The 71787-nt window shown below is 42.7% G+C and overlaps 2 protein-coding genes across 7 annotated transcripts in view; both read left to right on the forward strand.

The window, feature by feature from the left end:
• The first annotated feature begins 1169 nt into the window (after positions 1-1169).
• Positions 1170-36945, forward strand: CCL28 (C-C motif chemokine ligand 28). 4 transcript variants are annotated; one of them, XR_009731783.1, is made up of 6 exons: positions 1171-1333; positions 13500-13626; positions 17049-17246; positions 26698-26782; positions 35609-35764; positions 35883-36945. XR_009731783.1 is itself a non-coding variant. In XM_061393595.1 (4 exons), the coding sequence occupies exons 1-3, from the start codon at positions 1264-1266 to the stop codon at positions 17239-17241; spliced, it is 390 nt and encodes a 129-aa protein (XP_061249579.1). In that variant the 5' UTR covers positions 1170-1263; the 3' UTR covers positions 17242-17246; positions 17947-22177. The 4 variants fall into 4 exon arrangements, 2 of the variants coding, with proteins under 2 accessions (XP_061249579.1, XP_061249578.1); XR_009731784.1 differs by lacking the exon at positions 26698-26782 and having other exon boundaries at positions 1170-1333; XM_061393595.1 differs by lacking the exons at positions 26698-26782; positions 35609-35764; positions 35883-36945 and adding an exon at positions 17947-22177 and having other exon boundaries at positions 1170-1333.
• Positions 36946-58222: 21277 nt separating this feature from the next.
• The window catches only part of HMGCS1 (3-hydroxy-3-methylglutaryl-CoA synthase 1), a 24223-nt gene continuing 10658 nt past the window's right edge, over positions 58223-71787 (forward strand). Inside the window, exons 1-3 of one of the 3 annotated variants that reach the window (XM_061393607.1) lie at positions 58223-58356; positions 62666-62721; positions 64707-64767. In XM_061393607.1, coding sequence (XP_061249591.1) covers positions 62712-62721; positions 64707-64767 — 71 coding nt within the window. In that variant the 5' untranslated portion in view covers positions 58223-58356; positions 62666-62711. The remainder of the gene's footprint in view (positions 58357-62665; positions 62722-64706; positions 64768-71787) is intronic. The other 2 variants (XM_061393608.1, XM_061393609.1) reach the window with 2 other exon arrangements.

Raw genomic sequence — 71787 nt, forward strand, 5'->3', positions numbered from 1 at the left:
GCCTGGAGGGCTGTAGTCCATAGGGTCATGAACAGTCGGACACAACTGAGCCACTAACACTTTGTGTATATATTTTACACTTGTAGCTTGTGTGAATTTGGACTGCTGCTACTGCTACTGCTAAGTCACTTCAGTCATGTCCGACTCTGTGCGACCCCATAGACGGCAGCCCACCAGGCTCCCCCGTCTCTGGGATTCTCCAGGCAAGAACACTGGAGTGGGTTAGCGTATTTCAAATTCAGGGGGCCCAGGTTCGATCCCTAATCAGGGACCTAGATCTCATTTGCCACAACTAAGAGTTCATATGCAGCAACTAAAAGATCCTGCCACAACTAAGACCCAGCACAGCCAAATAAATAAATATGTTTAATTAAAAAGGGGGGCCTACTGCATGACACAGTGCAGTCAGAGGAAGCATGGCAGGACTTTGGAGATCATCCAGTGGATTTCTTATTTACACAAAGATTAAAAACATTTGCTGAAGTTATACAACCAGTTAGTAGAAGAGGTGGGAGTAGAACCCAACACTCTCAGTTTACCCTATAGTTTATTCACAAAGCTGATCAGTGACACGGCTGGACTGGAACCCGCCCCATACTCCTCCTGGCTGCTCACACCTGTGCTGGGGCTCTTTTTTTTTCAACCAATCATAGCCCCTCTGCGTGTCCTATTACCTTTCTCCTAAATAAGCTAACAGCCTCACTGGAAACACATTGGCTGCCAACCAAGACCAAAGTGGAGTTGAATTTTCCCATCTTTCCACCAGATAATGCTTTTTATGACTTGCCACCTTTGTCCCTAGAAGCTCAGTTTCAACAAGCTACTTAAAAACCCTGATTCCTTTATGCAGCGGTTCTCAATAGAGGTGTCCTTCAGAATCACCTCTGGAGCTTTTCTTAAGACTCAAATTCCTGGGCCTCTGCTCCAAAATTCTGATTTATAACTCTGTGCAGGAATGCATGTAGGCAGGTAGTTTTTAATTGTCCCCGAATTCTGGCGCACACCTCCAAACTCACAAGAACCTCACCAGATGGCAGATCACCACTGACATCGCCTGACCCCCAGGTGGCTGCAAACAGCTCTGGTCCTGAGAAAGAGCCCGTTTCAAGGAAAGAAACATGAGAAAGAGGTACCCTGGCACCTCCCAGGGCGGGGCTTTCTGGCTTGCTTTCCTCCACGCTCTTTCTCTGCACCCAAGGACACTTTTAGCCTCATTTCCTGATCTTACAGACTCACCTCTGCTGCTGTTGCACTCTGGGGCAGATGGGAATGCAGCAGACAGGACTCGCCCTCCTGGCTTTGGCTGCCTGTGTGGCTTTTCGCCCCTCAGAAGGTGAGTGGGGGGTCCGGGGATCTCAGCCTCCAATGGAAGGAGGGGGGCTGCCTTCCAAGATGGAACTGGAAGGAGTGAGGTACCGCCAGCAGTTAGGGGCAGGAATTTCCTGTTATCTACATGAGAATGGCATACATTTCAATCCTTCATCTCCAAGAGGCAATTTCAGAAAGGAACCTCATTTGAACAGGAATATCAGTAATTTGCCACCTGTGCAATTTTGAGTAGTGCTTCCTTTTTTTGATGATACTATCTTAGAAAATCCTCCAATAGAGGCTGAAGGAGAGCCTATTAAAGGCTGTCTTCAGCTTTCGCCCCCTCACTCTACCTGCTAAACTGAATACAAGTGTGCACGTTTCTGGAAGAAAGATAGACTTGACCTCTGGTTTAGGGTTTGGCAAGTTGCAAGCTTTCAGACCAAAGTCAGCCCTGTGGATACTGAAAACCAAAACTTCAGTCTGATCCTACAAAAGGGACTCAGGATAAAGGAGACTGAACCATACAAATTATATCAGAAAGAACTTCTATTTTGAGTTGCTGGCATCTATATGAAGATTATGGGCTTCCCTGGTGGCTCAGAGGTTAAAGCGTCTGCCTGCAATGTGGGAGACCTGGGTTCCATCCCTGGGTTGTGAAGATCCCCTGGAGAAGGAAATGGCAACCCACTCCAGTATTCTTGCCTGGAGAATCCCACGGATGGAGGAGCCTGGGTGGGCTACAGTCCACAGGGTTGCAAAGAGTCAGACACGACTTAGCGACTTTACTCACTCACTCATATGAGGATTATAACTGCGTTTGGACCGGAGGCAATCTTTTCTACTGTATTTAGGAAACCCTAAATATAGGTATTTAATACTTGATTGATTTAACTCTTTTCCACTGTCTTCTTTTCTGAAACTTTACCCTGAATAGATTCTCTAAATTCAGAACAGAGGTAAAATGTAAATTTTGTTTGGTCTGCTTTTTGAAAACTTCAGGCAACATTTTAAATTGACAGGTTTCACATACACAGAGTTGTGTGTACACACATACAAACTGGATTTTAGGGCTTCTCCTGAAATATCAGGTCTGGCAACACTGGTTCCACTTTCTCTGGCAAGAATGAATAGAGCATACTAGCCCTTTGCTATTCACCTGAAATTATCACAACATTGCTTATTAATCAGCTATACCCCAATACAATATAAAAAGCAAAAAAAAAAACACAAAAAAACCTGCTAAAGCAAACTAGCCTCTGTCCTCCAGACAGAGAGAAGGACATCCTATTAATTGCTTGGCTATTAACATCCCATTAACTGCTCGGCTCCTGTAGGCATTTGCTTAGGGACTCCCAATATAGCACCCCAATGTGCAGAGCTTTACTAATGAGCACAGTTCTTCCCCTCTGTCCTTCCATTTTATCAAGGCAAAAAGTTTTTCATTTTATATTTCTGTAAATTTTTCAGAAAATTTCACCATTGAGATTTTAGGACTCAGATCCATTGTTTCTCAAAAGTCTACCAGCTAAGGAAGGCTTCATTCCTGTTATTGGCAATACGATTTTTTTTTTCACATGAAGCTTTGAAATAAAAGTGTACATGTCTCCCCCATCCGCTTCCTGGCCTGTTTCTAGCCTTCCCTGTGGCACAGGCAGCAGCAGCACTCCCCCAGGAGAGGGAGGGAGGGAAGGGCAGGCGGAGGAGGCAGGGTGATGAGGAAAGCCCTGCCAGATCCAAGGCCAATGAGTTCTGGCAAAGAGGGTGGGACAAAAAGACACCGAGATGTTTGAAAAGGAACAGTTGATGATGATAAGAAAGAGCTGAGGAGATGTGACTGTAATTTCTGAGTTAGTCTCAGGGCTTCTCCTAAGGTGGTTTGTGTGTTAGTCACTCAGTCATGTCTGACTCTCTGAAACCCCATGGACTGTAGCCCACCAGGTTTCTCCATCCACGGGATTTTCCAGGCAAGAATACTGGAGTCTGTCACCATTTCCTTCTCCAGGGGATCTTCCTGACCCAGAGATTGAACCTGGGTCTCCCGCATTGCAGGCAGGCTCTTTACCATCTGAGTCACCAGGGAAGCCCACGGCAGTTTGGGTCACAGGAAAATCACATTGTCTGAGAAGCTCCAAGTTTCTGCCATTTAGAAATAAGTGATGTACCTTCCTTTTTTTTGGTGGGACATGTATTAATTATTGTTAACCTTAAAAATGCATCCCAATATATATTGTTGTTCAGTTGCTAAGTTGTGTCCGACTCTGCAACCCCATGAACTGCAACACGTCAGCTTTCCCCTGTCCTTCACCATCTCCTGGAGCTTGCTCAAACTCATGTCCATTGAGTCAGTGATGCCATTCGACCATCTCATCCTCTGTTGTCCACTTCTCCTCCCACCTTCAATCTTTCCCAGCATCAGGGTCTTTTCCAATGAGTCAGTTCTTTGCATCAAATGGCCAAAGTATTGGCGCTTCAGCTTCAGCATCAGTTCCTTCTGGTGAATATTGAGGATTGCTTTTCTTTAGGATTGACTGGTTGGATCTCCTTGCAGTCCAAAGGACTCTCAAAAGTCTTCTCCAACACCACAGTTCAAAAGCATCAATTCTTAGGCACTCAGCCTTCTTTATGGTCCAACTCTCACATCCATACATGACTACTAGAAAAATCACAGCTTAGACTAGACATACCTTTGGTTTTTTCATAGCGTTTCTTCCAAGGAGCAAGCGTCTTTTAATTTCATGACTGCAGTCACTGTCCAGTGCTTTCTGTAGGAAGCTTCCATTCAAGGGTCTGTGTGTCTCAAGTGCCCTTTGGAGGTTGTAAGGAATGCAGGCTGGAAGGAAGGTCAAGATGGGAGGGAGGGAGGTGAACACTGACTATGGCCATTGTCTCGGGCTCGGGGAAATAAGGAAATGGCCTGTGCCAGTCTGAGACTTGGAAAATATGTTTTGTTTTGTAAGACATTAAATGTTCCATTATCTTAATGGTGCCTACAGTGGCCATCTTGATGTGATGGCTTAGTAACTGGCATTCCCCAAATGTTCTGTATAAATCAGGAAGTGGTTGACTTACCCATAATTAAAAGCCTTGGATTCTACCCAAAGATAGGGCAATACTCCACCCCCAATGATGTGGCTGCCAATTCCCAGAAATCAATTCTGACTCCATAAAAATGTCTATTATTCAGTGGCCAAAAGCCAGATTCTTTAAAGTCACAATCCAGGGTTTGTGGGTCTTTCTGTTTTTATTTTACATTAAAGACTAAATGTCCACCTTTGTCCAGCAGATACAAGTCAGGGGATTTTGCTTCATTGAGTCCCAAATTGGTTTTCTTCAAGTTTCTTCTGATAATCAGCCTTCTCAGAGTAGGATGGCTCCTGATTAGAGATACGTGCTAGGGACTTGCTGCTTGAATCCTGAAAGAAAACTTTATCTTTTGTTTGTTTCAGTTATAGCAGATTCACTACAGAGGGTTGCCAAGAATATACACCTGTGCTTGTAAACTGGGACACTCCATTTCACCAGGAGTGGTCCCCAAGAGGCCAGACATAACATGCCCAGTAACCTCTGGTTTCTCTTTAAGTTTGCCCTTCAGTGTGCTTTGTTCTGTTTTTAATTTAATTTTATTTTTAATTGGAGGATAATTACTTTACAATGTTGTGATGGATTCTGCCATATATCAGCATAAATCAGCTATAGGCATACATATGTCTCCTCCCTCTTAAACTTCCCTCATATTTCTTTTTTTTAAATGTTCTTTTCAATGTCTAGAGAAGCAGAGTGACTTCTTATAATACAGTAGCAACTGTCTCAAATTTCAGTCATATATGGACTCCTTTAAAGAAAAAAATTCTCTTTATTCTTAATGATGACATTTAAATTATTTTACTACATCACTTGATGTATAAACATAAACCAGGCATAGACCCTATATATATATATATATTTATATATTTGTTGTTGTTCAGTCACCAAGTCATGTCCGACTTTCATTCATTCCCTGTTACACAAACATTATCTCGGGGCTCTAAGAAGTATCTGGGAGGACTTTATTTGGGCACAGCAGTTTCATGCACCATGGCTTAGTGAGTCCTTCTTGCCTATGTGGTGCACAGTGGACACCTTTGTTTGTAGGTATTCGAAGTATGATATGGCTCCATTAAAGTATGAAATTCACTAGAAGGAGAAGTGTGTCCCCAACCAACTATAATTGGAACATTTAACTGCTGTCATTCTGTTTTTTTTTTTTTTTCACTTTAAAAAATTTTATACCTATTGCCATTCTTAAATTGTACTTGTAGACTTGAGATACTGACAGAAGCCAAGTGAAATTTTCTTATCATTTTCAGCTTTATCCTGGGACTATTTCTCTAACAATGGCATGTACTTTGCTCTGTTTCCATTCTATTGTGTTCTCTAAAGTGTTATTTGTATTGGTGTTTTCCAAACTGCATTTCTAATAAGCCCCAAAGGACACCATACCATAGCTCTGAGAACCACACTTTGAGTAACCATACATCTAAGTAAGAGAGGAAGCTGGGTCACCTCTCTACAGTCACAGAATCCTTAAAGCTCAGAATCTAATTGTTATATCACGAATTTGCAGTGTTTCACTGTTGATCTTAAAAAGTCTTGAGTAAGGAAATATTTAAAGCCTTCTCTTAGTGACCAAAATTGGATCACAGACATAAAGTCAAACCAGAGACAGACATTTGTAGCAAATTAACCATTCAACTCTCTGACACTTAATTCTGGAAACAACGATGACAACCCCAAACCAACAGGAACATTGGCAATAACACTATAATAAAAGATAATGCCTTTAATGATATACTAATAACATTATCTTTAAAATATTAAATAGAATACAAGTGACTTATCATATTGAATTAACCCCTAATTACTTGAGGGTGGGAGGATGGTATGCTTCTGAAAAAGCACTGTGCAGTTTTAGGACACTTGGGACATAAGACCTTGACCAAAAACTTATTTTTTAAAAAAGGAAAAGCACTGATGCCAGGCACTGTGCTATGTGGCGTGGGTATAAAGATATGCTGAGGGAGTTCACAGTCAAAAGGCATAGTCATATAAACCCTAAATTGTATACATATATAAAATATATAAAGCCAGAAAAGCACATGGTGCCATAAGACCTCAGATCCATGGAGGGAAAGGGCAAGACTGGGAGCAAGGAGGCAACTGGGATGCTCAGTAGTTCCAACTGATGAGGTCTGGTACTTGGGCAGTGATGACAGGGACGAAAAGCAGGGAGACAAACCTGAGAAATGTCCAGGGAGTAAAATTTACAGGTGTCTGTGACTGGCTGTGGATTGCAGGAAGAGGGAATGACACACAAGTTTCTGGCTCGGGTTAATGGTAAATGATGGTTAAGTGAAATAAGGACCCCGACGAGGAGAGTATTCGTTTGCATTTGAACCCAAGCCATGTCTTGTAAAAGGAGACTGTCAAAACAAACAAAAATCCCCAAACCTGACACAATCTCAACAACAGTGTAAGATTTTTTTTTAACCTAAGTGCATCAGAAACGGGTAGATCAAGCAACCAAAAAAAAACTAACGGAGGTAGGAAAGATATGCCCAACACGTCCGCTTTCCCCTTCAGCTCCAGGAAGGGCTGCCCGGGACGCCGAAATGCGTCCCCTGGAGCTGCGGGGCAGAGGCGGCGAAGTCCCGGCGGAGGGCGCAGGTGCTTGAGATCCCCGGGGTTCGCGGCGGAGGAGCAGGCTCCGCTGCCGGGCGTCCGTGGGCCTGTGAGTAGCCTCGCCGGTCGCAGGACGCCACCCTCCTCCAGGCGCAGTCCTTGTTATCCCTGACCCAGGGTCCGCTCCCAGTGCGCTCCCAGTGCTCTCCCAGTGCCCGGGCACCAAATGCGGGCCGAGACAGAAAGCCGCCCAGCAGGTTGCGCAGGCGCAGAGGCCGGAAAAGCGGCCAGACGTGGCCCAGACAAACTGCCAGCACCACCCGCTGCCCAGGGCTGTCGCTCCGCCCTCCTTCTCCCCTTCCCTGAGCTGGGGCCTCCGCTCCAGCACCGAGTCTCCCGACCCGTGGCGCCCTCGCCTACAGATACGTGTGCTGGGACAGCCGTCAAGGTTGGGACACCGTTCTGCTTGAGTCTTTTTCCCATTTTTTGTTTTAGTTTTTCCTCTGATTTTGCTTTTCTAGGGACATGAGTGGAACACTTGTCAATTAAAGAAAATGCACAACGTGAGTTGCCAGTTAAGTTTTATGTGGGACAATATGAGGATTGTACCCTGGGAGACAGCACCTCAGATGGCTCTGAGAAACTGTTCCAAAGAGGTAGGGGGAAAGAGAGTATGTATGTGATTTTGGTAAAGACGGACTACATGCAATCAAGTACATAGTTTTTGTAGAAAGTTTCTCCTGGGCTCCTGCAACTTCTGCTAGACCTGAGAAGCAGTTGTCACCATGAAGAATTTTAGTGCTTTTCTAGATATTAGGATCTACAAGAATTGCACCCATAAAATCAGCTCCTGAGAATATCTATCTGAAAACCTGTCCTGCCAGTTTCCTTGAGCAGAGTGCCTCATTTCTGCTCCCCACCCCGAACTCCTTCAGGGGGTGTTGGAGGTCAGCAGCTGCAGCCCAGCAGGATTTAATCCTTGTAGAAGCAGATGGCAAGCACCCATGGCAGGTGCCAATTTATGGTTGACGCTCAATTATTTTATCCTGTTTGTGTTTTAAATAAATGCACTTATGTTAGACTTAGCTCTGTTCCACCCATTATAATAAATACCATTTCCATTATTTTCCAGAATTAATATTTTGTGATTCGCATTTAGCCTATGAGTTGAATGTATTTTTTTAGTTTCTAAGCAAATGGCATTTGTAAATTTATACATAAATTATCTTTATTATTTAGATCAAAGTTTTTAAACGGTTACTTTGCACAGGAGCTGCCTATGCAAAACACTGTATAATGGAAAGAGAACTCTTAACTACAGATAATGGTGTAATGTAGGGGAGAGGAAAAAACAACTTTCCTTCCATCCTTCTAGATTCTTTACTAGGACCCCTATAACAAAAAACAGATTAATAAGAAAAAAGCATACACGTTTATTTAATGGGTTCCTTCACAAGGAAATGAAGACTCAAAGAAGCAGTTTGAGTTATGGCTTTTATATAAAGTTGGACAAAGTGGTAATTTGTGAAAATGTGAGAAAACAAAGGAACTTGAACTAAGGCAGTTAAGCATGGGAAAGCGACATAGTTTCACAAAGTTTGTACAGATTTTCCTTGGCTGCAACTTCATGTCTCATGGAGACACCATCTCATTTCACCCAGAATGTTGGAAAATGCTGAAAATTTCTTTCTTCCCCAGGTGCAGGGAGAGTACCTCTTACTTGGAAGTTTTGTATCTTGCTTTTAGGAAGGTCAGAGTGCCCTTTTTGCATTTGCTGTTTCTCTGACTTTAACTTAAAATAATCAACATGCCAGAATGGAATACTTTGGGGTCACGTGCCCTGAATTCTTTCAGGGACAACATATTAAAAATTGTAAATGAAATGGACAATTTCTTAGAAAGCTATCAAAATTGAGGTTATAGAAAATCTAAATAAACACGTAACTCTTAAGGAAACTGAGTCAGAGTTGAACATCTTTTCTTCAGATAGACACCAGGCCTAGCTGGTTTTAGAGGTTTACCAAACAGTGAAAGAACAGGCAATTCTTGTCTTACACAAACTTTTCCAAATAATAGAAAAATAGAGAAAGCTAACTGATGCATCGTTGGTGATTAATGTAATGTTAACACTCAAAACATTCAAGGATGACTTCAGGGGATTAAAATATAGACTAATCTTGTTTATGAGCATAGATGCAAAAATATAAAAATGCAAAAGTAAAAATGTTTTTATAGTTATATGAATTGTTGAAATCAGAGGACATTCCCGATGGTTCTTTTTGGGGCTGCGCTGGGTCTGCATTGCTGTGTACAGGCAGTTCTGATGAGCCGGGGCTACTCTCTAGCTGTGGTGTGCTGGCCTCCTGTGGAGCATGGCTTCAAGGCTCTGGAGTACTGACTCAGTAATTGTGGCTCCTGGGCTTAGATGCTCTATGGCAACATGGGATTTTCCCATAACCAGGGATCGAACCAAACTGGTGTCCCCTGCATTGCAAGACAGATTCTTGATCACTGGACCACTAGGGAAACATGGATTGTTCTTTAAGAATGGAAATATTCTGAAAGGAAGCTGCATGAGAAAACCTCTGGGGGCGTGATGTTATCTGCAAGAATCTTACCTTAGCCCTAGTCCTAACCATCCCACAAGCTTCATTGCCTAACTTGTGTGCTCTTCAAAGGATTCTGTCTTTCTTGGCCTATTGTATTTCCAGGTGCCTCACTAGGGCACCAGTCACATCTACGAACACCAAATATGCTTGCCTGCCTCTTGTCTTTTGATAGTTAATCTGATAGGTTAAGTGATCTCCAGGTGAGCCCGTCTTACTTTTAAATCTGAGAAATGTCATCCAGTTTATTAAGTACCTATAGGTCCCGGGTGCTTTTCTGGGTTAAAACTGTGCTTTTAACTGATGTCAGCATTCAGATAACTCAAATTCTTAAACACATAAGTTCACCTATGATTCTTAATTCCCACATAGCTGTTGAAAGTCCATTTAAGATTTTATAGTTGCCTGGGTCACAACTGGGGCTGCCTTGGTGGCTCAATGCTAAAGAATCTGCCTGCTATGTGGGAGGCCCAGGTTCAATCCCTGGGTTAGGAAGATTCCCTGGAGAAGGGAATGGCTACCCACTCCAGTATTCTTGCCTGGAGAATCCCATGGATAGAGGAGCCTGGTGGGCTATATCCATGGGGTCACAAAGAGTCAGTGACAACTAATAGAGGGTTCTGTGTAATAGTAACTGTTCATTTTTCTACTCCCAGCATCTAACATAGTGATTCAATATAAAAGAACTTGTAGACATAGCTATAGACAGTATTTCATTTACAAGAATTCACATAATAATTTTTATATAGTAAGATGGGTGAATGAATGGATAGTTACATGAATAAGCCCAAAACCTTGTTTGGGGTATTAAAACAAGTTTACTTGGAGAATAGCAGCACAGTGTAGCTAAAGAAAGGAACTATTAGTTTCAGGAAATCAATGCATTAATAAATGTGAGGAGAACCAGTGTTCTGTTCTCCCATTGCCCTTTAAAAATAATTGAAATAGGGAATTCCTTGGCAGTCCAGTGGTTAGGATTCAGTGCTTTACTGTCATGGGCCTTGCTTCACAGTTCAGAGTGGCCAAGAAAAAACGGCATTTAATGTAGAGAGTTCACCAGTGGTCTAGTGGTTAGGATTCAGGGTTTTCACTGCCTTGGTCTGGGTTCAGTTCCTGGTGGGAGAACTGAGATCCTGCAAGCTGTAAGGCACAGCCAAAACAAAAATGAACACAGAAGGTGTACAATTCAGTGATTTTTAGTACATTCACAGAATTGTACAACTATTCAGTCAGTTCAGTTCAGTCGCTCAGTCATGTCCGACTCTTTTCGACCCAATGAATCGCAGCACACCAGGCCTCCCTGTCCATCACCAACTCCCAGAGTTCACTCAGACTCACGTCCATCGAGTCAGTGATGCCATCCAGCCATCTCATCCTCTGTCATCCCCTTCTCCTCCTGCCCCCAATCCCTCCCAGCATCACAGTCTTTTCCAATGAGTCAACTCTTCGCATGAGGTGGCCAAAGTACTGGAGTTGCAGCTTTAGCATCATTCCTTCCAAAGAACACCCAGGGCTGATCTCCTTCAGAATGGACTGGTTGGATCTCCTTGCAGTCCAAGGGACTCTCAAGAGTCTTCACCACAGTTCAAAAGCGTCAGTTCTTCGGCGCTCAGCTTTCTTCACAGTCCAACTCTCACATCCATACGTGACTACTGGAAAAACCATAGCCTTGACCAGATGGACCTTTGTTGGCAAAGTAATGTCTCTGCTTTTCAATATGCTATCTTGGTTGGTCATAACTTTCCTTCCCAGGAGTAAGCGTCTTTTAATTTCATGGCTGCAATCACCATCTGCAGTGATTTTGGAGCCCCCCAAAATAAAGTCTGACACTGTTTCCACTGATTCCCCATCTATTTGCCATGAAGTGATGGGACCAGATGCCATGATCTTCGTTTTCTGAATGTTGAGCTTCAAGCCAACTTTTTCACTCTCCACTTTCACTTTCATCAAGAGGCTTTTTAGTTCCTCTTCACTTTCTGCCATAAGGGTGGTGTCATCTGTATATCTGAGGTTATTGATATTTCTCCCGGTAATCTTGATTCCAGCATGCCTGTTTCATCACCCCTTAAAGAGACCTGTATCTGTTAGCAGTCATTCCCCATTCCCTCCTACCCCCACCCCTGGCAAACACTAATCTGCTTTATGTCTTTATGGATTTGTCTATGGACATTTCATATACATGGGATCATACCATATATGGCTTTTTAAACCTGGTTTCTTTCACTAATAATCTCTTCTTTTCCCAAGATCAGAGACTTAGAGCTGACACCACTGAGGGGTTTTAATCATTTCTTTTAATCCTAATTTAGGGGCTAACTTTTGTCTGTTACTATAAGACTGCCACCGGCAGCCACCGTTGACCATAATTTCTAACTTTTGAGAAAATGTATTACCCACTTGGAGGAATGGGGAGCATAGACTACTGTGTGCAGGTAGCATGGAGGAATTTGTGGATACACATTTTAGTAAGGGACTAGGTTTCCTTTCATTATTTGTGTTGCCCTTTTCTCCTTTTATCTGGGTCACATAAGCTTCTCCTAACTTGACTTCCTGCCCTAATCACACCTGACTTATCCCTACTTGCTCATCACTGCAAGACAAATTTTTCTAAAACCCTTCTCTTTTCTCGATCTTTAATGGACTCCATTTCAAAAAAGATAAACCTCCTTAGACTAACATTCAAGGCGTCAATGGTATGATGTCAGTCCATCTTTTGAACCATATCCCTCATCCATCAGCTTCCCAGCAACTTAGTTCAGGCAAAGAGGTCTATTTTTCTTTATTCCCTAAGTGTGCCCTGTGCTTTCCTATCTCAGAACTCTTGACCATACACTTCCTTTAGCCTGGACAAGTCTTCTCCATTTTTTGCCATCCCTCCAAATCCTCAAAGATTCAGTTAAGTCCTTCCTGGACAGTTAATTTCAAACTTGCTCCAGGGGCCCATGTGGTTGGTCCCCTCTGAGTTTTGGGTCACTCTATCAATCTTGCTTCTTCAAGCGAGTCTGGTCGCAACCCCACTGCCCTCATCTTCCCTTGCTTTATGTCTTTGCTTGTGCTTAGTTTTATCTCCCCAAAATACAGTGTGAGTTCTGGAAGGTAGAGATGTGTCCTGCTGTGTGGTCTGCAAACACAAAGCCCCCAGTAAGTGACTGCCCCTCGTTCAAGCAGGTTAACATTCTGTTTCTCTGGAGTCTCCAAGATAAAGCCAGGCCAGTGTGCTATAGATGGGGGAAAAGTGGAAACAGTGGCAGATTTTATTTTCTTGGGCTCCAAAATCACTGCAGATGGTTACTGCAGCCACAAAATTAAAAGATGCTTGCTCCTTAGAAGAAGAGCTATGACAAACCTAGACAGCATTTGAAAAAGTAGAGACACTACTTTGCCAACAAAGGTCCATATAGTCAAAACTATTATTTTTCCTATGGTAAAACCATAGGAAAAGCAATGGTAGTGATGCATAGATGTGAAAGTTGGACCATAAAGAAGGCTGAGCACTGAAGAACTGATGCTTTTGAACTGTGGTGCTGGAGAAGAGTCTTGAGAGTCCCTTGGACCTCAAGGAGATCCAACCAATCAATCCTAAAGGAAATCAGTCCTGACTATTCATTGGAAGGACTGATGCTGAAGCTGAAACTCCAATACTTTAGCCACCTGATGCAAAGAACTGACTCATTGGAAAAGACCCTGATGCTGGGAAAGATTGAAGGCAGGAGGAGAAGGGGACAACAGAGGATGAGATGGTTGAATGGCATCACCGACTCAATGGACGTGAGTGTGAACAAACTCTGAGAGATGGTGAAGGGCAGGGAAGCCTGGCATGCTGCAGTCCATGGTGGTCGCAAAGAGTTGGACCTGAGTTAGCAACTGAAAAACATGTATTCTATAAACCATACGATTTCACGTTTCTTTCTTTTCTTCTTTTAGCCATACTTCCCATTGCCTCCAGCTGCTGCACCGAGGTTTCACATCATATTTCCAGAAGGCTTCTGGAAAGAGTGACGACGTGTCGCATCCAGAGAGCTGACGGGGATTGTGACTTGGCTGCTGTCATGTGAGTGCTGTTTGGCAGGAGGGCTAAACCTGCAGAATGACCATTTCTCCACCAGTGAACCATAGGTTGGGGAGACTCTGCCTGCTACCCAACATACAGATCATTATTTGAACAAGAGAGGGGAGAGTGGTGTGAATGCACACTCTGTCAGTACCAGGATGTCCAGAGCCCCACGTTAGCCCTCCGCACCCTGCATTGCAGTGATGCAGCGAAGGTGAAACGCTTTTAGTCACCAGACAATGTGCGTGACTTTCCTCAGCCAAACGAGGGACGTTCTGAGTGGGAAAAAAATTAAAATGAAAAAAAACAAATGAAAATCTGACACCTCTGTGCTGACAAGACAGCTGAAAGATATAGAGTGGTTACGACTTGGTCTCAAGTAAGATGAAATTGGACTATGTCTTATTTTGTAATCATAAGTTACATGATTACATGATAAGTCATCTCTTTCGTGTTTCCTTACATTCGACATATAAAGTTAAATGTTCTCTGTTTCCAAACTGTTTTACTACAGAACATGTTTTTACTTATCCAAAATGTAGTCCCTTAACTATGTTGTTTTTTAAAATGTTTTCCAATTTTTGGTGCCCCAGTCTTTCTAATTTTAGTGTGTTTAGTGGTATCTCATCTCAATTTTCAGAGAAAGCAATGGCACCCCGCTCTAGTACTCTTGCCTGGAAAATCCCATAGACGGAGGAGCCTGGTAGGCTGCAGTCCATGTGGTCGTAAAGAGTCAGACATGACTGAGCAACTTCACTTTCACTTTTCACTTTCATGCACTGGAGAAGGAAATGGCAACCCACTCCAGTGTTCTTGCCTGGAGAATCCCAGGGATAGGGGAGCGTGGTGGGCTGCCATCTATGGGGTCGCACAGAGTCGGACACGACTGAAGCGACTTAGCAGCAGCAGCAGCATCTCAATTTTAATTTGCTCTTCTTGAACATTAGTTCCCTTAACTTTGAACATGTGTAAAGACTTTAAGGTTTGAGATAAGTGTTTTAGATGCAGAAACCATTGCAAGTATTGAAATTGCATTCCGAAATAGTATGCATTATTAATCTCAATTAACTAATACAACTTAACTCACAGTGAACACACTAAATTTATTTCATTGTCCTCTTCTGCCTAGAAATAGGTCCTTTCTTTTCACACACTTAACACAATCACTGTAATATCTGATGTCTGAGACAGCAGTTTGCTTGTTTAAAATTTCTCTATAGTGACTTCATTAAAGAGTTTCTAGCTCTTTCTACACATAAACAAAACACAAAGCTGTATATCTTGGGAAGGGGGCTGAGTCTTCTTGAATCATATAGACATTATCCATTAGGAAGAAAATTTAGGATTATTAAATAAAGTTGTTTGGGAGGCTTGAGTATTTTTTTCAAAAATGGTTGTTGAAAGGCTGTTGTGCTTAGAGAAATGGGCAAAGAAATAAATTTTATAGTTATAATTATAGTGATAGTTATAATCTACGGCAGGGCCTTCCTTCAAAATCCACTGGACCGTCACTAGCTACTCTTATGTGTAAAAAAAAAAAAAAAAAAAAACCGAGAGATCAGCCTAATGGTTTCTTAGCATCAAACTCTTCACCTAGAAATTCACAACTGAGTGGCTCAGTGCCCACCAGAATATTATGGAGCTGCAGGAGGGCAGGGAGTGTGAAAAAGACTATCCCCTTATCCTGATGGAGACACATGTGATGCAAGTGTAGGTTTAAGCAGCCTTTAAACTTGGGTTTTAAAACATCAGCACATCTTGGGTTAGGGCACTATGTTCTGGCAGCTGATTTTTCTGCTTGTATTACATTGAGGGTTTGAGGCCCCACTGAGCAGGCCTTTGAAATCCCACATGGCAGGTGTTGCTTGTGTTCCTGTGCTTTCCTCCTCCCTGGCTCCTCTGTCTGCATTCCCCCATCCAGTTCTCTCCTGTAGCCCCAGAGCCAATGCCCCTGCCTGGGGCCCCTCACTCCCCAAGCAATGCTGGCTTTGAGTCCTAGTTCTCTCCCTTGCAGCCAATGGGCTTATCTGGCTGTCAGTGGGGCCCTTCTCCCCTGAGTGTCTGCTCGGATTATTGCTGACACCACAGGGTAAGGAGAGAATTTAGTCTTTGGAAAGGGTAGGAACTTCAGCTCTTTCTTGTTTGTTGATTTGTTCGTTCTCCATATTGGTGCTATAGCCAAGTTTTCTCCTGTAATAGCTTAAGTGAAGCCAATGGGCCATAGGGATAATTAGTTTTTCTTTTGAAGACCTCTAAATCTAATACACTTAGAGAACGTGTTATCCTCCTATTAAGATGCCTCACTTCTTTTAAATTAATAATCCCACATGCTGGCTTTATTATGCTCAAGTGCATTCAAGCCTTTCCCAACTTTTCCTCCCATTTCAGAAGGCCCCACATTAGCTGATGCTTCCCCTTGGGTCATCCGGAGAAACGGCAGCCTCATCTCTATCCCCACCTATTTTTTTTCCCGAAGAGAAGGGTGAGGGGTTTCCATTTATCCAGATACAGAAATATTGTATACATATAGCCAGCAGGATTTTCAACAATTAATAAGAGCTGGATGGCATCTGATGGGGAATTAAAAGCCATGTCTTTTGTAACAAGAAATTATTCGAGGTACCAGAAATTGTGAATGGTGTTCTAGGATTCTCCTACACCATTGTCAACATTTCATAATAGAAAAATGAAAACAAGAACAATTTCTGAGACATGGTATATATCTATATTATAGTAAGATTGTTTTGTTGAAACAAAAGCAGATTGTCCTTATTTTTGAACAATTTTCAATTCATATCTATGAGTAATTACTGAATTCCTGCTGTGAACAAGGCCTTTTCAAGAGACTTCCAGGCTATTCTTCCTTCAAGGAGCATAACACCACAGAAAAAGAAGAGTCTGAAACAACTACTCAGATAAAAGATGGAGAAAACTTAGTGCCAGAAGACAGGCAACCAGGGGCCACAGAGACTGAAAGAAAAAAAGAGGCATTTAGCTGAGAGGATCTAGAAAAACCTCATGGAGGAGGATGTGTTTAAGGTGGGCAATGAGGAAGTCACTGGTTTTTTGGTTGGGTGCTTGGAGTCAGGACAGAGAATTGTTTTCACATGGTTTCTCTCCCTCCATCTCTCCCTTCTTCTACTTTCCTCCTCTTCTTTCCCCCTCCTCCTACCTCTCCCCATCTCCCTTCTCCCCCTCCTCCTCCAGTTCCTTCTCCTGCTCCTTTTAACATTTTCTTTGGATGTCTGAGGAACCACAGGCAGTGCGGTAGTAAAGATTCATCCTTGTGGTCCTCAGCTTTAGGATTCAGTCTGTGTCCAGACACACACTGTCCCAAAGTGGGAACTGCCTACCAGTTCACTAAGTTTTTACTTACTTGTACCATCTATCAGTGATTTTTTTTTTTCTTCCCTTCTTGGCAGCCTTCATGTCAAGCGCAGAAGAGTCTGTGTCAGCCCGCACAATCACGTTATTAAGCAGTGGATGAACGAACAAGCAGCCAAGAAAGAGGCTAAAGGCAACATTTGCCATAAGAAGAGACACTACGGGAGGAGGAACAGTAAAGGGGCACATCGGGAAAGGCAGGAAACACATGGCCACAAAACGCCTTATTAGAGAAGGTACAGATGAAGCTGCACAGAGGAGTGCTGAGTGAACCTGGCCGTGGCTGGTTATAAAAATATCATGTGAATCTTCCCTATTGGGAGCCAACAGGGCAAAACAAAATATATTTTTCAAGGGGATAACTATACAGATGCAAACGTAGCCAGTAATATACTCAACTGGAAAAATGAAGTGAAAAGAGAATACTTATCTTCACATATTTGAGGAGCAGCATACAGATCTAATTTCTCCACCTTTTTTACTATAACGTTTTCCAAATCTGCAAAGAAGTTGAAAGAGTGGTACTGCGAACATCTGCATGCCTTTACCTAGATTAATTCTTGTTAATATTCTGCCATATTTGTTTTTTCTCTCTCTTCTCTCCTTGTACATGTATATATAAAACATTATATATACAAAGTTAAAATTTTTTCCTGAACCATTTTGAAAACAAGTTACAAACATCATGACACTTCACTCCTAAATTTTTTTGGTGTTTCAACTTGACATCTGTCAAGAATAAAGACATTTTCTATAAAATAGTGCCATCAGCTTTATACCTAAAAAAGGCAGCAGTTTAATCATCTATATGATATAATATATATGTTCATATTCCACAATCATATATATGTTTATATTCTAATATATGAATGTATATATGAAATATGAACATATATATCCGACCCAGGGATTGAACCCAGGTTTCCTGCATTGCAGACAGGTTCTTTACCATCTTGGGAAGATCCCCTGGAGGAGGCCATGGCAATCCACTCCAGTATTCTTGCCTGGAGAATCCCATGGACAGAGAAGCCTGGTAGGTTACAGTTCATGGGGTCGCAAAGACTCTACTGAGTAACTAACTACTTTTCAGGATCACATAAAGATTTAGCATTTTTGGTAAGAATTCTTCCTATGTGAATTTCCATATTTCCTAGTGCACTATTTAGAGTTTGTGAACAGTGAAGTTCATTCTTTACACAGAAGACTGGATTGACAAATTCTGATGCTAAAAACAAAAAAGCCTGGTTTGTTCTGGGAGCCACCTGCCTCCTACAGTCAATTGTTGGAGCAGACTAGTCAGGGGTCCAGAGATGGGTCCTGTGTGAGATGATTTCACAGTTTCCTAAACAAGGAGCCTACATCCTTTCATTCCTAACACAGCTTTACCACACCTTGCGGGTCGATCCCCAAGGCTCTGCTAATCTTTTGGCTTCCTTGCTCACAGAGGCTGTAGAATAAGAGGTAGTTTTCGTAAACACCCACCAGATGGCAGGAGCAGAGCGTGCACTCAGCCAAGTGTCAGGCGTCTGGCTCTTCCTGTGGGCCACCCCTAGGTAGTTGCCCGGAGGTGCTGAACCTGATGCAGGCTAAAACTATCACCAAACGACAGTCCGTCTAATATTCCTCATGAACACCAATTTAGCATCAGTGAGCTTTGTATTAATATTTCTAATTTTTGAATGAGGAAACCAGAGGCTTATGGGGTAAAATGACTTCCCCAAGGGCGCATGGTAAGTGGCAGGGACAAGCCGTGTCCCCAGGTCTCCAGGTCTCCTGTTCTCCCATCAGCCCCAGCAGTGGACCCTAGAAGGTGGGCAGAGGAGGAGGAATGCAGGTAAAGATCTGTGCATCTGGAGCTCCAAAAGGGCCAGAGATGCCTGCGGACAGTTTTACCTGAGTCTAGGAGAAGGCAATGGCACCCCACTCCAGTACTCTTGCCTGGAAAATCCCATGGACGGAGGAGCCTGGTGGGCTGCTGTCCATGGGGTCGCTAAGAGTTGGACACGACTGAGCAATTTCACTTTCACTCTTCACTTTCATGCTTTGGAGAAGGAAATGGCAACCCACTCCAGTGTTCTTGCCTGGAGAATCCCAGGGACGGGGGAGCCTGGTGGGCTGCCATCTACGGGGTAGCACAGAGTCAGACACGACTGAAGCAACTTAGCAGCAGCAGCAGCAAGGCAGTGAAGGAAACTGCACACTGTTCATGGCCTTCATTTTGCAAAATCTCCCTCACTAGTGTCTTCTTTTCAACTTAAAGACAGATTTTGTCAAAAAATACAGGCTTTTTCCCACTGAATTCCATCATGCTTTTTAATATGATAATACGATAAAATGGGTAATCCTGAGGAAAATGATTCCTAAATAGCTTAGTCTGTTCCACCTGCTTTAATAAAATACCACAGACTGAGGGACTTATAGTCAGCAAACATTTATTTCTCACAGTTCTGGAGGCAGGGCCGTCCAGGATGGTGGTGTGGCAGATTCAGTGTCTCGGTGGGGGGGCTGTCTTCTGAGCTGAAGACTGCTGACTCCTCCCTCTCCGTGTCCTCACGTGGTAGAGACAACTGGGAGCTCTCTGGACCCACTGTTACAGGGAAGGAATCCCAAAGACACCACCTACTAATATCATCCTCTTTGGGAATTAAGATTTCAATATACGAGGGTTTTTTTATTTAAGTCGCTCAGTCATGTCCAACTGTTTGTGACCCCATGGACTGTAGCCCGCCAGGCTCCTCTGTCTATGGGATTCTCCAGGCAGGAATACTGGAGTGGGTTCCCATTCCCTTCTCCAGGGGATCTTCCCAATCCAGGGATCAAACCCAATTCAGGAGATACAAACATTCAGACCATAGCACTAAATACTCTTTTTTGATCCCATAGTCCCATAGATGCTTGAAGGTCCAAGCGTCTTCAAGTTTCACATTCTAAAAACTTTAAAAAATTTACATTAAATTTGTAATGTAAATACAATATTAATTAATGTATTGTAAATTAAAAATTAAATAATGTAATGTAATTTACATTACATTAAATCTCAGTTCAGTTCAGTCACACAGTCGTGTCTGACTCACCGTGACCCCATGGACTACAGCATGATAGGCTTCCCTGTCCATCACCATCTCCCAGAGTTTACTCAAACTCATGTCCATCGAGTTGGTGATGCCATCCAACCATCTCATCCTCTGTCGTCCCCTTCTCCTCCTGCCCTCAATCTTTCCCAACATCAGGTCTTTTCCAATGAGTCAGTTCTTCGAATCAGGTGGCCAAAGTAGTGGAGTTTCAGCCTCAGCATCAGTCCTTCCAATGAATACTCAGGACTGATTTCCTTTTGGATTCACTGGTTTGATCTCCTTGCAATCCAAGGGACTCTCAAGAGTCTTCTCCAACACCATAGTTCAAAAGCATCAATTCTTTGGCACTCAGCTTTCTTTATAGTCCAACTCTCACATCCATACATGACTACTGGCAAAACCAAAGCTTTGACTAGATGGACCTTTGTTGGCAAAGTAATGTCTCTGCTTTTTAATATGCTGTCTGCTGCTGCTGTTGCTGCTGCTGCTAAGTCACTTCAGTCGTGTCCGACTCTGTGTGACCCCATAGACGTCAGCCCACTAGGCTCTCCTGCCCCTGGGATTCTCCAGGCAAGAACACTGGAGTAGGTTGCCATTTCCTTCTCCAGTGCATGAAAGTGAAAAAGTGAAAGTGAAGTTGCTCAGTCGTGTCCGACTCTTAGCGACCTCATGGACTGCAGCCCACCAGGCTCCTCCATCCATGGGATTTTCCAGGCAAGAGTACTGGAGTGGGGTGCCATTGCCTTCTCCAATATGCTGTCTAGGTTACATTAAATTTAAAATAATAAAATAATAACTTGAGAGTAACTTAATTGACTTAAAAAGTCAATCAATTGATCTAATTAATTAATCATAACATAGGGAATAATACTATTAATAAATAATGAACAACATTAATGAAAAGCTAAAATGAAAACATTGGTGTCTAATCCTCTCAATCAACTTGAACTATTTTCAGTTTTGTTTCCCTTCCAGTCCAGGTCCAGAATTCCACATACTTTTTTGTAGCTATAAGGACAGTAAGTTTTATGCTATATTTTAAAATTTTGATTTTACTGCAGTGCAAATAAATGAAATTTTCTGTAAGGGAGAACAGCTTCTTAAAGAAATTCCATTTGACAGGGTATCATATGTGCTTATTAAAACACTGCTGTGTCACCAGTACTGCACTATGAGTAGATCAACCTTAAGCCTCTAGGTTTTTTTAGATTACATTTTTATTAAAGCAGTGCAAATGTGTAGTAAAAAATAAAAAAATTGCAGCAGAATTTATTATGAACAATAACATCCTCTTTCTCTGTCCTCCCTCTTCCCAGACCTGCTTCTTTGATGCAACTTCTTTTTTTTTTTAAGACTGATCTATACATCGGTGTCTCTTTTGCTGTCTCGTACACCGGGTTATTGTTACCATCTTTCTAAATTCCATATATATGTGTTAGTATACTGTATTGGTGTTTTTCTTTCTGGCTTACTTCACTCTGTATAATAGGTTCCAGTTTTATCCACCTCATTAGAACTGATTCAAATGTATTCTTTTTAATGGCTGAGTAATACTCCATTGTGTATATGTACCATAGCTTTCTTATCCATTCATCTGCTGATGGGCATCTAGGTTGCTTCCATGTCCTGGCTATTATAAACAGTGCTGCGATGAACATTGGGGTACACGTGTCTCTTTCCCTTCTGGTTTCCTCAGTGTGTATGCCCAGCAGTGGCATTGCTGGATCATAAGGCAGTTCTATTTCCAGTTTTTTAAGGAATCTCCACACTGTTCTCCATAGTGGCTGTACTAGTTTGCATTCCCACCAACAGTGTAAGAGAGTTCCCTTTTCTCCACACCCTCTCCAGCATTTATTGCTTGTAGACTTTTGGATCGCAGCCATTCTGACTTCTTTTAAACTTTTTAAGTTTTGTTTTTCTGGTGGTGTGTGGGAAGAAAATCTTTTCTTCCACCTTCTTATTTTTCCTGACTGTGTCTGAAAATTCAGCTGACAAACACAGATTAATGGGAGAAAAGCCTATACCTTTATTTAATATACATTTTGTGTGACATGGGAACCTTCAAAAGGAAATAAAAAACCCAAAAAAGCAAACCTGAGTAGTTTTATGCTGAGTTTGATGGCAAATGGGTAGTTGTTCATTGGAATACATGTGATAGATCAAAGAACATGAATGCAGTGTAGCCAACTTGGGGAAAGTTAGCAAGACCTGTTTGTTGAGAGTGAGTGAAGTCGCTCAGTCGTGTCCGACTCTTTGTCACCCCATGGACTGTAGCCTACCAGGCTCCTCTGTCCATGGGATTTTCCAGACAAGGGTACTGGAGTGAGTTGTCATTTGCTTCTCCAGGGGATCTTCCCAACCCAGGGGTCAAACCCAGGTCTCCCGCATTGCAGGCAGACGCTTTACCATCTTTACCAGACGCTTTACCAGGAAGACCTGTTTGTTAGGATTCTTCTTTATGTCCCTTTACTTTCAGAGATAAGGCTGCTCATCTCTTGCACATATAGGGAGGATAACTGTCACCTGAGGATTTTATGACCTGTTTCAGGGAGGAAAGATGGGGGAAGGTCAGAAAGATTATGCCTCTGCTATTTTCTTGAACTCCTTCAGCTTAAAATATTTAATATTTAAGATGCCATGTTTTGGGGTAGTGTGTTCTGAACCCCATCAGTGGTTACTTCCATAATTCCAAATGAAAGCTTTAAATATTACTTATTTATCAATTTTAGGCAATTTCTATTGTTTCCTCATTGCATCCTATTTCCCTTTCTTTCTCCCTCCTCATCTTGATAGTTTTATCACTGTTATTTTTCCTTATCTTTATAATTTGAATAGTATACCCACCTTCCTTCATTAGTCCATTAATTCTAGAATTTCAGTCTCCTCTTTATGTAAAATGTAAATACCCTTTTCTCCTTTTCTTTTTCTTCTATCCTTCTATCTTGTATCACCTATATTTTCACATTTAATTTAACTATAATTCTGTACTAAAATAACAATCATCTTTCATGCTTTAAGGAAGAGTCTCTCAACTCTAGCACTACTGACATCTTTGGCTACTAATTCTTTACTATGGTGACTCTCCCATACTTTATAGATGAATTAGCAGTATCTCTGACCTCTGTCCACTATATGACATTCAAAGCTGTCTCCAGATATTGCCAAATATGTTCGAGGAGAGGGGAGTAAATTTACTCTCAACTCCAGTTGGGAATCACTAGACTAGAATCTAAGATAGGTTCTAAAATGGAAAACTCTGTAGCTGGAAATTTTCTAAAATGACCCCCATAATTCCCTGCCCTGGTATACACACACCTTCCAAACACTAATCTAGGTGTTGCACTTTTAGGTAACAAATCAGTTGATTGTGAATTGTAAAATAGGGAGATTATCTGGTGGGAATGACTTAATCACAGGAGCCCTGTAAGACTAAGTCTCAGTTTCAAAACATGAGAAGGATTCAATATGCCATGATTGGCTTTAAAGACAGGAGAAAGGCCAAGTCCCAAGGAATGTGGGTGGCCTGCAGTTACTAAAAGGGGGCCCCAGCTGACAGATAGCAAAGAAGTAGAGACCTCAGTCCTATAATTACAGAAACTTCTCTGGTGACTCAGATGGTAAAGAATCTTCCTGCAATGCAAGAGATCCAGGTTCAATCCCAGGGTCGAGAAGATCCCCTGGAGAAGAGAATGGCAACCCATTCCAGAATCCTGGCCTGGGAAATCCCATGGAGAGGAGCCTTACTGACCCCATGTGACAGTCCATGGGGTTACAAGAGTCACACATGAAAACTGTCACCACCACCACCTACAAGGAGCCTCGTTCAGCCAGGAATAAGAATGAGCTTGCAGCAGATACTCCCACAGAGCCTCCAGAGGGAACGCAATCCAGTCAGTATCTTGATTTCAGCCTTCTGCAACCCTAAGCAGAGAACCCAGTCACACCACCTGTCTGGACTTTTGGTTTACAGACTGAGCTACTAAATGGGTGTGGTTTAAATGGGTTTCCCTGGTAACTCAGCTGGTAAAGAATCCGCCTGCAATGCAGGAGACCCCGGTTCAATTCCTGGGTTGGAAGACCTCCTGGAGAAGGGATAGTCTACCCCCTCCAGTATTCTTGCTTGGAGAATCCCATAAACAGAGGAGCCCAGCAGGCTACAGTCTGTAGTGTCATAAAGAGTTGGACACGACTGAGCTCCTTTCACTTTACTTCTTTTAAGTGGGTGAGTTCATTGAACTTTCTTAATGCAACAATAAGAAGCTAGCACAACCAATGAGTGGCTCTTTTACCCTCCTGACTACGTAAGTATTGTTTGCTTGCCAGGTCAAGTTGTGTGCTAGAGTTTAATATCCTTCTCAATAAATGAACCCTGAATAATTCACTATTCAGGCAACTTGAGCCTGATAAAACACAACTGCTTTCTACATTATTTGTGTGCTTTATATACTTGACTTCTTTCTCAGGTTTGCCCAGGCCTCCCTGTGAGCTCTGGATTTTTATAATATCCATGAACAAATAGAACTCTGACACATTTCATAATTTATATGACCGATCTGATGCTCTTTTGACAATTGTAGCAATTTCCTTCTTTTTTTAATTTTTGTAAAATCAGGTTTTCCCTGTAGTAAATGTAAGAGAATTCCAAGTTCATCCTGGTCTCTCCCCAATACTGTGACTATGCTCTATCTTTTAATTCACTGACAGATAATTGGATCAACTGACATATTGTAGTCTCTCCATCTTGTTGCTATTCTACTGCTGCAGAAACTACCGAAACAATAAACATCCCCTTCCTCCATCCAGGGCTTAGCACATAGTAGGCACTCAATAAATATATACTAAAAACACATATGTAGGCAACTGACCTCTTGTTTGGCCAATTACAGTGAAAATAGGACACCATGAGAGTCCTGCATTCCTGTAATGACCAGCCTCTACTGAAGAGAGAGAGAGATACTAAGGGTTAAATGCCACAAGGTCCTGGCCTGGGAGATGACAATAACTAAACCCAGTGTGACTGGGCTCCATTGTTTTCAAGATTTTCTACAGAATTTGTAGAATTTTCAGAATTTGTACGTCTTTTACCTCTTCTCTATAGCTCTGACATCAGCCTGTCCATAAAATGAACTTTATCTCCATTTCTGTTTCTTGTTCTCCCAGGTCATAACTATCTGTATCAGTGAATTACAGAACCTTTTCTGCAGAAGGAAGTAGGGCAGAATAAACAGCTTCTGACAGGTTGACTTTGCTGAACCCAGACCAGACAGCTGAAGGCAAATTGTACAATCATCAAGAAAAGTAGGTTTAGGAGGAAGTGGGTGTCTTGGGGATTATAAAAGGTGAAGAAAAAGGGTGACTTCCTATTTGAGTCTCAGCTTTCAGAGTTACCCTGGACTCACCAAAATGGCTAAGATTGAAATTAAGAAGATGCCAAATGTTGGGACTCATGTGTGCTGGTGGGGATGTAAATTAATTGCATCACTTTGGAAAACTGTCTAGTAATATCTACTAAAGCTAGATACCTACCCTATGACCCAGAAATTCTATACTTAAGCAATATCCAGTTAAATAAATATGTTCACCAAAACACATACATAAGAATATTCATAGCAACAAATGAGAACTAAGTGCTCATCCAAAGTAGAATGGACAGATTTAAAATGTTACATTCATTAATGGAGAGGATGTGGAGAAAAAGGAACCCCCTACACTGTTGTTGAAAATGTAAATTGGTACAGCCATTGTGGAAAACAGAATGGAAGTTCTTTAAAAAGTTAAAAGAGAGAAGGAAATAGCAACCCACTCCAGTATTCTTGCCTAGAAAATTCCATAGATGGAGGAGTCTGGCTGGCTACAGTCCATGGGTTTGCAAGAGCTGGACATGACTCAGCGATTAAACAACAATGGAGGTTCCTTTAAGAGTTAAAAGTTAAAATGAAAAATCCCAAGAGTTACTATACGATCTAGCAACGGGCTTTCAAGTTAGTGCAGTGGTAAAGAATCCGCCTGCCAATGGAGGAGATGCCGGTTCAATCTGTGGGTTGGGAAGATCCCCTGGAGGAAGAACTGGCAGCCCACTCCAGTATTCTTCCCTGGAAGATTCCAGGGATAGAAAGACACACTCCCCAGACAGATGTAGGCCATCTCAGAACACCCTTGATTGAGCCTGTTGAGAGAGTCTGAAGCACAAGACCAAGCTCAGCTATATCTGGATTACTGACCCACAGACACTGTACGATAATAGAGGTGTGTTGTGTCAAGCCATTAATTCTGAGGCAATTGGTTACGCAGCAGTAGATAATGAATATAAAAGGGATAATGTTATCAGAGAAAATGGTAACAAATCCTGAAGTATTTTTTAAATGTTTATTTATTCTTTTCTTATTTGGTTGCATCCTGAGTCTTAATTGCAGCAAGCAGGATCTTTAGTTGCAGCTTTCGGATTCTCAGATGCAGCACGTGGGATCTAGTTCTCTGACCAGGGATCAAACCCAGGCCCCCTACATTGGGAGCATGGGATCTCAGCCACTGGACCACCAGGGAAGTCTCATTCTTCTTCTTTTTTGTTTTTTCTTTCATTTTTGGCCACACCCTGCTGCATGTGGCACCTTAGGTCCTCAACCAGGGATCAAACCTAGACTGCCGGGGAGTCCAAAAATTCTACAATTAAAGAACACACACTGAGGACTGGGAATCAGGTGAGGCAGCTTCTTTTAAACGCTTTAATAGAAAATATGGTCGACAGTGGGAGCTATTGATATAAAAGGCCGAGAGAAACTGAGGAAAAAGGGATTGCTTAACATCAAACAGAGATATTCCAAGCCTGGCAGAAACCTGAGTGACAGGATATCTGAAGCCAAATGGAATGAAGATTAATGGAGTGTTTAGGTTTGAAAAACTGCTATTATCTTGAGGAATAAGAGGAATTGTTTCTTATTTAATAATTTGAGAAGATCTCATTTCTGACTATATAAAAGCCAAATACTTGAATAAAATATCTTTTATTGACATTGATATGGCTTCATATATCTGAACATAAAATTACCAATAATTACTTGATTTTCTTTTTTATCAGACTCAGCCTAAATTCTGCTGATTTAGGATTCTGATCAAGAAGCCTTATCCATGGCAGTTCCCCAGGAAGTTCAAAGCCCAAACCAGAGGGTAAAATATTTTAAAAAAAAAATACACTTACAAGAAAGAAAGGCCTAATGGGAAGGAGGATAATAGTTAGTAAACACAATAATAATAGTAATTAGTACAGGAATTCATTTGAGTGGCATGAGAACCAGTTATTTGAAGAAAACTTCTAGACAAGACCATTTTGTTCAACCATGAAATGCCATGAGACCAGTTCACAGAATTTTGACTTCATGCCTTTATAGTTATTTTATTGTTGTTTGGTTTTGGCCGCACTGCACGGCATGTGGGATCTTAGCTTCTCCACCAGGGATTGAACCCACATCCCCTGCATTGTAAGCACAGTGTCTTAACCACTAGGTAACCAGGGAAGTCCCTGAATGGCTGTATTTAGTACACAGGAGTGAGTGTGCCCATTTTCTCCCCTCTTCTAACCCCAAATGATAAATGTCTTCCATCCAAAATAGAACATTCCCCTTAGCTAAGAGTTACAGTAAACAAGCTGTTTAGGAATCATTGTTAGTTGGCATTCTGGTTCAGATGCTGAAACAAAAGTAGTCCAAACTAGACAGAAGTTTATTTCTCTCTCCTTGCATAGCACTCCAGGTGTAAAACGAGCCTTCGTTCCGAGGCTGAAATGGTGGCTTCATGGTGTCATTTGCCTTGTTTCTCTGTTGCGCTCTCGTCCACAGGTGAGCCTGTCCCATGGTTCACCACCGTGAGTTGGGGCCACCCCCAGGCTGCAGTAATTTTGCTAGGTCTGTCATAAGAATGTAGTCTAAATGGGATGACCTAAATAACAGGAATTTATTTTCTCACTGTTCTAGAGGTTAAAAGTCTGAAATCAAGGCGTCGGTATTCTTGGGTCTTTCTGAGGTCTGTGAGGGCAGGGAGCGGCTCCCAGCAACTTCTTGGCTTGCAGATGGTCCTCTTCTCCCTGTGTTTTGTCCCATCATCTTTTCTCTGCGTGTGCCTATTTCTGTGCCCAAATTTCCCATTTATAAGGACACCAGTTATATTGCATGAGGGCCCACCCCAGTGGCCTTAATTAATTACATCTACAACAACCCTATTTCTAAATAAGGTCACATTCTTGAGTACTGAGGAAGAGGGGCTAGGACTTGAACATAAGAATTTGGCAGTGGGGAGGACAATCAACCCAGAAGATGAGGATGAGTGAGATGGGAGTGAGGGAGGAAATGCTCTTTTCTTTCAAGAGCATGATTGGGAGGTTAAATACCATATTCCCTCGAATCTATTGCCAGGAGTTCACCTCACAAACACCCAACTTCAAAAAAAAAAAAAAAAGGAAGGGCTTCCCTGGTGGCTCAGTGGTAAAGAATCCACCTGCCAATGCAAGAGACACAGGTTTGATCCCTGATCTGGGAAGAAGCCCCATGCTATGGAGCAACAAAGCTTGTGCCCCACAACCACTGAGCCTGTGTTCTAGAACCTGGGAGCCACAACTACTGAGCCCCTGTGCCCTATACAGCCTGTGCTCCACAACAAAAGAAGCCACCGCAGTGAGAAGCCTATGTACCACAGTTAGAGAGTAGCCCCTGCTCACCTCAACTAAAGAAAAGCCTGCAACAAAGACCCAGCACAGCCAAAAGTAAATAAATACAATTATTATTTTTTTTTATTTTTAAACTTTACATAATTGTATTAGTTTTGCCAAATATCAAAATGAATCCGCCACAGGTATACATATGTTCCCCAGGGACATACATTCCTCTCTGGTGGTCATATGCCCCGCTAAAACTATTATTAGGGGAACAATGGGAAGATGGATGTTAGGGTGACGAGTAGCTTTAGGTACATTATAGTTTACAAAAATCTTAGGAAGCAGAGAGATAACTTATGCCTCCAAACTGCACTGATAATTAGTCTTTACTTTGAATACTACCTATTTCTGCTTTATTGACTATGCCAAAGCCTTTGACTGTGTGGATCACAATAAACTGTAGAAAATTCTGAAAGAGATGGGAATACCAGACCACCTGATCTGCCTCTTGAGAAATTTGTATGCAGGTCAGGAAGCAACAGTTAGAACTTGACATGGAACAACAGACTGGTTCCAAATAGGAAAAGGAGTACGTCAAGGCTGTATATTGTCACCCTGCTATTTAACTTATATGCAGAGTACATCATGAGAAACGCTGGACTGGAAGAAACACAAACTGGAATCAAGATTGCCAGGAGAAATATCAATAGCCTCAGATATGCAGATGACACCACCCTTATGGCAGAAAGTGAAGAGGAACTAAAAAGCCTCTTGATGAAAGTGAAAGTGGAGAGTGAAAAAGTTGGCTTGAAGCTCAACATTCAGAAAACGAAGATCATGGCATCCGGTCCCATCACTTTATGGCAAATAGATGGGGAAACAGTGGAAACAGCGTCAGACTTTATTTTTCTGGGCTCCAAAATCACTGCAGATGGTGATCGCAGCCATGAAATTAAAAGACGCTTACTCCTTGGAAGGAAAGTTATGACCAACCTAAATAGCATATTCAAAAGCAGAGACATTACTTTGCCAACAAAGGTTCGTCTAGTCACGGCTATGGTTTTTCCTGTGGTCATGTATGGATGTGAGAGTTGGACTGTGAAGAAGGCTGAGCACCGAAGAATTGATGCTTTTGAAGTGTGGTGCTGGAGAAGACTCTTGAGAGTCCCTTGGACTGCAAGGAGATCCAACCAGTCCATTCTGAAGGAGATCAGCCCTGGGATTTCTTTGGAAGGAATGATGCTAAAGCTGAAACTCCAGTACTTTGGCCACCTCTTGCGAAGAGTTGACTCACTGTAAAAGACTCTGATGCTGGGAGGGATTGGGGACAGGAGGAGAAGGGGACGACAGAGGATGAGATGGCTGGATGGCATTACTGACTCGATGGACGTGAGTCTGAGTGAACTCCGGGAGTTGGTGATGGACAGGGAGGCCTGGCGTGCTGCGATTCATGGGGTTGCAAAGAGTCGGACACGACTGAGTGACTGATCTGATCTGATTATACCAGAAATGTTGTATTTAGTTCTCACAATAACTGAAAATTTGATATTTTCCCCCCATGTATTTCAAAAGAAGAAATCCAGGCTCAGAGAGATTAAGCAACTTGTCCAATGCTAAACCTATTAAATGCTAAAGCCGGAAATCTAGCTGAGGAGTCTGTCTAGTGCTGAAGCCTGATGTATTTCACCACACCCGCTGTATCCCAAACCCTGGCCAGCAGATCTCAGCATGCTGGCCTCACTGATAACTACTCAGCTTCAGCTCATTTCAGCCTCGGTTCTGAATGGGGACTTGAAGATTTGTATGGAAGACGTCAGAAATGCCCATTTCTAAACTTTATGGGTTAACAAAGTGATGGGCAACTGAAATTTCATATAGAGAACACAATGCCATAAATAAATAAATAAATATATATATATATATATATATAACACCCTACACAATACATGTGCATGATAGGCATACACACACACACACACACACACACACACACACTGCTTTTGTGGAAAACTACTACTGAGACAGGGAGTGGGCAGGGCAAAACCTTCAGAAGAATGACAGCTGCTGAGGATATGACATAAACTGGTTAAACTAACTGGGTCCAAGATAATGAATGAATTGACTTTCACTAGACTTTGAGCCTCAGTATATGCCCATCATTGGAGAAGGCTGTGGCACCCCACTCCAGTACTCTTGCCTAGAAAATCCCATGGATGTAGGAGCCTGGTGGGCTGCAGTCCATGGGGTCACTAAGAGTTGGACATGACTGAGCAACTTCACTTTCACTTTTCACTTTCATGTATTGGAAAAAGAAATGGCAACCCACTCCAGTGTTCTTGCTTGGAGAATCCCAGGGACAGGGGAGCCTGGTGGGCTGCCGTCTATGGGGTCACACAGAGTCGGACACGACTGAAGCGACTTAGCAGCAGCAGCAGCATATGCCCATCATAATAGCTAAAGAGCATACCCACAGGGTGCTGGGACAGTTCCAAGGTTGACCATAAAAGGCCAAAAAGTGGACTGGGCCAAGTTCTAAGAAATCCTCACCCCATTCCCCAAAATAACTTGAATACTCCAACTCAGTAGCCTATGAAATTATCCAGCCCTATTAAAACTGACAAGCCTGTAGCTGGAGTCTCTCACACCCAGGGAGATCACCCACACCCTGTCTATGGAGTGTGTATCTCCCTGAATAAACCTTCTTTCTATTTACTATGGCACAATCTTGAGTTCTTTCCTGAACGAAATCAAGAACCCACGCTTGGCAGCCGTCCCAGGGACTCACCTGAGACGTGGGATGTAAGCCTCCTCTTGTGCCCCACTTTCTTTCCTGCAACACTATCCTTTCTTTCTTGACTCCTCACCTCTACCCACAAGGCATCACTTTGCTCAGTTGTTGCTCAAGTTAAAAAATAATGCAATATGATCTCTTAGACATGGAACCTAAAAAAATCTCCCAAATTTGTAGAAACAGAGCAAATTGCTGGTTGCCAGAGGCAGAAGAGGGGCAGTGGGCAAAACTGGTGAAGGTGATCAAAAGCTTCAAGCTTCCAATTATAAGACAAATAAGTCCTGAGGATGTAATATGTAGCATGTTGATTATAGTGAACAATACTTTATTGTCTATTTGAAATTTGCTGAGAAAGTATATCCTGAAAGTTCTCCTCACAAGAAAAAAGAGATGGTAACTATGTGTGATGATGCCTATTAATCATTTGCAGTATATATATGGGTCAAACCGTCATCTTTGTACACCTAAAACTAATATAATGTTTTTCGTTGATTATATCTTAGTAAAAAAAAAAACCCACAATGCTTATTAAAAAATGAAGCCTATAAGTAAGAATTCTCTGGAGTTGATCAAAGAAACTTTCATCTCTCTTCCTCTCCCCAAAGATGAAGACAGATAAAACAGTGCTGTTATAGTTTCAGTGATCTCAGCCCATTTCTTTTTAGAGAGACATAAAATCACCTTGGGATGATGATGTGCTAGTCTCAATGGTTCTGCAGAGGGTTTCCTGAATGGCTTTCATTTGCTGCATGAATGTAAGATCAGTGGGCGTAGGCAAAAGTCACAATAAGGGCTCTCTCTCCCCTTTATTCTCAGATGGCGCTAGTGGTAAAGAACCTGCCTGCCAAGGCAGGAGACATAAAAGACACAGGTTCGATTCCTGGGTGGGGAAGATCCCCTGGAGGAGGGCACTGCAACCCACTCCAGTATTCTTGCCTGGAGAATCCCATGGACAGAGGAGTCTGGTGGGTCACAGTACATGGGGTTGCACAGAATGGGATATGACTGAAGGGACTTAGCAGGCACGCACTTCCTTTTATGGCTTAGCAGCAGTTTCTTCCACTCATCTATGTAAAATTCTGGGGACTGATTATACAATTTGCAGAAGGAGACCAGAGGAAACCTACACTCTAATAAATGCTGGAATGAGAGTTAATGTCAAGGTAATTTCTCAAGGTCTGCTGGCAGACAAATCACCAGTTGCCACTAAGGGAACCTCATCTAAGCCACAGGATTCTTCTCAGCTGATGACTCAGGCTTGATACCAAGGGCTCCGTGTTTGGGTGCAAAGTACATCCTTTTTACCTCAGTGTGTAGTTGACAGTCAAAGCTCTCAGGGCCTGGCCAGTTTGGCATAGTATCTGAGCCCATGTGTGACCTGTGGAGCCAAGCATAGAGCATCTCCTTACGCTGGTCTGTGGTTTGGTTCATTGGCTGTCACCCTCTGGACCATAGTGTTGAGAAAGTCTCATGAGAATGGAAGCCAGGTTTAGTGTGTTCCCAGTTATGTCCTTGGTGTCCGGTGCCGCGACTGGTACATGGCAGATGCTTGGTGAGTAGTTGAGCAAAAAATATACTAATAATACCAGAATCCACTGACAACACCCTAGCAGCCACAGCAACTATAGATGCTAGTCTCTCTACCCGGTGTTTGGAAAGCAGGCATGCCTTGTTTGAATTGAATTCTTAGACTATTCAAGTAGAAGAGATAGACTGGCCTTGAGAAGGAATAAAAGTATATTGATTTGCAATCAGTTGATTGGAAGCATAAAAGAAATGTGACTGCATTTACATTCCAATCCAGTGGAACAAGTTTTGCTGGCTGCATAAGATATTATTTCAGATATCTAAATCTTGTAGATCACAGGTGACCAACTTCAAGGTTCTGATTCCCCGAAAGGACAGGTCTGAACAAGGTTTATTTCAACAGGGTGCAACCTATCATATTAAATAAATGAGACAAGTAGGGAGCAGAACATAACCTTTAAATGAATGACTTAGCCCAAAGGACACAACATCAACTCGTTGCTGTGTTGCTGCGTCGATTCAGTCGTGTCCGACTCTGTGCGACCCCATGGACTGCAGCCTATCAGGCTTCTCCGTCCATGGGATTCTCCAGGCAAGAACACTGGAGTGGGTTGCCATTTCCTTCTCCAATGCATGAAAGTGGAAAGTGAAAGTGAAGTCGCTCAGTCATGTCTGACTCTTAGTGACCCCATGGACTGCAGCCTACCAGGCTCCTCCATCCATGGGATTTTCCGGGCAACAGTACTGGAGTCGGGTGCCATTGCCTTCTCCCAACATCAACTCATTCAGATCAGATCAGATCAGTCACTCAGTCGTGTCCGACTCTTTGCAACCCCATGAATCGCAGCACGCGAGGCCTCCCTGTCCATCACCAACTCCCGGAGTTCACTCAGACTCATGTCCATCGAGTCAGTGATGCCATCCAGCCATTTCATCCTCTGTCGTCCCCTTCTCCTTCTGCCCCCAATCCCTCCCAGCATCAGAGTCTTTTCCAATGAGTCAACTCTTCGCATGAGGTGGCCAAAGTATTGGAGTTTCAGCTTTAGCATCATTCCTTCCAAAGAAATCCCAGGGCTGATCTCCTTCAGAATGGATTGGTTGGATCTCCTTGCAGTCCAAGGGACTCTCAAGAGTCTTCTCCAGCACCACACTTCAAAAGCATCAATTCTTCGGTGCTCAACCTTCTTCACAGTCCAACTCTCACATCCATACATGACCACAGGAAAAACCATAGCCTTGACCAGACGAACCTTTGTTGGCAAAGTAATGTCTCTGCTTTTCAATATGCTATCTAGGTTGGTCATAACTTTCCTTCCAAGGAGTAAGCGTCTTTTAATTTCATGGCTGCAGTCACCATCTGTAGTGATTTTGGAGCCCAGAAAAATAAAGTCTGATGCTGTTTCCACTGTTTCCCCATATCAACTCGTTAGAACGAACTAAATCCAAGAGGGTGGACAAGTCGACTTCCACTAGATCTTGAGCCTCATATATTCTCACTGTAACACCTCAACACACCATGACAGCTCTGAGGCCACCGTAAAAGGCCAAAAAGTAGGTCGGGCCAAATTCCCAGAAATCCCCATCCCTTCTCCAAAGTGAAAAGTGAAAGTTTTAGTCACTCGGTGTCTGACTCTTTGTAACTCCATGAACTGTAGCCCACTGGTCTCCTCTTCCATGGGATTCTCCAGGAAAGAATACTGGAGTGGGTAGCCATTCCCTTCTCCAGGAGATCTTCCCGACCCAAGGACTGAACCTGGGTCTCCCGCATTGCAGGCAGATTCTTTACCGTCTGAGCCACCTTAGCCAGAATAATCCTCTTGCCAGAATAGTCATCCCACTTATAAGCCTATGAAATTACCTAGAGCTATAAAAACTGACAACCCCCTACCCTGGGGTCCCTCACCTTCTGAGATGGCGCACACTCTATGGAGTGCATATCTCCCTGAATAAGCCTTCTTCCTCTTTACTATGGCTCAGTCTTGAATTCTTTCCTGCATGCAGCCAAGAACCCACACTTGGCGACAGTCCCAGGGACTCACCTGAGACCTAGGACATAACCATCCTCTACAGCAACACTCTTTTCTGCAACATAAACACATCAATTTTTGTTGTTAGAAACAGGTCCATGATCCAAAATGGGCTCAAGTTACTTTCCAGGGGTTAAAGTGGAAACTTGACATTTCTAGTTCCCCAAACCAAATCTCAAAATCAGGCCAATTTCCCCATCTTTCAGACTGAGAAATCAGAGAGATTGAAGGTAGAGCAGATATTATATGTTATTTGGAGCTAGTATACTCATGATGAGAGCTATATAAATAATTCAAATAGATATTAGCTTTAATAATCATACATGAATTTTGTGGTGTTAGTAATTGCTATTTTTAAAACATACAAAACTTGGAAAGTATATGTGAATCTGTTTTTCTATAAATCAAATATTCCCCTGAATTATGTCATTATTCAATTTATTTTTATAAATTGAACTGTACTTTAAAGGAAGTAGGACAGTTTTGTTGTGTTTTTTAAATTTATTTATTTGGCGGTGCTGTGTCTTTGTTGCAGGATGTGGGATCTTCTATCTTTGTTGTGTCATGCAGGATATACTCATTGCAGCATGCAAGCTCTTAGTTGCAGTACGTGGAATCTAGTTTCCTGACCAGGGATTAAACCTGGGTCCCTTGCATTGGGAGTGCCGTGTCCTAGCCACAGGACCACCAGGTAAGTCCCCAGGGCAGTTTTTTACCTAAAGAAACTTCTACAAAAAAACTTGGATAAAATGAATTTAATTTTTTTAACGCTAATGCTGACATTTGTTTTTGCTTGTTTGTTTGTGTAGAATCTAACCCTTGGACTGCAAGGTGATCCAACCGGTCCATCCTAAAGGAGATCAGCCCTGGGTGTTCATTGGAAGGACTGATGCTAAAGGGGAAACTCCAATACTTTGGCCACCTAATGCAAAGAGTTGACTCATTGGAAAAGACTCTGATGCTGGGAGGGATTGGGGGCAGGAGGAGAAGGGGACAACAGAGAATGAGATGGCTGGATGGCATCACTGACTCGATGGACATGATTTTGAGTGAACTCCTGGAGTTGGTGATGGACAGGGAGGCCTGGTGTGCTGTGATTCATGGGGTCACAAAGAGTCGGACACGACTGAGCGACTGAATTCAACTGACGTAGTAGAAAAAGCACTGGGTTGTTTTGGTCAGACACACCTCAATAGTCACTGAAAGGATAGATGCTGAAGCTGAAGTTCCAATATGTTGACAACCTGATATGAAGAGATGACTCATTGGAAAAGACCCTGATGTTGGGGAAGGTTGAAAGCCTGAGGAGAAGGGGATGACAGTGGGTGAGATGGTTGGATGGCATCCCTGACTCAAAGGACACGAGTTTGAGCAAAGTCCAGGAGATAGCGAAGGACAGGGCAGTCTGGCCTGTTGCAGTTCATGGGGTTGCAAATAATCGGACATGACTTAGTGACTGAACAACAATAACATAAAATGTTGATTTGTTTATTTACAAATGGAGATAGTAAAACCAGCCTCTAAAGATTGCTGTTGTGGAGTCACAGAAGGCGATGTGATAACAGAAGAATAATCTATCTCTGAGAAGGATTGTGTGTTGTGAGAAATTCTAAGCCACCATGGCTGCCTTAGAAGATGGAGAGAACCACCATCCATGAAAGTGAGCAGCCTCTAGAAGCTGGAAAGACAAGAAAGGAAATGAATGTTCTCTGGAGCCTCCGAAAGGAATGTGGACCTACAGACACCCGGAATTTTGCCTAGTGAGACTGACTTCAGACTTCGGTTTGATAATAAATTTCTGTTAACAGAAGTCATTTAAAAAATTGGTGTGAGGGTTTAAAGTAAAGCACTGTGCTGGCTACATAAGAGGTACTCAGGAACTATTTGTTCGTTTCTTTTTAAAATTAATGAATGAATGAATTTGGCTACCTCTGGTATTAGTTGGGGCATTTGGGATCTTTCCGGGATCTTTTGTTGAGGGCCGCACGTTCCTCAATTGCAGCTCATGGGCTTAGTTGACCTGAGGCATGTGAGGTCTTATTTCCCTCAGCAGGGTGTCGAACCCATGTTCCCTGCATTGCAAGGCAGATTCTTAACCACTGAACCACCAGGGAACCCCCTATTTGTTTTTTGAGAAGACGGCATTCTGGCTTAAGTGAAAAAAATCTCTGAGGGTGAAGGCATTCTCTCCACCTTGACTTTCACTTTCTGACCCCTAGCACTTGAGGATTATAACTTGACCTCAATCATGTCATGAATAATTTCGGAAAGATCTGTCATGTGCAGGCTTCCCTGGTGGCTCAGTGGTAAACAATCCACCTGCCAAGCAGGAAACTTGGGTTCGATTCCTGGATGGGGAAGATCCCCGGAAGGACGGCATGACAACCCACTCTAGTATTCTTGCCTGGAGAATCCCACGGACAGCGGAGCCTGGCGCGCTACAGTCCATAGGGTCGCAAAGAGTCAGATACGACTTAGCGACTAAACAACAACAGTCTTGTGCTTTAAAAAAAATAACTAAAGGGAGTCTTCACAAGGTCTGAGTGGTGACGTGGGAGCTATTACTAATAGAACAGAGAATGTGCCCCTCAGGGCAGCAACTTCACATGTGTCATTGTAGCTGAGGCAGCAGCAAGGTAGCAGAAACAAGGTCAGAGCAAAAGCGCACAAATCGTCTGTCCCTGAGCGTGGGTGAGCAATACCTTTGGGCTCTGAGGGTCGCACTGAAGATAGGTCAAATCTGACCAGCTTGTTGGTGGGATTACAAAATATTCTAATTGGGCATCAGAATAATGTGTCCTGGTCTTTTAGTCACATGCATCATTTGTTTTACACCAAGGAAATAGCTTCTGTTTCACTTATGAATTGGACAGGGGAGAAATCCAAAAATGTCATAGCTTACTTCCCCCCACCCTGTCCTCCCCATCCCTGCCCCTTGCTCCCTTTCTTTATCTGGATCTGAGACCTGAGTGGAAGCAAGTTAGAGCACACAAGAGAAAAGGATAAAGTGTAGTTGTCTCCTGGTATCCTTTTGCCTGGGAGTGGGACTGGGTCCAAGACTCCTATGAGTACCAAAATTCATGGATTTTCAAGTCCTTTATATAAAATGCTGTAGTATTTGCATATGACCTATACACATCCTCCCATAGATATTAAATAATACATAGATTACTTATTCTATGATGTAAATGCTATTAAATAGTTGCCAGTGTGTGGCAAATTCAAGTTTTGCTCTTTAAACTTGCTGGAATTATTTTTCCAAATATTTCTGATCCTCAAAATATTGGTCGAATCCTCAGGTACAGAAACTACGGAGACAAAGGGCCAACTCTAGCTATAGCTCTTTGAGATAAGGACAAGATTTGGGGATGTTCACAGTGGTATTGTCTTTCTTTTTGGTTTCCATCTGCTTCTATTTGGCAGCGAGACTACTTCCTCAAGGCGATAGATGGAGATCAGTGACAGTGACTCTTAACCCCTTTCCTGTAACCACATAAGGTGTGGTGTGGAAGAAATGGTGCCAGAAGTGGAGTCCACTTGGATCATCCATGGAATATTGAATTACTGGCCCCAATTCTTACTCTTCCCTGCAGACATGACCTTTGCCTGGTGGTGTTGCAGCTCCTCTCACAAAAGCAGAGTGTGCTCCCTTCCCCTTGACCTTGGACTTGATTCCATGATTTACCTTGGCAGGTTAGCAAATGTGATACAATAGAAGCTTAAAAAGTGCTTTGAGGGTGGGGCTAGCCCTCTGTCACTGAAGAAGAATCCTCCACTCTGGATAGCTTTTCCCTCGATTCTAGGTCCCAGGCTAAAAACACATAGAGAAGAGATATGAGCTGGCCAGAACCAGAGTTGAGTAGAGCTGTTCTGCTGAACCCAGCCTGAATCAGTTAATCCTTGACTAACACTCAGTCATTTGAGCAAATAGATGATTGCTGTTTGAGATGATTTCTTATCAGTGCTAGTTGACTTATCAGTTCAGTTCAGTCGCTCAGTCATGGCTGACTCTTTGAGACCCCATGAACTGCAGCACACCAGGTCTCCCTGTCCATCACCAATTCCCAGAGTCCACCCAAACCCATGTCCATTGAGTCGGTGATGCCATCCAACCATCTCGTGCTCTGTTGTCCCCTTCTCCTCCTGCCCTCAATCTTTCCCAGCATCAGGGTCTTTTCCAATTAGTCAGCTCTTCACAGCATGTGGCCAAAGTATTGGAGTTTCAGCTTCAGCATCAGTCCTTTCAATGAATATTCAGGACTGATCTCCTTTAGGATGGACTGGTTGGATCTCCTTGCAGTCCAAGGGACTTTCAAGAGTCTTCTCCAACACCACAGTTCAAAAGCATCAATTCTTCGGCGCTCAGCTTTCTTTATGGTCTGACTCTCACATCCATACATGACTACTGGAAAAACCATAGCTTTGACAAGACGGATGTTTGTTGGCAAAGTAATGTCTCTGCTTTTGAATATGCTATCTAGGTTGGTCATAACTATTCTTCCAAGGAGTAAGCGTCTTTTAATTTCATGACTGCGATCACCATCTGCAGTGATTTTGGAGCCCAGAAAAATAAAGTCTGACACTGTTTCCACTGTTTCTCCATCTATTTCCCATGAAGTGATGGGACCGGATGCCATGATCTTAGTTTTCTCAATGTTGAGCTTTAAGCCAACTTTTTCACTCTCCTCTTCCACTTTCATCAAGAGGCTCTTTAATTCTTCACTTTGCACCATTTAGTTATTGTTCAGTCCCTCAGTCATGTCTGACTCTTTGTGACCCCATGGACTGCAGCACACCAGGCTTCCCTGTCCTTCACTATCTCCCAGAGTTTGCTCAGATTCACGTTTGATGATGCCATCCAACCATCTCATCCTCTGTCACCACCTTCTCCTCCTGCCTCCAATCTTTCCCAGCATCAGGGTCTTTTCCAGTGAGTCAGCCCTTTACAACAAAATGGCCAAAAGATTGGAACTTCAGCTTCAGCATCTATCCCTCAAGTGAATATTCAGGGTTGATTACCTTTAAGATTGACTGGTTTGATCTCATATTTCTGTGGAAAGGAGGTAGAGAGCAAGGGGTACTCTTTTCATGGGGATTCACAGGAATATGTCACAGGGAAAAGGCTGCTACATCAAGGAATGGAGTAGAAGAAAATTTGTGATGGGGCTAGAGTGACAAAGAGGCTATGAGAATAACAAGATTAATCTGGTGGATAAGAGAAAATAAAACCAGAGGAGTACTATTATGAAACCAAACCTGGATCTGCTCACCAGCAGAACAGTAGAATGGATCTCAGGTGGTCTTGGCATGTAGCGAGTTGAAACAGATTGAGGTTGGGTTGTGGTGGTTAGCCCACTAGATCCTAGCTTCTATACCAGTGGTCAGAGCTGCAAAGCTCTGCAGCTGCAAAGCTTTGCCAGCTGCAAAGCTGGCTCTCCAGCTTTGCAGAAAAGAATTCCCACAAAGACTGAAAGGAGTGAAACAAATAAAGTGCTTATTATGAGGGAAAAGAGTACGGTGCGTGTAGAAAGACACACACTCTGGTCTGCACTCTGGTGGCAGTTTTAAACACGTACATGGGGCGTTTCTTCTGGGTTTTCTCTTGAAAACCCAGAAGAATGGTTTCAATCATTCTTATTTGTCTGGTTCAGAGTCCATATTTGGTATATCACAGGATCCTTCCGTGTATGCCCACACTTCTCTTAGCCAAGATGAATTCTCCTGAAGAGGCCTAAGGGTGGTTATCATCACTTAGCATCATTCCCCTTTTGACCTCCAAGGAGCTTTTCTGTATATGTGTAGTTGGGCTGATCGCCTGACTTCAAGAATGAGAAATATGGTGAGATATTTCAAAAATGAGAAATATCTATTGATGCTTTCAAATTGTGGTGTTGGAGAAAACTCTTGAGAGTCCCCTGGACTACAAGGAGATCAAGCCAGTCAATCCTAAAGGAAATTAACCCTGAAATATTCATTGAAAGGACTGTTGCTGAAGCTGAAGCTCCAATACTTTGGCCACCTGATGAGAAGAGCCAACTCATTGGAAAAGACCCTGATGCTGGAAAAGATTGAGGGCAGGAGGAGAAGAGGTTAATAGAGGATGAGATGATTAGATAGCATCACTGACTCAATGGACATGAATTTGAGCAAACTCTGGGAGATAGTGGAGGACTGAGGAGGCCAGCATGCTATAGTCCATAGGATCGCAAGAAGTCAGATGTGACTTAGTGATTGAACAACAACACAACAATCTTCTATCTGGGCCAGACTCAGCCTCTTCCCTCAATCATCTTGCTAATTTCATCTTTGAGTATCAGTCCACAGAGAATTAACTCCAATTCTGTTTGGAGAAGGGGCTTTTTGCCCTGGGACTCATCTATCTCCTGCCTCAATTTCATGGTCAGAGAAGGGAATGGCAACCCACTCTAGTGTTCTTGCCTGGAGAATCCCAGGGACAGGGGAGCCTGGTGGGCTGCCATCTATGGGGTCTCACAGAGTCAGACACAACTGAAGCGACTTAGCAGCAGCAACAACAATTTCATGGTGGAGAAACTTGGCAAACATGAGCCAGGTGATCAAGGTCAACATGAACAGAGATAAGTCATGGAGAATTAATTCTCTGGTGGTCAGGTCTCTGTGCTTCCACTGTAGGGGGCACAGATTTAATTTCTGGTCAGGGGACTAAGATCCCACATGACATGCCAAAATAAAAACAAAAACCAGTGGTGAGTCATGTTGATAGTAAGTAACCTTGATATGATCTGAGGAGAATAGCACCTTGATCTCTGGTCTTCTTCCAAAATATCCCATAACCCTAGCCTGACCTTGGGAAAAAACATCAGACAAATCCCAGTTGAGAAACATTCTACAAAATAATTGATCAGCTTTCTCAAACCTATCAAAACCAGGGAAAGTCTGAGGAGTAAGAGAACTGAATGAAGGTGGTCAAAAGGTACAAACTCCTAGTTTTAAGATAAATAAGTTCTGAGGATGAAATGCATAACATGGTGACTCTCGTTAGTGCTGCTGTTTTATATATTAGAAATTTGCAAGGAGAGTAAATCCAAAGAATTCTCATGATGAGGAAAAAAAACCACTTATCTTCTTTTTTGGTGTCTGTATGAGATGATGGATGTTAACTAACATTGTGATAATCATTTCATAATAAATATACATATGTATATGTAAGTCAAGTCATTATACTGTACACCTTAAACTATACAGTGCTATATCTCAATTATATCTCAATAAAAGTGAAAGAAAAAAATACTCAAGGGCTTCTCCAGTGGCTCAGTGGCAAAGAATCTGCCTGTCAGTGCAGGAGACATGGGTTTGATCCCTGATCTGGGAAGATCCCACATGCTGAGGAACAACTAAGCCCGTGAACCACAACCACTGAGCCCATGTCCTAGAGCCCGGGAGCCACAACTACTGAGCCCACGCGCCACAACTCCTGAAGCCAGGGCACCCTAGAGCCCTGTGCTCTGCAGAAAGAGAAGCTAGAGCGTGAGAAATAGAGAGTATCCCCTGCTTGTCGAAACTAGAGAAAAGCCCGAGCAGCAACAAAGTCCCAACACAGACATAAATAAATACAATTTTTTAAAATTCTTGAAAGCAAAGCAACAACAACAAAACTATAACAGAGAAAGTCTGAGAAACTGTCACAGCCCAAACTGTCACAACCACTTAATATAATGTGGTATCCTGGTTAGGATCAAAAACAGAAAAGGATCATTAGGTAAAGGCTAAAGAATAAAAATTAATTAATGATAATGTATTGATATTGGTTCATTAGTTGTGATAAATGTATCATATGTAGGATATTAACAATAGGGAAATCTGAATGTGGAGTACAGGGGAACTTTTTTGTATGACATTTGCAACTTTTCAATAAATGTAAAATTAATCTAAAAAATGTATTTAAAAAATTAGAAAAGTAGATATTCTTAACCAAATTCTCACTTTCTCCAAAAGGCTCTTTAGCTTTGGTTTCACTTATTCATATCTCTTCCCTCTCGTTCCTCAAGTCCTGGAAATTCTAGTTCGCCTGCCTGTCTTTGAAATGGTGCCCTTGAGTTCTCTTCTCGCCCTACATTTGTTCCTATGTCACTTGCTTTCATCCTAGCACATCTGACCAGGTTTCTAGCTGCCAGATTGGTAGCTGTGACTGGTGTGATGCCCCAGGCTGAACAAGACATGGAAGGTCAAGACTGCCAACTTACTTTCATGTCAATAACTCAAACTTATTCACCTTAATAACTTGTATTTCTCAGAGCAAAGACACTTTCTTTAAGGAGTTGTGAAAACAAAAAAGCATTCTAATTTTAGGCATTTTAAAAAATCTTAGAATTTAAGAACATGGCAGGAATTCTAAATATCATCTGGCTAAAAACTTTCATTTTAAAGATAAAGAGAATGAGGGCCATAAAATATAAGGTTGACAAGGGTAAGCACAAAGCTGGGTTTCCAGATTCAGATAGCATATGTGCAGTTCATGACACAAAACTCATAGAGAAATAATGACCCAGATCAACTATATTCATATCAGAATATAGTTATCAAGGATCTACTTTGGACAAAGAGGTAATAGAAACATGAGCTAGAGCAGTAGGTATCCTCAAGGAGCTTCCAATATAGGGATGGGTGGGAAAGAACAGTAGCATGGGGGTAACTGTAATGTAAGCAAGAGTATACATGTGAAGTAAGAGGTATAAGGTGGTAAGGAGGGAGGTATGACATCCAGTTAAGTATATCAAGAAAGGATTCATGGAGGCGATATCATTCGTGGTGGACTTTGAAGGATGGGTGAGATTCTGATGGGTGGACATGGTGTTGGGGGAGACATTTTAGGCAGAAGAAGGGTACAAGCCAAGTCAGAAATGTGGGATAGTACAGAACAGGCTGCATTGGTGGTTTAGATGCTGTTTTGTCTGACTCCTGCGACACCATGGACTGCAGCCTGCCATGCTCCTCTGTCCATGGAATTTCCCAGGCAAGAATACTGGAGTGCCTTGCCATTTCCTTCTTCAAATCCTTTGATCTCAACCAGGGATCAAACCCGGGTCTCCCGCATCGCAGGCAGATTCTTTACTAACTTAGCTATGAGGGAAGCAAGAGCAAATCCACTGGTTTAGGGAGAAAATTCTGCAATCGGCCAGGATAATATCACAGAGGGTTTGAATGCCTGTGACTTAGGTCTTTGAATGCGTTTGACTTTGGTATTTAATTCTGCAAGTGATGAAAGTGACAGTGAAATTCTCTCAGTCGTGTCTGACTCTCTGCGACCCCATGGACTATACAGTCCATGAAATTCTCCAGGCCAGAATACTGGAGTGGGTAGCCTTTCCCTTCTCCAGGGGATCTTTCTGACCCAAGAATCAAACCGGGGTCTCCTGCATTGCAGGTGAATTCTTTACCAACTGAGTTATTAGGGAAGCCCTGTAAGTGATGAGGAGTGCCTGATTTGTGCTTCTGGTAGGGAAGAGGAGGCCCTTTATCTGGCTCGGGTTAGTGCTTTCACTGCAGAGTGGTAAGAAGGTCAGAGGCACACTTACCCCCGGTGTGGAAGCAGAGCATAAAGTGGACTGGGGGAGGGAATGCCCCTTGAATGAGGCGGGAACAATTGGGGAACCACAGTGTCTTATGAGAATATGGGGCTTAAGTAGAACAACAGAAGCATAGCCAGGAAAATGTGTGAGCCAGGAGAAATGGGAGATGCATCAGAGTAAGAATGGACAGAACTTACAGCCAGTTTAAGAACCAGGGAGGCCAAGAGATTTTCTGAGCAGTGAGCTATGGAATAAGATGATGGGAAGACTGGGAGGGTCAGGAAACTATAAGAGGCTCCTTTATTGTTGTTTAGTCACTAAGTCACGTGGCCTCATGGTCTGTAGCCCACCAGGCTCCTCTGTCCATTCTTTTAAAAAAAAATTTTGGCTCCACCCCATGGCATATGGGACCTAGTTCCCTGACCAGGGACTGAACTTGTGCCCCCTTTATTGAAAGTGGAGTCTTAACCAGACTGCTGGTGAAGTCCCTGGACTATTCATTTGCTCATGCTGGGCATCAAGGGGTTATAGAAGGAAATTAAATTGATATAACTGAAAATTCCAAAGTGAGTGCTAGAATAAGATACAGCTTTTTGAGGGAAACACTAAAGCACTGGTTTCAGAATTCCAAAAGCATTCAAGCCGTAATAAGGGTGTGATGGCCAGTTTTATGTGTCAGCTTAGGCCACAGTCCCCAGTTACTCAATCTAACACTAATCTAGGTGTTGCTGAGAGGGTACTTTGTAGTTGTAATTAAAATCCAAAGTCAAATGACTTTTAGGGTGATTATCTGGGTGGGTCTGATTCAATTAGCTTAAAGGCTTGAAGAGCACAGGTGGGGCTTCTTGAAGAATCCCCTTGCAGAACAGCTTCAGCTCCTGCCAGGGAGGTCCAGCCTGCCCTCCCAGGAGGCCTGCCCTAAGGCTTGGCCTCTACAACCACGTGAAGTCAATGCCTTGGGATCAGTCTCATAGTGTACATCTCCTATTATCTCTCTATCTCTGGTTGAACCCTGACAAAGTATATTGATGAGTTGACAGAGGAGGACTTAAGAAACAATACAGTGAGGACACTTTCTTTGGAAGGAGGTATGCTTTGATTTCCTTCCCTCAAGTGAGGTGGGGCTTCAGTGGGACCACTGAGAGTGGTAAAAGAATCCTCCTGCCAGTGCAGAAGACTCGGGTTCAAGCCCTGGTTTGGGAAGATCCCCTGGAGAAGGATATGGCAACCCACTCTAGTATTCTTGCCTGGGAAATCCCATGGACAGAGGAGCCTGGTGGGCTGCAGTCCATGGGGCCTCAGAGAGCTGGATGCAATTGAGCACACACACACACACAAAGGATAGACACTTCACACAAAATATGCAAGAAGTATCACGATATTTTCCTGATATTCTTTGTAGTTAAGAAACCAGGCACCAGGCAGAATTACCCTGAATTTTTAAAGCAGTTAAGAGTGTCAGAAAATATAATTGACTTGATATCACTACAAAATACAATCAAATTAATATCAAGGTATGCCAGTTACATATTTGCTGCTTCTTGGCTCCAAATGCAACATTTTTGTTTGCTCTTTGAAAACAGTTCTGGTACCTTTAGATACTTTTCCTTTGCCAGCTGGCATGATGCTAAGCTTTCTCAACAGAGAGAGTGCTAGAAAGACATTGGAGGAGGAAAAAGATTTTTTACATCCTAATTCTGTATGTGGCTCTCAAGGACACAGTGCCTGGGGTGATGGGAGGTGTGTGGGGTGGGGTGCGTGGGGGGCTGAGGTGCATGGGGGGTGGTTAGGGGCATGGGGAGTAGGGTGCATGGCAGGTAGTAAGGGTGCGGGTTGGGTGCATGGGGGATGGTGGAGGGTGTGGGAGGCTGAGGTGCATGGGGGTGGGTGGGGTGCATGGGGGTGGCCCCCAGAGGCCAGTAGCTGTCCCCCTCCCCTATACTGGCTCCCCAGTCCTCAGCAGTTTTGTAGCCCAGTGCCTCTGGTGAGCCCTAACTACTTCCCCACCACTCCAGACAGTTAATTTCCAGCAAATTATTAAAGGACCTGGCATCACAGTGGTTTCTCTGTCCTTCCATGAGCCACAGCCACGCTCTCTCCAACAGAATGTGGGGATCACAGCCTGGGGGAGCAGGGCTTCCTCTTCTGTGCTCTCTCTCAGCCCTGAGGGTGGTGGCTGCTCCTTCTCTCTGCTACTCCTGCATGCTTTCGAGTTCCCTTTCCTTCCGAACTAGCCCATCCTCAAACCAGAAAGGGAGGTCAGCCAGTCAGCCCTACAGCCAGAGTCATGCCAGGCGGGAAGTGACCATGAACACACTTTTGGACTTCGCCCTTGGAAAACCCACGGCCCAGCCGCTATCAGATCTCCACTTCTTTGCAGCACTAGCTCCAGACTCAAGTCCCAGGTGGATGCATCTGACGGATGCCTTTCTCCCTAACTCTTAGGTGCTCTGGAAAAGTGATTAGCTGCTGTTCTCATCTGATTGTGGGGGGAAGACATAAAGAAACATTCATGGGGAATTCCCTAACTATAGGAAAGAAGTCTACATGCTAAGAAGTCAGGAGGAAAGAATGACAAACGTGCACTCTCCTTTTTGGCGTTAGCGCAGATAACCAACTATTTTTGGCATTGGAGCAATTAACCAAATGTTTGCATGGATTAAAGTAGGTCATGCTTAAACCCACAATTTTGTATTCTGTAGTAGCTTTATGATCACCAGAGAGATGAAACACAGAGCATGACTTTTAAAAATATATATACAGTGAATATACATTACTGTGTGTAAAATAGATGCCTAGTGTGAACCTGCTGTATAACATGGGGAGTTCAGCCTGCTGCTCTGTTATGGCCTACTGGGGTGAAATGGAGGGGGCAGTGGGAGGAAGGTTCAAGAAGGAGGGGATATATGTGTACTTATGGCTGATCTCACCAACACATTGTAAAGCAATTATCTTCCAATTAAAAATAAAATTTAAAAAGTACACAGTGAATTTTATTTTATATTTACTTATTTTTGGCCTCAAGCCTTGTGGGATCCTAGTTCCCCAACAGGGATTGAACCCAGGGCCACAGCATTGAACGTGCCAAGTCCTAACAACTGGACTGCCAGAGAACGCCCCACAAAGTGTGACTTTTAAAGAATTAAAGTCCATAAGATAAAAAGTTAATACAGCAATAAATGTTTACCTTCATTCCAATTGCAAATCAAGAAAATATGTAAACCAAGAAATATTAATAGTTATACCATACATTTTTATTAGTTTTTAAACTGGACGTATTCAGTATGTGAGGACAGCGCTTTAACATTCTTTTCTCAGTTCAGAAAGTGAGCCCCAAGCCAATATTCAAAAATGGCCACTAAGCTCTCATTTCTTTTTCCTTTCTGTCTTTTTCTGAAGTACTCCGATTTGGTAATATGTTGATAACGGTTCCGGGCATATTGTTCCATAATTATCCCAATTATCCTAACGGTTGCTACAACCGGGGACGCATTTTCAGAGTAAGATTATAAGCGAATATAAACAGTATTTGAACATAATTTCTGCAGAATAACATTTCATCTGCTAGGCTGGCAGCTGGGAGAGTTTAGAGCTCCTTGCACTTTTCCAAAAGAAAGGAAACACATCCTTCCTTGACAAGACACACCCACAAGCATCAAAGATATTTTCCAAAAACTGATTTTTAAACATCTGTGAATTGGCATTTCTTATTCTTGTTTACAGTCTTCCTAGGTGGTGGTAGTGGTAAAGAACCCACCTGCCAATACAGGAGACATAAGAGACATGGGTTTGATCCCTGGGTTGGGAAGATGCCCCTGCATGGCAACCCACTCCAGTATTCTTGCCTGGAGAATCCCATGGACAGAGGAGATGGGCGGGCTACAGTCCGTGGGGCCGCAGAGAGTTGAATGCAACTGAAGCGACTTAGCACACAGGCACACGCATTCTTGATTACATGTTAAGATTTTATTTTTCTGTGCTTTTCTAGGCAGCCGTACTTAAAACTGGCATTCTGACTATAATACACATCAGAATTTTGGTTGATGAGTTTATTTCTGTGCCTTTTACCAGAAGTTGGCTTCTGAGCCCCCAGGGCCAAGTGCCAAGTCCTTGAGTATGTACCGTTTCTAAAGGAAATGAAAACTGGGCTTGTGTGGCCTCTCTGGAGAAGCTGCTTACCTTCCCTCTTTCCGATGTCTACCACCTCGTTCTGTCCTTGGCCACAAATGTGCTTTTTTTGTTTGGGTGGGGGGCAGTGGAGTGGTACACAGAATAGTGGAAAGAGAGTGAGTTTTGGCACAGAAGACTTGGATTCGGATCCTAACTTTGTCATTTGCTGTGGGCAAACTACTTTAACTGTCTGCTGCTCAGTTCTTCACTTGTAAATTGGGAATAATATCTGCTTACAGGTTGGTGGGTAAGATAATGTACCTAAGTTGCCCATTACAATGCTTAGAAAATAGTAGATGCTCAATAAATGATGGCTGGTATTAAAATGTTTTCATGTGATTGGCAAGTAACTCCTAGAATCACAGTGAGGGAGGAATATGCCATTGAACTCATTTTTTCTGCCCAGATTAGAGAAGAGGAAAAACCCCTACACAGGAGGATTTTTAAGCTAATGACTGTAATTTCCACATTTCCCCCTATTCTCAAGTTCCACTGTTACTTTTAAGATAACTTTTTCTCTTCTGGTTAAATGTGTGGTTCTGCTGCTGCTGCTGCTGCTCCTAAGTCGCCTCAGTTGTGTCCGACTCTGTGCGACCCCATAGACGGCAGCCCACCAGGCTCCCCCGTCCCTGGGATTCTCCAGGCAAGAACACTGGAGTGGGTTGCCATTTCCTTCTCCAATGCATGAAAGTGAAAAGTGAAAGTGAAGTCGCTCAGTCATGTCCGACTCTTAGCGACCCCATGGACTGCAGCCCACCAGGCTCCTCGGTCCATGGGATTTTCCAGGCAAGAGTACTGGAGTGGGGTGCCATTGCCTTCTCCAAATGTGTGGTTCTAAGTCTGGCTAATTCTTTTTAGTTCTTCAAAACTCACTTCAGTCAGACTTGCCTTTTGTCCATTCTCCAAACAGGCAGAGTTTATTTTTATCTCAGAACCTTTGTACTGGCTGTTGTTCTTACAATATCCAGAGCTTCATATGGCTGGCTTCTTCTCATCATTGATTTCCTAGATCAGCTGTCCCAGAAATGAATTTTTTTCCTAACTTCCTCAGGTATCACTATCCTCCTTCCAGCCAATCAGCTTCTTTCTTATTATCCTGGTTTATTTTCTTAATAATATGCAATGTGGAAATATTCCATCCTATTATGGATTTATTTATATATATTTACCTGGTGCCTCTGCATGTTTGAGATAGTGATTCATAATTAGAAATATATTTTTGATCTTCATCCTGTTTCTGGCACAGAGTTCTTAAAACCCTTGGAATTTCCTATGTCATAAGAGTGATAAAGGTATCTTGCTATTCAATCACAAACCTCTTTCAACCCATACCTGAGTTTATATTAATAAAGTGAATTTTTAAAAGCATCTAAGGCTGTGACTGGTTGCCAAGGGAACCAACCAGGTGATTAGAAGGTTGGAACTTTCAGAACTTACCCCCAACACCTCTGGGGAAGGAAGAGGGGCTGGGTAATGAATTCAGTTAATAGCAGCCAATGATTTAATCAACAATGCCTAAAAAATGAAGTCTCCAGAAAGCCCCCAAAGGATAAGATTTGGAGGACTTCTAGATTGGTGAACAGGAACATAGTCACACGCTGGGAGGCTGGCCCACTCCAAACTCCATGGAGACAGATGCTTCTGTATGTGGGACCCTTCTGAACCTCACCATGTGCATCTCTTCATCTGGCTATTGGTGAGTATCCTTTACTAACCTTTGTAATAAGCTAGTAATCCAGTAAATAAAATATTCTCCTGAGTTCCATGAGACACTCAAGCAAATTAACTGAACCTGAGGATGCAGAATGGGAATTTCTGATTCATAGCTGGCAAGTCAGAAACACAGCTAACCACCTAAATATGTGATTGGTGTCTGAAGTGGTTTGGGCTGGGGGGCAGTCTTGTGGGACTAGACCCTTAACCTGTAGAACTGAGTTAAACTGTGGGGCACCCAGCTGGTGTTGAAGACTTGCTTTATGTGTGGAAAACCCAGGTCTGATTTCAGAAGTGAAGCTGTGTTATAGCAGAGTGTTGACAGTGCAGGAAACACACAAGACTGTGTTTTCTTTAGTGCATACTCAGTGGCTCAGTTGTGTCTGATTCTTTCTCGACCTCCTGGACTGTAGCGCGCTAGGCTCCTCTGTCCATTTCCTTCTCCAGGAGGTCTTCCCAACCCAGGGATCAAAACGGAGTCTCCTGCGTCTCCCTCATTTGAAGGTGGATTCTTTACCACTGAGCCACCTGGGAAGCCCATGCATTTGCTTTAGCCCACTCCACTAGAAAATAGCTGGGAACAAGGACTTGTTCTGTCTTGTTTCCAACTGCTAACCTTATAAGGATGGAAATCTTGAGCAAGGAAGGAGACTTTCAGAGAAAAATGCCAGCTCCAAGGAAAGTATTCTTGAAAGATGGAGACCACAAAAATAATAAAAGACATCAACTGACTTCTTGGATCAAATTATCCTTGAAACAAAACTAACCTCCTGGATTTTTCATGTGAATCAATTTGATTAGGCTAGTTCCTGTTGGTTTCTATTCTTTGCAACCAGAACAGTGACTCATACACCAAAAAATGGAGTCTCCATATCAGATCAATCAGCCTCCAATTAGGGTTTAAAAGGAATGAACTGGCATAAAGCTGCAAGCCTGGCTGGCAGAATCCTGTGATTGCTGGGCCTCTGTGTAGCCCCAGGGACCCACATCCACACGTAGGAAGTGTGGGTGCTCAAGTGGAACAGCTTCCAGCTGGAGACTCCTCCACATTGGCAGATACCCTTCATGCCTATCTTCAGTCCTTTGCTCCATCCTCCTGATGAACAGAATCCAATTCTTAGGGGAGGCTAAAGCTAATTATGATCATTGTATTCCCCCATAATGCTTGATTCTTGTCAAAAACCCCAAACCTGGATTTAACCTGGGGGTGGGGAGCAGAATGGATAAAAGAAGACCTACCCTCCCTTCCTCCACAGGGCAGGAAGAAATTGTCTTCTTCCCAAAACACTGGCCTCCTCCCAGGGCTAATGACTCTGACCTCCCTCTCTCTCTACCCTCAGTACCCCGTCTTTTTTTAGATTGTGAAGGTAAAGCAGGTGGTGGTTGATTTTAGAAAGGTTTTCTTTCACCAGTTTAGAAGCCACTGGTTACTTACTGGTAACTGCATTGCGTACTTCAGGCTGTTTGTGGGCTGGATGCTGTTAATATGTACCTTCCATACCCCACCATGAGGGAGAATGAGGGCAGTGTGTGGGCCAGGTAGGTGAGTCTGCCGTGAGGCACCCCCTAAGAATACCTGCAGTGGAATAGCCTTAGAAAGTTGACACATACCAGAGCAGAGATAGAAAAAGTTAGTTGAAAGAATTAAGGCAATTAAGACTTGACTTTAACTTGATTGATTATACTGACTTGTTTAGAGAATTGAACTCTGGAAGGAGATGATCTGCCATGGACTTGTAAAAAGGAAAGCCATAGGTTCGAAGGCAAACAGTGTTGGATTAAGTATAGTCCACAGAAGAAGAGAGTTTAGGAGTAAATTTCAAGTATTCTAGTCTCATCAGCAAAGCAGGTCTTAAAGGGGCCTAGGTGAAGGCGATTGATGGTTTATGGCCTTGGCATATGTCCCCTCCTACTGGGAAGACCATTCTATTGAGAAATGGATACTTCATGTTATCTTAACCCAATAGCATGAAAGAGCTTTCTTTCTAACATCTTCCCAATTCCGTTTACCAATCAATCGTCTGAGGATGACTTGACTTCCTGTGTGTAATCTAGAGGGTGAGGCATGTGAACTTTGAAGGTTGTGGTCCCTTTTGTATTATAACTAATAGGCTGGCATTCTGATTTTATGCATTATCAACTTGGTTAATGTGGTACACTCCTCAGAGGACTTACTTCTAGCAAGCTGATAAAAGAGGTCTGCTGAGCTCATGAACCAAGCACCAAACCTGTACTATGGTAAGATACCCCAAGGGTAATAAGTGATGTCCTAGGAGAAGTTACCTACCTTTCCTTATTTGATATCTACCACTTCACTCTAACTTTGAGTACAATTATGTTTTTGTACATAGAATGGTGGAAGGAGTATGGGTTTTGCATCCTAAGATCCGAGTTTTTTGTTGCTGAGTTTTTTTTTTTTTAGTATTTGTTTATTTGACTGTGTTGCATCTTAGTTACAGCACTCAGGATCTTTCACTGTGGTGCACAGACTCTCTAGTTGAGGTGCACGTGCTTAGTTATTCCGAGCCATGTGGGATATTAGTTCCCAAACCAAGGATTGAACCTGCATCCCCTGAATTGCAGGGCGGATTCTTAATCACTGGGCCACCAGGGAAGTCTCTAGACCTAGGTTTTAATCCCAGCTTGTTACTTTGTAATAAACTTGCAACAAACTACCTAACCACTCAGTGCCTCAATCTCCAAATTTGTAATTTGGGGGTTATTCAGTGGGGTTAAATGAAGGGAGAGTAGATGCTCAGTAAATTCTCTTAACAGATGTTGACAGGGGTGCTGCAGACTGCCCTCCAGATTACAGTGTGGGAAGGCAGTTCCATTGAATTTACTCCTTTTCTTCCCAATAACACAGAGAAAAAAATTTAACCCTGATCCATTAACACTCCTTTTACCTGAAAAATCTAGCTCAAGGGAGATCTCACTGTTATCATAATTTCCACTTATTTTTATCATTCTTGATTAAAGCTGCAGCTCCTGCATATAAAGCCGATGGATCCTTTTCCTGAAATTACTCTCCTCCCCACTCCTCTCCTTCCTGCCCTCTGGTCTGCAACCTAGATAACTTCTCAGTTCTTCAAAACTCAGCTTGGACACATGGGCCTTTTGTTTCCTATTTTGAGGCCAGTTCCTCCCTGTGCATCACTCTGCCTCCAGAGCTTCATATGTTATTTCCTTCTCATCCTCCAGGTGTCACTGTTTCAGAGAGCTCTTTCCTAACCACTTGGAGTGCTTTCCCATCCGACAGCCAGTGTCTGTCTCATTACTCTGCATTATTTTCTTCATAGTATTATCATTTACTGATGAGACTGCAACTTATTTTCTTACATAATGTTTAGTCTCCACAAACTAAACTTGACTGGGTTAGATATTGTGTCTGTCTTGTTTAGCACACAGAATCGCCTGAGCCTAGAACAGAACCTGGCACACAGTTGTGCTCAGTAAAGACTCCTGAATGTGATAAATGAATGAACCTCACCTGCCCTGGAAAGCCTGCCTTAACCACCGGGATTGACTAGATATTTCTGTGGACCTCCATTGTCGTTTGGGCATGCTTTTTTTTTTTTTTTGCCGTGCTGCACAGCATGCAGGATCTTAGTTCCCCAATCAGGGATCAAACCCACGTCCCCTGCAGACTGCCAGGAAAGTCCTTGGGCATGCTTCTTTATGTAGCACTTGAACTGTAGAATTATAATTATTAATTATGCTATTTTAAAAATATTTTTCAGGATCCTCAAATGGTACTAACCCTTTCAGAGGTGAGAAGAGTAAGAAGTAAAACCCTGGAGGGGAGTAGTGTTGGAAACAGGAATGGCTTTTGCGGGTGGGAGTGCTAAATCAGTAGGGTTCTCAATCAAGTTCTCGTGAGGGGTGGTCAGATGGTTCTGGTGAGAGGGGAATCTCTGGCTGTAGCAGCAGAATTGCTGTTGTCAGTCTGTCCGACTGTGAGTCTCAGTCAGGTAGGGACTGGGCCCTAAGCCTCCCTCAGCTTCTTAAGTCATGTAGAAGGATTATCTCTACAGGTGCCTCATGCCATGCAGAGGAAAGAAGACAGCTGAAACTCTGGCTGGCTCTGTTGAGGAGTTTTGCTGCAAAAGGGGCTGAATGAGCCTAGTAGTGGGCTGCTGAGTGCATACTACTGGGTAGGGTATAAATGAAAGTGAGCTCTGGGATTTTGCAGCATGAGACAGTAACAAGGCCAAGTCCTATTCATCTAAGGGAGGCCAGTACAAGAACCCACAGCTAGGACTGAGCCCTCTTCTGATGTAGAACAACCTGGTGAGCCCTGGCAATTGCCATCTTGCCAAGCAAAAAGGCTTCAAGAGATAGAGCCCTGATAGGGAACTGACTTTTGAACTGACAAAATATTTAAGTGAAATAAAGCTGCTTAGAGCTGAAGAGACAGAGATACCTTTAACTGAAAAATCCAAAGATTCCTTCTATTCCATCCTCTCCTGACCTTTATCTAGTGAGACAGTGGCTGGAAACCCAGCCCTTTATTTTTCTCTCCTTCACTCTTTAGACTATAAACAGTTTAATAACAGAATCTGTCTTTCAATTGTATCTTTCTACTGTAGCTCATTGGGGGTCATAAATGGAGTTGCATATGTAGTTTTTCATTTTCTAGCAGCCGTGCAAAAAACTAAGAATAAACAGGTGAAGTTAATTTAATAACAATTTTTATTTAACACAATATAACTAAAGTATCATTACAACAAGTAATCAATATAAAAATTATTAGTGAGAGAGTTCCTTTTTTGTACTAAGTTTTTAAAACTTGGTGTTTATTTCACACTTATAGTACAGCTCAGCTCACTTTGGACTAGCACTCTTCAAGTGCTCACAAGCTATGTATAGGTAGCACTTGCCTTATTGGACAGCATAGGTCTAGCGCAATTCGTGACACAGAGTAAAAAGTAAATGCTTGCTCAAGAGATGAATTTATAATACTAAATGTTATCATTACATTGTTGACTAAAAGAAAAATTCAGAACCTAAAACTTGAGCATGCATGAGTCTGAGTTGCTTCAGTTGTGTCCAGCTCTTTGCGACCCAGTGGACAGTAGCTCTCCAGGCTCCTCTGTCCATGGGATTCTCCAGGCAAGAATACTGCAGTGGGTTGCCATGCCCTCCTCCAGGGAATCTTCCTGACTCAGGGATTGAACCCCCACCTCTTATGTCTCCTGGATTGGTAGGCAGGTTCTTTACTGCTAGCACTACTTGGGAACACCCTAAAAGCTGAGAGTTATATTTTATTTGGTAGGAATTTTTAGGACTTTAATCCTGGGAGGCAGCATCTTAAACCCTGAGAAAACTGCTCTGAGGCAACAATGGAGGAGCCAGGTTATACAGAAGTTTTGCAACAAAGACCATGTAGTTAGAACATCCAAAGTTTACTGTTAAGAAAAACAGATATCCCAAGTTAAGGAAGTTAAGACTTTTTTGTGTATGGGAGGATGCAAGAGTCTGGACTCACTGAAATTATTCCTCTTGATATGCAAGCTCAGCAATCTCAGTATTCTGTATTTTTAAATTGTGAGTTTTCTCAGGGCTCACCGTGGGGAGTGGCTGCAGTCACATGGCTACAGTTGGCAGGTATTCTTTCCTTCCTGAGTTCCCTCGGGGCTCACCAGCTCATGTATGGCAGTTGGCTACAATCAGTGATTACTGTGATATCCTTTGTTTACTGATATGGCAGGCAATATTTCTTTTCTTGCTTCTTAAAGTTTGTTCCTTTCAAAGTAGGGAGGGCAGAACAATAAAGTATACTTTCCCTTTGATATATATCATCTACAGTGATTTACCGACACTACTTGGCATTAAATTTAGAAACAATATAATTAAATATATATTAACAAGCTTAAAAATGCACATTCAAGTATGACGTGCTTATGTCAAATTGTAGCTCAAAAATCCTTATACTTGCAACCAAAATAAATGTATGTATATTTTGTCCTCAGTTGCACGGATAGCTAATGTATATGTAGCCTGGTATAATCTACCATTATATTTCACAGAATCACAGAGACTTGTGTTTTAAAATTCAATTGACAAATTCTATATTTAATTATTAACCTGTTTCATTGTCTATTGCTTGACTTCCCAGTAATCAACAACCATGCTCACTTTGCTTAATTGGAGATTAATTCAATCAAAAAGGCAGTCTGGGCTTTGTGGGAATTTCTTGTTGTGCAAAATAATCTTCAAGACTATCTAGCTAATTATTTCCTATTGTGTACTCCTGGAGTTGGAAATATTTGCTCTACTGCTAAAAGTGTTTTTCTAAGGACAAAGCTGTCTTCTTTCTCGTGTCTGTCCTTACTGTCTTTCAGTGAATTTTAGCATGTACAAAATGTTTAAATCCCATCCTCAAATTGTTATTGGTCACAATCAAGTGGTGTCTCTATCACCTAGTTACTTTATGAAGGTATCAGTGACATTGGTTCTGGAACAGAACCAATGTCATGAGCAACATTATGGAGTATAACCATTATTGAGTGGTCCTCTCCCCCAAGTAACTTATGCTGCCACCACTCCACAGTGGTTCCGTTGCCACCCTCCTGCTGAGAATGTCTCTTACTAGGTTATTATCTATAGTGGATAAGAAATTTCACATAACAGTAGTTGTGTGATATATAGAATCATCAGGGACCCCTTATCAACAGCATTCCTGTGTCATAATGAAACTGAAGGGGAGACACAACTCAGAAACTCTCATGGTTTCCCACCAAAGTACTATAGTTTCTCTCTCTGAGGAAATGAGGCAGAGTCTTACTTAAGGCCATAATTATCCTCCTTTGGGTTCTCCCAGTGTTTCAGTGTCTTCCTCCAGCTTGAATTGCTCCTCTCTCTTTCCTGGGGGAACTAGATGGTGCTTATCCTGTGAGTTTGCTATACTGAGAATTATGAGACCCCTTCCTTTTCAACAACCTTTTATTCGGCACCTACCACATATCAAGCTCAGCAGATACAGTGGAGAATGGGCCAGGTGGAGCCACTTTCCTCAGAGTATATGATATGGGCTAGGAAAAATCCAAGAATTAGGACAAACTCCCTGCTTAGGCAAGGCCCCTTACCCTCCTCACTGGTGTCTAATCCCAAACCAACATGCTTTTAAGTTTAGTTCGTTTGTATAGAGGTTACAATATTATTTACAAATCTGGTATTTAGAATAAGTTTACAAATTCTTGGTGATGTATTATGCTCCAGCTTGTATGTGGGCTGCTCTAGGAAACTAGGAAACGTTAAGATTGAATTTAAATCAAGTATTTTAGAAATCTTATAGGTGACGCCTAGCTCTGGTTGCTAGGCAACCTGACGGACTCTCCAGCAGGGACCAACTTGCCTCCCACACTAGACCACCTCTCCCCAGTGGTGGGACGCGGAGGCCTCATTGGTTCTCATCTCCTCTCGCTGAGCTTCAATTGGCCGGAGAACCTCTCACTCCGCTCCCGTTGGCTCTCGCCGTGTCTCGCCGCTCTGTCATTGGTAGGCCGGCTCTCGGGCCACCACACGTCACTCTCTCACCCCATTTTCTCTGCCCTCCGGCTTTGTCCCCGCCCCTTCCCCCGCCCTTCCAGCCACGAGGGAAAACCCCCCAGCTAGCGCTTCCTCTAGTTTCCTTCGGATTGGTTGAAGCCCGACTAGGGGGCGGGCACTCCGGGGTTCCTCTGCCGGCCACGATTGGCTGCTGGGGCCACTGTCCCGCCTCTCACGGACTCCCGGCCTTGCCGGAGTCTGGTCGGTCCGCGGCTATAAAGCTAGTGGCGGAGTGAAGGCGGCTCGCACTACCCCTTCGTTGGTCGTTCACTTTCTACGGCCACCGCCCGGTCATATTTGGGTGAGTGTCCCGAGTGGAGGAGGCAACCCGGGCTGCTGAGGCCTCGCGGGCAGGGTGAGGGCACGGCGATTTAGTGTCCTTGACTAGGCCCGAAGCAGCTCCGGCTCCGTCCGGGTCAGGGCTAAGGTTTGGACCTGGACTTGGAGGATAGGGCGTCGGGAGCGGGGGCCGTGCATGGGCTTCCCCTGCCGGGGACCTGGGGCCGACCGCGGTGGGTCCTGGAGGATGGGGGCATTAATGTGGGCAGGCGAGTCGCAGAGGGGAGAAGGAGAAGAGGGTATTGAGGGGTAGGCTTCTGATGACATAGGAGCTGGAGGTGCCAGGGGAGTGGCTGTGACCACCTTGAGGGGATGGGGGTGGGTACATGAGGGGGATGAGAAAGGAGCTGGCCTGCTAGGGTGTTCCTGGAGCCTTGGCTTCAGGGTGGACGCCCAAGGATGCGGAGGATCACACTTGGAGCCTTGCAGGTTGGCAGGGGGTGTGTCGTCTTGCCACTTAAAGAGAGTGACTGGGAGGAAGGGAGGTGGGCAGCGTTGCTCTTCTTCCCTAGCTTAGGTGAGAGAAAGCATCACAACCGCGGTTTAACCTGGCTGAGTACTTCAGACTCTAGACTGCTTCGGTCTGTGCTTGCTTCCAATATCACAGGTTCCTGCCTCCCACCTTCCTGCCTCCATATTTTTTAAGCCCATATATATATGTCTCCTCCGTGTTCTAGAAAGTCCGTATCTCCTCCTGCTAATATTAATAGCTTCAGAACCAGCCTGACATGTTGTGATGATGTAATGGGCAGGCACGCATAGGGCTTCACACACAGTAGGCTTTGGGTTGAACCAAGGGCTTTTCAAAACTCGATATATGGAGTCTTTGAAAAACGTGTGAACTGCCTTGACCAGTGGTAGAGAAGGCATTATGCTGACCCACCCTGGAGGAGAGTTTTGGACAACAGGTAATGTGAGGCTGTCCCTGTTGGTTACACTTGCCCGGCGGCCTTGGTTTAGGGCATCACAGGCTTCTTCGTTCACCTCTGCATCAACTCTTCCCTCAGACTGATGCTCTTGCCAACCTGCTGCACCTGAGGTGTTCTAGCCGCTGCTGAGTAACATTTGCTCTATTTCAGGGATGAATTATGAAAAACAATGACAAATGAGAAGATTAAGACATAGGAAGGGCTAGTAAGCAGATTTTTCCTTCTGAGGTGGAGTTTAGACTTCTTTGCACAGATTTCTGTTAGAAGGCTAACTGAAAGTCCTTATCCTGTATCTGGGCCAAATGGTTCTTTGCAGCTTGAGATATCCAAGCAGTTTGTGGTTTTTATTTTTAAAATTTGAGTTATTTTTTTGTGCGGATGAGGAGGGCAGGGATAGCAGATCTTATGGAAAAGGAGAAAGACTTTATTTTCTGGGTGTCTAAACTTTGCAGGTCTCTCTCCTAAGTTTGTAAATTTGCACGTAAATCAGTTCCAGTGTAGTTCAGTTCAGTTCTAGTTTAGTAAGTAACCCCAGTTCTTGGAAGGTGTTCCAGATGGGGTGAGTTATACAGGTATTATGTTTGGGGCCATAGAAGTCCACGTCATTTGTTGAACTAATCCTGGGCCTTTGTTTTTTCATTTTTTTTTTTTTTTAATATTTCTCCAGAGTGCTTTTATATCTTGTTTCTCTTAACTGAGGGATTGATTTTGAGATTACTTTTTTTTTTTTTTGATTGACGTTTTAGATAGCTATTCTCACGGGAAATGCAAAACCCTGATATTGGTGTAATATGTGCTTCCTGGGGACCCTAGCATTATTTAAAACAGCAATCCAGTAGAACTGAATGCAGGAGATGCATTGGGGCTGTGGATGGAGGAGTTTAATGGGCTATATATGAGAATCTTTAGTTTCATTTGAAAAAGAAAATAGTCCTAATTTTATGTTGGGTTTATTAAAAAACCAAGCATCATAGGATGTGATATTATGTTTCTCAAGACAGTTGTATAGATTAAAAACATATTACCCAATCTAATGGGAAGGTGATAGGACTCAGTTCTTAGTAATGTAGTCATCCTAATGCTTGGCTTGTGGTAGTGCCTGCTTGCTGCTTGTTAACCGAGTATAGTGAGAGCAGTAGAGGAGCTAGTCTTTCAGAGCTTACAGGCTTCATCTTTGGAAGGCATGGACCTGGAGGGGTGTGCATTTGGGAATGACATAAGGCCAACAAGCGTTCTCTTCTGATTCCATATGAATTCCTTACATTTTTCAGGGAATAATTGAAACCTACCATTTGCTTTGAAGAGCAGCAGAAAAAAACCTTTTTTGTTGTTCTTTTTTTTTTTAAGCTTCTGGACACCATTTGGGGCTGCAGCTCATCTTAAAAGGATAGTGAAAAGAATTCACTGATGAGGGTTCCTGCTGTAACTACTTGAATTTAAAAGATTTTTCCTCTAGTTATTATAACTCCAAATTCAGTCACTCAAAAATGCAATTGTGTGCCCTTTACTTCAGCGTCTCAAAGGGATTTTAAAAGAATCAAATTATAGCCCTTCTCCCAACAGGAGTCTAAGTATTCCAAATGCTTAAGAAAACTGCCGGAAACTAGCTTTCCACTGACAGTAGACTTTGAAGGCTTCAGTGTCATTGTGAATGCAGGGCCTGATTAGAAAGCTAGAGGAAACCTTCCTGGAAGAGAGAGCCTAGAACAGGACCTTGAAATACCAGTAGAGTAACTGATAGGCAGACCAGTACCTCTGGGGGGAGGCAGGGTGTCTGTATTTTTTTCTTAGGGAACTAGATCAGAGTTGTACAGATGTGAGCGAGGCTTTCCTAACAGTAGTTTTGCTTGCTGGCCCTCCTAAGGAGGAAAGGTTGCCAGCTCATTCTCAGTTAAGAAGGATTCCTGGATATCTTTCCTGTAATGGTGAAAAGCATCAGCAGGTAACTGCGTGTGGTTTATTGTGTACCAGGATATGTACTGGGTGAACTTCTCTGACCACCTCTTTGAATATGTGCTAACAAGGGAGCCAGAGGAGGAACTCAGAACACTGAATAAATCCCAGGAGAAAGTTGGTTAGCCCTAGGCAGTCTCATCATTCTCCAGGTGTGTGTGTGTTAGTCACTCAAGTCGTGTCCAACTTTTTGTGAACCCATAGAATCCAGGCCTCCAGGCCCTCTTTCCATGGGATTACCCAGGCAAGAATACTGGAGTGGGTTGCTGGTTCCTTCTCCACCTTCAGGTTTAATCTCTGCCAAACTCAAAATGCCTATGATTTATTAACTGCCTCCTGAGCCATACTGCTTGCCTCTATCGCTTGCTCTGAAGAGACCTGTTAGAAATAAGCTGATAACCTGCTTGAGCCTTTGGCACTGCTGTTTTTGTCCAGGTAGAGAAGCCTCCTAGCAGCTGCAGAGGAGAATGGAAAGCTGCGGGGTTGGGGGGAGGTCCCTTTCGGATTGATTCTTTCCCAAAGCCGTATTTGTGGCCTCCATTTCCTGTCTACTCCAGGCCTCTGTTTCTCCTGAGAACTTGAGTAGCTGGCCAGTCCTGTGCGGTTCTTTTATCTTCTGTGTCTTTCCTCGCTTTCTCTTGTGCACTGAGTTCACTCCCTCCCTTGTCCCTGCTGCTTGCTCTATGCCTTCCCACCTAAGCTCCCTCCCTGATGAAAATAATCAAAATTGAAAGAAAAAATATTGGCAGTTCAGGAGAAATTCCCTTGATTAAAATAGTGTCAAATGCATATACATATGTGGTTTCAAGAAGAAATATTAAGTTATTTAAATAGTTTCAACATTTTTCAGAGAAGAGGGATCATGCTCCCCCCCACTAGTCTCCATGGAAAGCTTAATTTGCAGATTACAAAAGCATAATTTAAGGTAATCAAGAACAAAAAATTAGTTCTTTTCTCATTGTATATATTATTCTGTCATCAGGTTTTTGGAATACAGTAGTCTTATCTTTCACTTTTCACTTTCATGCACTGGAGAAGGAAATGGCAACCCACTCCAGTGTTCTTGCCTGGAGAATCCCGGGGACGGGGGAGCCTGGTGGGCTGCCGTCTCTGGGGTCGCACAGAGCCGGACACGACTGAAGCGACTTAGCAGCAGCAGCAGCAGTCTTATCTTTTCTGATAAAACTCAGAATCTATTTAAGGTGGGGGGAGATTAATGAAGTAAAAGGAACTAAGTCTATAAGCTCTTAAATGATCTAATTATGTGAAAGCAGTAAAGCTTTACTGAATAGCATCTGAGAGTACTCTCCAGTTAATCAGGCAAGGGCAGATGCTGTATTTGCCAACAATTAAATAGAGCACAAAGGTAATTGTGTTTTCGTCCAACAGGAACTGTTCCGAGTAACAACCCTTCAAAGTAAATGGACAGAGGAAAATGCTCCAAGGTCACTTTCCATTTTGTTTCCACATAATTTAAATGATGATAAAGCTTAATGATCCTTGGTCTTGATATCAAATATCTACCTTTTTAACCCAAGCTCTAAGAGGAAAATCACTTGCTAAAAGGTTGGGGTAGGTGAAAGTGACATGTTGAAAACCAGGGGCATAAGATTAAATAAATGAAGGTAATTAGCTCTTGCTAGAAAGATTTGTTTTTGTTTGAAAAATACTAAGAACTAAGATAATAATCAGTGTATTGGTGCTTTATATTTTTTACATATTTTATCTTCTCAAGCATCCTTTACAATGAACCTGGAGGGCAGGTATTAGCTCCATTTTACAGATGAGGAAATTGAAGCTCAGAAAGGCACAGACTGTCATTAAAGTCACAAGCTCCTAAGTGCAGAGCAAGCTCTTGAATGTGTAAGTCTCTTTACTCCAGGAGATATCAACTCATTACCAGGACTGAAACTACCACTGTAAGAGCTAATAAAATAAGGAGAAAAAAGTTTTATAATCTTTCGGTTCAGTTCAGTCGCTCATTCGTGTCCAACTATTTGCGACCCCATGAATTGCAGCACACCAGGCCTCCCTGTCCATCACCAACTCCCAGAGTTCACCCAAACTCACGTCCATCAAGTCAGTGATGCCATCCAGCCATCCCATCCTCTGTCGTCCCCTTCTCCTTCTGCCTGCAATCCCTCCCAGCATCAGGGTCTTTTCCAATGAGTCAACTCTTGGCGTGAGGTGGCCAAAGGACTGGAGTTTCAGCTTTAGCATCATTCCTTCCAAGGAAATCCCAGGGCTGATCTCCTTCAGAATGGACTTGTTGGATCTCCTTGCAGTCCAAGGGACTCTCAGGAGTCTTCTCCAACACCACAGTTCAAAAGCATCAATACTTCAGCACTCAGCTTTCTTCACAGTCCAACTCTCACATCCATACATGACCACAGGAAAAACCATAGCCTTGACTAGATGGACCTTTGTTGGCAAAGTAATGTCTCTGCTTTTGAATATGCTATCTAGGTTGGTCATAACTTTCCTTCCAAGGAGTAAGCGTCTTTTAATTTCATGGCTGCAGTCACCATCTGTAGTGATTTTGGAGCCCAGAAAAATAAAGTCTGACACTGTTTCCACTGTTTCCCCATCTATTTCCCATGAAGTGATGGGACCAGATGCCATGATCTTCGTTTTCTGAATGTTGAGCTTTAAGCCAACTTTTTCACTCTCCTCTTTCACTTTCATCAAGAAGCTTTTTAGTTCCTCTTCACTTTCTGCCATAAAGGTGGTGTCATCTGCATATCTGAGGTTATTGATATTTCTCCCGGCAATCTTGATTCCAGCTTGTGCTTCTTCCAGCCCAGCGTTTCTCATGATGTACTCTGCATAGAAGTTAAATAAGCAGGGTGACAATATACAGCCTTGGCATACTCCTTTTCCTATTTGGAACCAGTCTGTTGTTCCATGTCCAGTTCTAACTGTTGCTTCCTGACCTGCATATAGGTTTCTTAAGAGGCAGGTCAGGTGGTCTGGTATTCCTATCTCTTTCAGAATTTTCCACAGCTGATTGTCATCCACACAGTCAAAGGCTTTGGCATAGTCAATAAAGCAGAAATAGATGTTTTTCTGGAACTCTCTTGCTTTTTCGATGATCCAGTGGATGTTGGCAATTTGATCTCTGGTTCCTCTGCCTTTTCTAAAACCAGCTTGAACATCTGGAAGTTCACGGTTCACGTATTGCTGAAGCCTGGCTTGGAGAATTTTGAGCATTACTTTACTAGCGTGTGAGATGAGTGCAATTGTGTGGTAGTGTGAGCGTTCTTTGGCATTGCTTTTCTTTGGGACTGTTTTTTTTTTTTTTCCTTAAGCAAAGTCAAATTCTGTTCTATATAATGTAATTGGATCAGGAAATGTTTATTTTAACTTACTTTGAATTGCAGTCATTATTTGATATATGACTTTAAAAAAGGTTCTTATTTGAAATTCCTAGTGCCTGAAGGAGGAGACAGAGTGACAGACCTGGAGACTGCAGTTCTTTACCCCTCACGCAGGTACGGCATCCTGTCATGCTGCTAAAGGAGAGTTTTCCTCTCTAACGGAAGGGGGACTTTTAATTCTTATGCTAGGACAAATAACCATTGTGTGCACTACACATTCTTAAAACCCATTATAGAATTTTATCTTTTAAATATTGATTAATGCCACAATGCTTCAGAAGACTAATTTTGTGTTTATTAGGCTAATGTTTAAAATCTAGAAACTAATTTTCAAAATTAGTGTTCGCTCATAAGAGGAAATAAATGTAGATAATAAAATGTAATCCTATAAACTGCTTAATCAGAAACAGTCACAGGTATGCATGTGTACCAATATTGCATGTTGAATTACAGCCTCAAAAGATATCCATCTGGGCTACGGATGAATGTTTACAATTACGTGAGACTGGACAGTAGTTAGAAATGTGTTTGAACCAATAATCTAACTATTTGCAGCTATTGCTTTCTTCTGTAATGATGGAGCTCCTCTTATGATTCTGCTTTTTTATGCTTTGGCTTTATGATTTCTTATGATTGTTACTAATTTTAGATTAGAAGGCTAGTAGGATTTCATTTATTCAACATCCACCTTCTAGCCTATGCCAAGCGTTGGGCTGGAGACTAGGAACACAAAGATGAACAAAATAACACTTCTTGCTTTCCAGAAGCTCCTTGTGCAACACAAGGAAGAGGCTTGGAATAGTTTTAAATAGCATCTTATCAAAGGTCAGATGTGCATTTTAGAAAGGTGATCCTAGGACAGGGGAAGGATGGAGGCAGAGAGCTCAGGAGGCTGGCATCATGGTCCTGGGAATTGATGCCGAAGTCCCTCCCGGATGAGCCCTGAGGAGCTAGGTCTGCCCTTATATCAGCATCCTTAGCTGATTTCCCTGCTTTTTTGCCTTTTGGTTTTTTTTTTTTCCTTTTGCTTTTCCCATCTGTCTGTCATTCACAAACTTAAAAGATTCTCAGCAGATCATATTGGTCCATCTTGTGTCCTGCTAGGCAGGAAGCCTTCAGAAATTGTTCACAAGGAAGTGGGACCTGGAGCTCCTCCTGTCCACCAGAGGGGGTGAGCTTTCGCTTTAGGACAGAATGAGTCGTCTTCTGGTCTTTGTTGGAAGATAGCTTTGCAAGGTTCACAGAGTTCTGTGGTAAAAGTGTATTTTTCTCCTTCTTTGTAAAGAAGAAATTTTAAATGAAAATTTACATCTTTTTATTTAAAATCTCAAATCTTTAGCTGGCCTTTTTTTTTTCTCTAGTTTATATCTGGCCTATATCAGAGGACATCTGAGAGGACGACATAAGAGCACAACTTAATAGAATAAAGATTTTAGACCAGAAACTATATCAATCTTTTTGTTGTTTTAAATGCCATGAAGCCAATTACTTTGTGAATTAATATTCCTCTCTTTTTCTACTTTTCTCACTCTCCCTCAATTTCAACCAAAAAGTGAATATTTTCAAATTAGATGGTGTTTTACCAAGACTTCCATTGTGGCTCAGCTGGTAAAGAATCTGCCTGCAATGTGGGAGAGCCGGGTTTGATCCCTGGGTTGGGAAGATCCCCTGGAGAAGGGAAAGGCTACCCACTCCAGTATTCTGGCCTGGAGAATTCCATGGACTGTATAGTCCATGGGGTTGCAAAGAGTCGGACACAAATGAGCAACTTAGACGTCACTAACTTACCAAGGATGTAACGAAAATACTTTGGCTATCAAAAATCCTCAGAGAATGAGCAATGTTGATTGAAGCAGACAGTGTAAAAAATTTTCCACACCAAAGTCTGAGTCATGATTCACTTCATGATTCACTTTGATGGGTATGGATTAATTTAGTTTAGCTACATTTTTTTCCCCCCGAAGTGAAACAAGTCACTTGTTTAACTCTCAGTTCAGTTCAGTTCAGTTCAGTCGCTCAGTTGTGTCCGACTCTTTGCGACCCCATGAATCGCAGCACGCCAGGCCTCCCTGTCCATCACCAACTCCCGGAGTTCACTCAGACTCATGTCCATCGAGTCGGTGATGCCATCCAGCCATCTCATCCTCTGTTGTCCCCTTCTCCTCCTGCCCCCAATCCCTCCCAGCATCAAGGTCTTTTCCAATGAGTCAACTCTTCACATAAGGTGGCCAAAGTACTGGAGTTTCAGCTTTAGCATCAGTCCTTCCAGAGAACACCCAGGGCTGATCTCCTTTAGGAGGGACTGGTTGGATCTCCTTGCAGTCCAAGGGACTCTCAAGAGTCTTCTCAACACCACAGTTCAAAAGCATCAATTCTTCGGCGCTCAACTTTCTTCGCAGTCCAACTCTCAACATCCATACATGACCACTGGAAAAACCATAGCCTTGACTAGACGGACCTTTGTTGGCAAATAATATCTCTGCTTTTGAATATGCTATCTAGGTTGGTCATAACTTTCCTCCCAAGGAATATGCATCTTTTAATTTCATGGCTGCAGTCACCATCTGCAGTGATTTTAGAGCCCCCAAAAATAAAGTCTGACATTGTTTCCACTGTTTCCCTATCTATTTGCCATAAAGTGATGGGACCAGATGCCATGATCTTCGTTTTCTGAATGTTGAGCTTTAAGCCAACTTTTTCACTCTCCACTTTCACTTTCATCAAGAGGCTTTTTAGTTCCTCTTCACTTTCTGCCATAAAGGTGGTGTCATCTGCATATCTGAGGTTATTGATATTTCTCCTGGCAATCTTGATTCCAGCTTGTGCTTCTTCCAGCCCAGCGTTTCTCATGATGTACTCTGCATAGAAGTTAAATAAGCAGGGTGACAATATACAGCCTTGACATACTCCTTTTCCTATTTGGAACCAGTCTGTTGTTCCATGTCCAGTTCTAACTGTTGCTTCCTGACCTGCATATAGGTTTCTCAAGAGGCAGGTCAGGTGGTCTGGTATTCCCATCTCTTTCAAAATTTTCCACAGCTGATTGTCATCCACACAGTCAAAGGCTTTGGCATAGTCAATAAAGCAGAAATAGATGTTTTTCTGGAACTCTCTTGCTTTTTCGATGATCCAGTGGATGTTGGCAATTTGATCTCTGGTTCCTCTGCCTTTTCTAAAACCAGCTTGAACATCTGGAAGTTCACGGTTCACGTATTGCTGAAGCCTGGCTTGGAGAATTTTGAGCATTACTTTACTAGCATGTGAGATGAGTGCAATTGTGTGGTAGTTTGAGCGTTCTTTGGCATTGCCTTTCTTTGGGACTGGAATGAAAACTGACCTTTTCCAGTCCTGTGGCCACTGCTGAGTTTTCCAAATTTGCTGGCATAGTGAGTGCAGCACTTTCACAGCATCATCTTTCAGGATTTGAAAGAGCTCAACTGGAATTCCATCACCTCCACTAGCTTTGTTTGTAGTGATGCTTTCTAAGGCCCACTTGACTTCACATTCCAGGATGTCTGGCTCTAGGTGAGTGATCACACCATTGTGATTATCTGGGTCATGAAGATCTTTTTTGTACAGTTCTTCTGTGTATTCTTGCCACCTCTTCTTAATATCATCTGCTTCTGTTAGGTCCATACCATTTCTGTCCTTTATCGAGCCTATCTTTGCATGAAATGTTCCCTTGGTATCTCTAATTTTCGTGAAGAGATCTCTAGTCTTTCCCATTCTGTTGTTTTCCTCTGTTTCTTTGCATTGATCACTGAGGAAGGCTTTCTTATCTTTCTTTGCTATTCTTTGGAGCTCTGCATTCAGATGCTTATATCTTTCCTTTTCTCCTTTGCTTTTCACTTCTCTTCTTTTCACAGCTATTTGTAAGGCCTCCCCAGACAGCCATTTTGCTTTTTTGCATTTCTTCTCCATGGGGATGGTCTTGATCCCTGTCTCCTGTACAATGTCAGGAACCTCAGTCCATAGTTCATCAGGCACTCTGTCTATCAGATCTAGTCCCTTAAATCTATTTCTCGCTTCTACTGTATAATGAGAAGGGGTTTGATTTAGGTCATAGCTGAATGGTCTAATGGTTTTCCCTACTTTCTTCAATTTAAGTCTGAATTTGGCAATAAGGAGTTCATGGTCTGAGCCACAGTCAGCTCCTGGTCTTGTTTTTGCTGACTGTATAGAGCTTCTCTCCATCTTTGGCTGCAAAGAGTATAATCAGTCTGATTTTAGTGTTGACCATCTGGTGATGTCCATGTGTAGAGTCTTCTCTTGTGTTGTTGGAAGAGGATGTTTGCTATGACCAGTGCGTTCTCTTGGCAAAACTCTGTTAGCCTTTGCCCTGCTTCATTCTGTACTCCAAGGCCAAATTTGCCTGTCACTCCAGGTGTTTCTTGACTTCCTACTTTTGCATTCCAGTCCCCTATAATGAAAAGGACGTCTTTTTTGGATGTTAGTTCTAAAAGGTCTTGTAGGTCTTCATAGAACCGTTCAACTTCAGCTTCTTCAGGGTTACTGGTTGGGGTATAGGCTTGGATTACCGTGATATTGAATGGTTTGCCTTGGAAATGAACAGAGATCATTATGTCATTTTTGAGGTTGCATCCAAGTTTTGCATTTCAGACTCTTTTGTTGACCATAATGGCTACTCCATTTCTTCTAAGGGATTCCTGCCCACAGTAGTAGATATAATGGTCATCTGAGTTAAATTCACCCATTCCAGTCCATTTTAGTTCGCTGATTCCCAGAATGTCCATGTTCACTCCTGTCTCCTGTTTGACCACTTCCAATTTGCCTTGATTCATGGACCTGACATTCCAGGTTCCTATGCAATATTGCTCTTTACAGCATTGGACCTTGCTTCTATCACCAGTCACATCCACAACTAGGTATTGTTTTTACTTTGGCTCCATCCTTTCATTCTTTCTGGAGTTATTTCTCCACTGATCTCCAGTAGCATATTGGGCACCTACCGATCTGGGGAGTTCCTCTTTCAGTATCCTATCATTTTGCCTTTTCATACTGTTCATGGGGTTCTCAAGGCAAGAATACTGAAGTATTAGGCTTAATAATAGAGTTATACCTTATTTAGTAAGTACCATATAATAAGAACTAATCAGAGCTGATTTGATTATGATAAACGTAGATTAATTCTGGAATTAGAGCTTTGCTTTATGGCGTAAACTGGTTCATATCTTCAGATTATATGTATTTTTCCACTTTATTTCCAACAGCACTGCAAGCTATTGGACCAGGCAGGGAAAATTATATTGTCCTCATCATGTTTAGTGCAGTTTGAAGAGCTGAAAAGAATGTGAAGGGTACCTTGGGGAAAGGCTGGAAAAGTGGTTAATCCTACTGCCTCTGTTTTGGTGCTTTAAAGGGTAGCATATAGGAGGGGTTCTTTTTATAAGTATAGGGGCTGCTTTTTGTTTTTAACACTAGTTTTAGAGTTCTTTTCTGTGGACTATGCAGATGACTTAAACATATTTTATTATAAACTTAGAATATGCCTCGTCTTCATTTAAACCTCAGTGTAGCTGAGTTTAGATTATCATAAAATCAATGGGTTTGCCTAAAAGAGGGAAGAAATGGGACAAAGTGGAGAGGTGCTTCTCTGCTCACTTTAGTGTATCTGCCAGTGAGTGATTCTGTCAAGAAATACAACATTGGAGGCTAGAAATCTGGGAGTTATCTACCCTAAATATTTCATCCTTTTCCTACCATCTAGTCAATCACAATTTCTGCCAGTTTTTTGCTTCCAAAATTTTCTGAAGCTGCTCCTTTTCTCTTCATGCAGTAATTGCTCTGTTTCATGAGCTATATCTCATTGGGCTTCCATATCAACTTCCTAACTCAGATCCATTTTCCACATAGCACCAGTGACTGTGTAAAATGGGGACTTATACTTTTCTGGCTGTGACCCTTAGTAAGGAATCCACATTGTATTGCAACCCAGAATACATGTGAATAATTAAAACAAAATTTTCATGAAAAATTCTTGGCATTTACTATGTGCCATGCAATCTGATATTTTGTTCTTTTCTATTTTGTTTTAAAAAGATGTTTGTTGACGCTCACTAAATTGATTCCAGAATTTGAAAAAGACTGATCTGAACACTAATGTAACCATATTGTTTAAAACTCTTTCGATGGCTTCTCTCTGCCTTCATGATGATACTGAAGCTCGCTAATATCACATGCCAGAACCTTTATGACTCAACCCTTAGCTAGCTCTCCTGACCCGCTACTTGCCTGATCTACTCATTGGGCTCACATTGCACTTCAGTAAATTAGTATAAGTTTCCGTGGTTCCTTGTGGTGTGCCTTTGTTTATGTTGTCTATCCTGTGAAAACTACTACCATCTGCTTCTGCAGAGCTTTACTGATTATTCCAACTCATTCCTAAGACTCGACCAAGAAGCCTTTCTTCTCATTCCTTCCCCAGCTGGGTTAGGTAGTTCTCCTAACAGAATGAGATGGACTGTCTCTCTCGTTTCACTTGTTTATTGTTATATTTGTAGCTTACCATCACACAAGACAGTGAATATTAGAAAGGGCAAGGGTTACCTCCTATTAAACTTATCCCGAATGTTTGGCATTTAACATGTTGTCATTGTTTGGATGGATGAAAAAATGTAAATAAGATTCTTTTATTTAGAAGGAAGATTCAACTGGTGTCCCTTAAGGCCTTTAACTTAAAATTTTGTGACTGTATTTCCAGGTGCTTATTTTTCAGCTTTTAATACACTCATATCTTGATAACCTACAGGCTAAGTGTAGATCTCATGATTTAAGGACAGCTTCTCTGCTTGAGATATTTTCTCAAGATTTCAGTAATTAACAACTCACTATGGTAATAGCCTGTGATTTCATTATCGCCAGTACTCCACCTGTGTTGGCAGACTGGCAGAAGAAAAATGACATAAATACAGGATCTGCCTTTTGTCAGTGGCAGCAGCGGTGAGAGTGTGGGGCTTTGGCTCTCACTCGGCAGCCAAGGTGCAGCCTCAGTAGGAGTGTGTGCTCATGGGGTCTGAACAGTAACCGTCTTCCCCACTTTTGCTCCTGTAGCTGGGCCAACGGAGTGGTAACCATTGCCCTATGTTAAAATCCTCCTTCTTGTTAGAAACATCC

This window comes from Bos javanicus, chromosome 20, assembly GCF_032452875.1.
Source record: "Bos javanicus breed banteng chromosome 20, ARS-OSU_banteng_1.0, whole genome shotgun sequence".
Classification (NCBI taxonomy): Eukaryota; Metazoa; Chordata; class Mammalia; order Artiodactyla; family Bovidae; genus Bos; species Bos javanicus.

What these genes read in the sequence shown, in the direction of transcription:
- CCL28 (XM_061393595.1), top strand. Translation starts at nt 1,264, where the DNA reads ATGGGAATGCAGCAGACAGGACTCGCCCTCCTGGCTTTGGCTGCCTGT. An exon ending in GGCTTTTCGCCCCTCAGAAG is followed by an intron (nt 1,334 to 13,499) that starts GTGAGTGGGGGG and finishes TTCTTCTTTTAG; the next exon opens with CCATACTTCCCATTGCCTCC. An exon ending in TGTGACTTGGCTGCTGTCAT is followed by an intron (nt 13,627 to 17,048) that starts GTGAGTGCTGTT and finishes CCTTCTTGGCAG; the next exon opens with CCTTCATGTCAAGCGCAGAA.